At 36.2% G+C, this 72,089-nt stretch overlaps 4 protein-coding genes across 4 annotated transcripts; 1 reads left to right on the top strand and 3 right to left on the bottom strand.

Annotated features, from left to right (window-relative positions):
* Positions 1-7,172: 7,172 nt before the first annotated feature.
* Positions 7,173-11,661, bottom strand: LOC116141900. The gene is made up of 4 exons (XM_031427378.1): positions 10,283-11,661; positions 8,904-9,308; positions 8,623-8,834; positions 7,173-7,931 (listed from the first exon to the last, which is right to left on the bottom strand). The coding sequence occupies exons 1-4, from the start codon at positions 10,716-10,718 to the stop codon at positions 7,686-7,688; spliced, it is 1,299 nt and encodes a 432-aa protein (XP_031283238.1). The 5' UTR covers positions 10,719-11,661; the 3' UTR covers positions 7,173-7,685.
* An 18,693-nt stretch (positions 11,662-30,354) lies between these two features.
* On the bottom strand, positions 30,355-34,477 carry LOC116141889 (GPN-loop GTPase 3-like). The gene is made up of 10 exons (XM_031427366.1): positions 34,345-34,477; positions 33,682-33,772; positions 33,414-33,522; positions 33,239-33,320; positions 32,884-32,969; positions 32,298-32,401; positions 32,078-32,208; positions 31,901-31,994; positions 31,178-31,233; positions 30,355-30,715 (listed from the first exon to the last, which is right to left on the bottom strand). The coding sequence occupies exons 2-10, from the start codon at positions 33,724-33,726 to the stop codon at positions 30,619-30,621; spliced, it is 804 nt and encodes a 267-aa protein (XP_031283226.1). The 5' UTR covers positions 33,727-33,772; positions 34,345-34,477; the 3' UTR covers positions 30,355-30,618.
* A 9,704-nt stretch (positions 34,478-44,181) lies between these two features.
* LOC116141811 lies at positions 44,182-46,283 on the top strand. Its single transcript, XM_031427287.1, has 4 exons — positions 44,182-44,427; positions 44,494-45,676; positions 45,753-45,957; positions 46,061-46,283. Exons 1-4 carry the CDS (start codon positions 44,182-44,184, stop codon positions 46,281-46,283), a joined length of 1,857 nt encoding a protein of 618 aa, XP_031283147.1.
* A 1,520-nt stretch (positions 46,284-47,803) lies between these two features.
* Positions 47,804-54,930, bottom strand: LOC116141897. Its single transcript, XM_031427375.1, has 5 exons — positions 54,804-54,930; positions 52,917-53,180; positions 51,493-51,644; positions 48,697-48,833; positions 47,804-48,260 (listed from the first exon to the last, which is right to left on the bottom strand). The coding sequence occupies exons 2-5, from the start codon at positions 53,168-53,170 to the stop codon at positions 48,093-48,095; spliced, it is 711 nt and encodes a 236-aa protein (XP_031283235.1). The 5' UTR covers positions 53,171-53,180; positions 54,804-54,930; the 3' UTR covers positions 47,804-48,092.
* Positions 54,931-72,089: the final 17,159 nt, after the last annotated feature.

Genomic DNA, 72,089 nt, shown 5'->3' with positions numbered 1-72,089 from the left:
TAGAGCCATTGAACCGGCCCAACCAGCAACCAGAGCTGTATGCATTATATGGACAGAAAGCAAACGACCGGGATCATTCAATACGACGGTATGAACACGATACCAAGGCAAACCCATGGGAATACCCCTTTATCAACACAAAATAGACACTATGTAACTTTATTGCATTATTGCATTGAAAAAAAAACTATGCTATGGACCGCCCTTTTTTTTCAGCCGATTCTCTCGGAAAAAGGATTAATATTTGTTCTATTCTTTTAGTATTTAGTAATAATGGAACAGTTCGGTTCGTAGGAAAAAAGAGAAGCAGATCTATTCTATACTCGATAAGTACCAATANAAAAAAAAAAAAAAAAAAAAAAAAAAAAAAACCTATGCTATGGACTGCCCTTTGCAATGACGTCGTTGATTTTATATCTCATGAAATACAAAAAGTCACTATCAATAAGTTTACCAACTAATAAAAAGCATCACTATGAGAAATTGAAATAATAAAAAATTGAAAATAATTAATTAATGGAAGGGAAACTCATAGGTAGATTATTTATTTAGTATGCTCTGAAGATGTTAATAATATAAAGTTGAAAAGCTCAAAAAGAGAGAACGACAAATATATATTTTTTAATTAGGGTAAAGGGTAATTATTGTGATATTAGATTATTAACAATGATAGTATTGGAAAATTAAAATATTAACAAAATCTCTTATTTTATTAAAACTGAAGGATTTGGCAAAATCCCACCTACAAAACCCTTAAAAATGAAAGATTTTGGAAGGTGGTAGATTTTTCAAAATCCATGGATTACAATTTTTTTGTTTTAAACTAAACGAAGGACTTTACCAAATTCATAGATTTAACAAAATCATTCATTTAGAATCTCTCATGTTTTATATATATTTTTTAATTTTTATAACATAAATCCTCATGCTGTTAGTGAGCTTTTAGAGTATCACTCGAATTTATAGTGTAATGGGTTAATGTTATTTCCATCTATGGGTAGCTTAGATGGTTAGGGTTAATTAAAGGTAGTGTGGATAAGTGCATGGTCTCATATTCGATTCCCTGTGTGAGCACCCATGATTTAAGTGAGGAGTTGTGGCGGTGAATTGAATTACTAGTTTTTCTCGAGGATTAGTCGAAATACGAATTGACTTCGGTTGTTTATTTCAATATAAAAAGAGTAAACGACTTTTTCTTACCTAAGGTTTGCCTTATTGACACTCTGCCACCAAAAAAGCTTCAAAATACCACTTTCTTACCCAAAGTTTATATTCTGTTAATTCCCAAAATATACTTTACTTTATAGGTCAGTGCTCGGCGAGGCCATTGAATCGAATGGTGGTGACTGATTGAATATTTGTCGTTGGAATCAGTAAAAAATAAGCTAAGAACAGGAAACTCTAGTTTTGTAGTAGTTAACAATTGACGAGAAATCAAGTGTCAAAGTGAGAGAGGTTTTGTAGAGAGAAGATCAAAGATTTAAATAGTAGTGGCAGAGAGAATTTTTGCTACCAGAATCAGCTTTGGATAATAACAAAATATAATCTTTCGATGGAAAAGTGATATTTTAAAACTTTTGTATGAGAAAGCATCATCAAGGCAAACCTTGGGTGGGAAAATGTCGTTTACTCATATAAAAACCCTAAAGTTAGAAGGGTAGCCACATAAAAAAGTTTTGTATAATTTAATTAGTGAATAAGATTGATAAAAGAGAAAAGGGAAGAGGATTGATAGTGCCAATTGCTAGACAAAAATTAAAAAGAAGAAAAGAAAAGAGTTTACAACTTTTTCGCACACTAATAATGGCTTAATGACACTTTCTCACCCAATAACTTTTAAAATATAATTTTACTATTTAAATTTATATTTTAATAATAAACAAAGAGTAAACTCGGTCAAGACTGTTAGAGCTTTTAAAGGGAGGTAGATGAGTCTTTTAGTGATGAAATATTACATTTTAATAGTTGAGATTTGACTTAGGAGAGGCAGTTGCACAAACTCTAATTATTCGATTATCGAAGATTGACAAGGTCGATAAGAATAGAGTTTAAGAGATTTTACTGAGTGATAATTAGAGAAAAAATAACGATAGTATGAGATTGTAATGATACATAACCAAAAAATAAAATATAAATTTAGATAATAAAATAATATTTTAAAAATAAATGATAAAAAAAAACCTTCAAATCAATATTTATGATCTTTTACTAAGTAAATGACTGAAGCCCGAGTCCGCAGGTGTCGGGAGCTCCGAAGTGGCCGCTGTTAAATTTGTGCCTCCCAATTTGTATTGTCTTTTGAGAAAAGTGTCGGACCATTGTCTTTCCAAGGAATTACACAATAAATTCCTGAAATATAAAACTCTATTATCAAATCTAGCTCTATCTTGTAGAATCATTAGGAAATGACAACCTTATTACTATATTTTATAACTGCAATTCCTTTGAGATACAATTTTATATCAAATCCTGTGAGATTCATCTTGATCCTCACCTATATTAAAATAAATAATTCACTGATTTGAATGTCTTTTAAACCAAGATTGAAAATTTTACTAGTTCAAGATCCTTAGTTATTTATTTTTAAAGAAATAATTACTTGAAAAAGCTTTTTTTAAGAGTCAAATTGAAATCAGACCTCTTTCAATTTCTTTTTACTTTTGTCCTCTTCACAAGAGCGGCTAGGGAAAGCCACTTTTGTGCTCGAGTTGTTAGACTCTAACAATAGAGTAAAAAAAAATTTAATTCTTTTTCATTTCTTATTTTTGAAAAATTAAAATAACTCTTATGTATATTTATTATTCTTTTTTAAAAGGAAAAATATATTCCTTAATTTTGTTAGTAAAATATGATTAGTTAATTCATTTGTTAACTAAAAGAAATTTTGATATTTAATTTCTAACACTAATTTGGAGAATAATTACATAAAAAATTAATTACTAACGCTAGAGTCATTTTAACCATAGAGTTACTAGAGTGAATACATGAGAGTTGTGAAGGGGTAAAAATGGAATAAAAATAGATGAAAGGTTTTACAGACTAAATCAATCAAATTTTCATATACTCATGTTTGGTTAAATGAATACAATTTGTGGATTTGACAAATAATTTCCAACTTTACCCTTAATATCCAAAACCAACAAAAATTCAACTTTCATGTAATCAAATACAGGTTAAATTATATTTAATAGAGAAGTCCAATTATAATCAATAATTTTTTGGGATTGGTAAAAAAAAAAAAAAAACAAAACAAAAGTATAATAACATTTGAGGAGAGAAATAGATGAATTTCAAAGATCTTAGGCAAATCCAAAGAAGGTTTTCTGTACGTTGATCACCAAATATTTTTAGATCCCAATACACCCAATGCCAAATAGCTGCCAAGAAGTACAAGCCAGAAAACATAATATGTGCCCCAACTACACCTTCGTAACTCCAAATACCCGGATTCGTTATCGTCCCTCCTGTAATACTCCAACCGCCCCATGAATTGGTTATTCCTCAACGAGTCATGAAGGGTATAATGAACATACCTTGTCTCCACATTGGATCAAGAATGGGGTCGGAGGGATCAAAAACTGCTAATTCATGTAGAGCCATTGAACCCAGAGTTGTATGCATTATATGGACAGAAAGCAAACTATAGGAATCATTCAATACGATGACATGAGCACAATACCAAGGCAAACACCATGGGAATACCCCTTTATCAACAAAAAATAGACACTAACTTTATTGCATTGATTAAAAAAAAAAAAAAAAAAAACACACGATGCTATGGATTGCCCTTTGCAATGATGTCCTTAATTTTATATTTCATGAAAAATAAAAAGTCACTATCAATAAGTTAACCAAATAATAAAAAGCATCACTATAGGAAATTGAAATAATTAAAAAGGATTTTGCAAATAAAAAATTGAAAATAATTAATTAATGGAAGAGAAACTCACAAGGTAGATTATTTATCTAGTATGCTCTGAAGATGCTAATAATGTAAAGCTAAAAAGCTCAAAAAGAGAGAACGACAAATATATATTTTTTAATTAGGGTAAAGGGTAATTATTGTGATATTAGATTATTAACAATGATAGTATTGAAAAATTAAAATATTAACAAAATCTTCTATTTTATTAAAACTGAAGGATTTGGCAAAATCCCACCTACCAAAACCATTAAAAATGAAAGATTTTGGAGGGTGGTAGATTTTTCAAAATCCAGATTTCAAATTTTTTTTTTTTTAAACTAAACGAAGGACTTTACCAAATTCATAGATTTAACGAAATCATTCATTTAGAATCTGTCATGTTTTATATATATTTTTAAATTTTTATAACATAAATCCTCATGCTGTTAGTGAGCTTTTAGTGTATCACTCGAATCTATAGTGTAATGGGTTAATGTTATTTCCATCTATGGGTAGCCTAGATGGTTAGGGTTAATTGAAGGTAGTGTGGATAAGTGCATGGTCTCATATTCGATTCCCCATGTGAGCATCCATGATTTAAGTGGGGAGTTGTAGCGGTGAATTGCAGCACTAGTCTTTCTCAAGGATTAGTCGAGATACGAATTGACTTTGGTTGTTTATTTCAATATAAAAAGAGTAAACGACTTTTTCTCACCCAAGGTTTGCCTTATTGACACTCTCCCACCGAAAAAGCTTCAAAATACCACTTTCTTACCCAAAGTTTATATTCTGTTAATACTCAAAATACACTTTACTTTCTAAGTCAGTGCTCGGCGAGTTACCAAAAACCAAGGTAAGAGAGGTTTTCTAGAGTGGAGGCCACTAAATCGAATGGTGGTGACCGATTGAATATTTGCTCTAAGAATCAGCCAAAAATAAGCTAAGAACAAGAAACTCTAGTTTTGTGGTAGTCGACAATTGACAAGAAATCAAGTGCCAGAGTGAGAGAACTTTTGTAAAGAGAAGACCAGAAGTTTAAATAGTAGTGACAGAGAAAATTTTTGCTATCAGAATCAGCTTTGGGTAATAACGAAATATAATCTTTCGATGGGAAAGTGATATTTTAAAACTCTTTGTAAGAGAAAGCGTCATCGAGGCAAACCTTAGGTGGGAAAATGTCGTTTACTCATATAAAAACCCTAAAGTTAGAAGGGTAGCCACATAAAAAAGTTGTGTATAATTTAATTAGTGAATAAGATTGATAAAATAGAAAAGGGAAGAGGATTGATAGTGCCAATTGCTAGACAAAAATTAAAAAGAAGAAAAGAAAAGAGTTAACAACTTTTTCCCACACTAATAATGGCTTAATGACACTTTCCCACCCACTGATTTTTAAAATACAATTTTACTATCTAAATTTATATTCTAATAGTAAAAAAAGAATAAACTCAGTCAAGACTGTTAGAGCTTTTAAAGAGAGAATGTGGATGAGTCTTTTAGTGATGAAAAGTTGCATTTTAGTGGTTGGGATTTGATTTGGGAGAGGCAGTAGCACAAATTCTAATCGTTTGATTACCGACGATTAATAAGATCAACAGAAATAGAGTTTAAGAGGTTTTACTGAGTGATAATTAGAGAAAAAATAATGATAATATAAGATCGTAATGATACAAAATTAAAAATAAAATATAAATTTAAATAATAAAATAATATTTAAAAAAAATACCTTTTAAGACATAACTTAGTATTTTACTCTAAAGAAAATGACGAAGCCCCAGTCCCCAGGTGTCGGGAGCTTCCAAGTGGCTGCTGTTAAATTTGTGCCGTCCAATTTATTTTGTCTTTTTGAGACAAGCGTTGGACCATCGTCTTTCCAAGGGATTATACCAATTTATATTGTCTTCTGAGACAACTGTTGAACCATTGTCTTTCCAAGGAATTACACAATAAATTCCTGAAATATAAAACCCTATTATCAAATCTAGCTCTATCTTGTAGAATCATTAGGAAATGACAACCTTATTACTATATTTTATAACTGCAATTTCTTTGGAGAATAATTACATAAAAAATTAATGACTCTTAACGCTAGAGTCATTTTAATCATAGAGTTACTAGAGTGAATACGTGAGAGTTGTGGAGGGGTAAAAATGGAATAAAAATACATGAAAGGTTTTACAGACTAAATCAATTAAAAAAAATCATAATATATCTTGTCAAAAACAAAAAGGTCTTTTAAGTAATTGTGTTTGTTGCACTACACGAGTTTGGGTGCTCTTGTTTCATATTTTTGTATTATCATATTCTTATCATTTCCAAAATACACATTTATTTTTTTATTTTGAAAATGTTATTATATTTTATTCAATTATTTAAATCCTTTATGTTTTGTTAATTTAACAAAACACCTCCAAAAAAAAGTTTAGAAATTGATAAAAACACCCCCACCTATATTTGTCAGATTCTGACCACCACTACCAAAAGGTGGCCAGAATTTAGTATAATGGTACACTATTGGCTGGATATGGCCAGTAATACACATATATAACCTTTTTTTACTAGATCCACCATAGATTTGGTCGAAAAATGTCAGATCTATAGCCAAAGATATGACCGTAACTAGTCGTTAACGACGGCAAAGATATAGCTGTTGTTGACGACCAAACACGGTCAGATCTGGCTGTTAATGGTCATATCTAGTAGTAATTCTGACCTTTTTCGATCAAATCTACAGTGGATCTGGTTAGAAAAGGTCATCTCGACGCACGACCAACTAGATCCAACCAGTCGTGGGCCGATACGACGACTCCGGTAACCATCTAGCGATGGTGACAAGCAATCGGTATTTAATGGATGGATGAGAGTGTTTTTATAATTTTTAATGTTTTTGTTATAAATTAACAAACCTAAAGAGTTTTTTTTTTTTTTTTAATTTTCAAATCCTACTAATTATTACCACGAAACTCTTACTTTTTCAAAAATACTATTCAAAATACTAAAACAAACGCACCCTAATTGGCCATATTTTTTTGGGTACTCCGATGTCAAATTAATTTACACTCACCTTAATTAATCCTCAAAATCCATTGAACACCCAGTATTATTCCACATGCTTAACCTTGTTAATAGTTTAGTTTATCCTCTAATTATTGATTAGTTTAATTCGTCTTCTCCTTCAATCCTTCAAGGATACTTCACCTTTAATCAAATCCTACTTTATAGACATATTGGGCAGTGGGCACCTTCATTTTGCACAGAATGAGACGACAAATTTAGAAATCACTTTTTCACAACGCATGAACAACGTATCTCTGCAACAACAAAATGGTTGCAAAGAGAATAACACCCTCCTACAACTTCATACAGTTTTTCATTAAAGAAGCTTACATTTATCAAATTATAGGCTGCCCTTTTCACCTGTCCTTTCTCCTACTAATGCCCATAAGAAACCCTTTTTCCGAAAGATAGCAGAATTACTTCTTCCTTTATGCCACTGGTGCAGATCAACAAATAATTTTAACCATATGCAATCAAATTGCCATCTATCGCAGACTTCGACACCAAAGACTTCCGCAATACATCGCCCTATTGCCTGTACAACACTCCTTAACATAAAGCTAGTATCATGAAACCTTGAATTGACAATATATGGAAGATTGGTATTTCTATCATCCTCAAAGAAAGGTCCTGAATAGCACCCAAAATTGAAAAGAACTAGGGGAGGATCTCTTTGGCAGCTGACCATTAGATAAATTTGCTTGTTCAATCTTCCCCACGACTATCAACAAGGAAAAAGGATAGGAGAGGGATCTCTTTTCAACTTTCCGTCAGATAAATCTAACCTTTTCATCTTTTCTTCACACCAAAACAACTGCTCTTGGGTGATCCTCACCATTCTAAGAACCCTTGACATGATTTTGATGTCGATGAGGCCAAACAGCAGCTGAATATCTTCCCATGTTTGAGGCCAGGACTTCTTTTTAAAGCCCTTACTCTTTTTATGCAGTTCCTTCAGCTTCATCTTTTTCTGCGACATGGAGGATCAGTTGTCAGAAGCTCGTAAAGATTTCTGAACACAGTTTCTTCAGATAACATGAGTGTAGCAATTGATTTTGACATTACAAGATTCAAGGTTTCCAATATTTAGGTACATAGACATACACAAAAAAGAAGATGCAATAAATCATTTGAAGCCTTTACTAAAAAAAATATCTGATAGCATCCATGTATTGAATGGGCTGTGACAGCAGTCTGGGAGTTGCCTCAATAAAGGTCCTAAGCCTCTCTAGGAGGAAACAAGTTCTAAAAAGATATTATGCCTAATAAAATGCCATGAAAACTCCTAGCAATATTCTAGATGTTTTTAATAATTTTATTTGGTTAGAATTCATTTTCGATACAGTATAGATAATTGATACGTTCCATCAAGTACAATAATAGATAACTAGTTGTCTGAAATCCATTAATACACCACAAACCACAAGGGGAATGTCATGAAGGGCATGCAAACAACTTGAGCTGTCAATTCTCAGACAAATAGCATGACAGGTAATGAAACCAATGATATGGATCATATAAAACTCCAAATTGTTTCAGTGAAAAAGCTAGAATATCCTACTTTGAGGGCCCGAGAAGATCTCTTGATAAATCAAGGCAGATAAAAATGCATATAATTTATGCTATTTTTTATAAGAATGAAGAGCGTGGCAAAACCTTACCTTTTCAAGAGAAGATTGAACTTGATGAAGAGGGGTTGCAATCTGGCTCTGATTTCCAAACAGGTAAAGGACACCACCTGACTTTGTCCTGTCCATCTTTAGGAAAAGGTACAGAGTCATGATCGAACTCTCAATAATCTTGGTAAGATCCGAAGCAAGGACCACAAAATTGGATTCTTCTTCCTCAGTCTCTTTCTCTTTTTGAGCTGAACCTAAAACAACAAGCAATATTGAGTCAAATAAAATTCTCCAATCAATACTGTGGATTCGAAGAAATTTACCTTTTATATTTGGAACTTGAAGCAGTTTTGGGAAAACATTCCTGGTACGAGCATAAATTTCAGGCCTAAGACCTCGTTCAAAAGGCTCATTTTCTATAAACCTTTGTAATAAAACCTGGAACTGTTGAATATGCTGAGCACTTTGGTTGTAACATGTGGGATTTTCGGGTTGGCATGAGATCTTTTGACACAGTTGAGTGTATTGGCAGTGAAGGGCCTCCCAAGTTAAGCACATTTGAGCTACATATGCAGTTTCAAGATCTTGATAAGCGTTACGAGCTGGCTGTTGCAGGTGCTCAGTTTCTTCTTCAGGTTCTTCAATCTTTTTCATAGAAAGGCATCGAAACGGAGATGCAAGCTTTTTTGATGTGGATTTTGGAGATGGAGTTGAAGGAATTTGAGGCCCTACAGCAAAATAAAACCTCTTACTGTAAATAGACCAGATAGGAGGCAGGAATAAAAGATAAGTCATAAATTTGGTTACAATAAAAGAAAGAGCAGAACAAGAAAAAGTGACACCAGGCGTCACAAAGCTGAAGAAAATTGGCGGAGTTCAGGAAACCCAGGGTACATAATGTCTTAGCTAGGTTTTCCCTTGGGATTAAAATTAAGAAAGAGGTAAAATATAAGCTTTAATAATTTTATAGACTACTTTCTTATCTGCCATGTTGTGTTCTTATCTTAGGAAATAACAAGCATCAGAAAGGCAATGAGTAGTAATGCGGGTTACTGATTGCCAGCCATTGGGACAATAAGAACCTAGAATAGATTTCATATGAACTTGTTTCCGAATTTTGTATCAAGTAAAGAAAAGCTGCTAAGACAATTAATAGCATTCTACCCTTCTTAAAAACAACTTAAGCTTAAAATGAACACGATAATTTTCCTACAAAAAGTCAAGTAATGAGCTACCAAATTGTCCAAGTTGAACACTAAAAGCGGTACAATAAAGCAATGCCCCCAACAAGTCAGCCCTTAACGGATCCATTTACAAATCTGCCTCTTTAACAAGATGGTAACATGATAAGGCTTCAAGGCTCGGGCATGAATCAACTCCAAAGTGGACTGTGTTCAACAACATATGATCTATCGTGCCATTACTTTCTGAGTTCATCTCTTAGCTGATATAGAAATTTCTCAGAACACAAAATCCTTCCAAATTAAAGTAAGACAAGCAAAATGCATATTGAATCAGGACAATCAATCAAGAAACTCCATCATTTATATAGTTTAAAAGACAAATAAACAAAAATTATACAAATGCCAATCGAAATGCAGCACTCTTTCCTCATCACGTATACCAATCATAAATAATATCAAAGTTATTATTCACTAAATCAAGATTAAAAAAAAAAAAAAAAAAAAAAGCCAATATTTACCAGCTAGATTGAGCTGCTGCGCACTCATCCGATCAAAGAACAGCATTCGCTCGCAATACTTATCATAAACAGCATCAAATCCACCCCACCATTGTCTACCTTCTGCCTCTACATCTCTCCACTCACAAGAACTCGTCTCGCCGCCCTCCTCTTCCTCATCCTCCTCTTCAGCACACGGCTCCTCTTCCGGAATCAGTACCATGAAACTGTTCCTCCTAAGTTCTTTCAGCCTTCTCTTCACCTCATTTGTTATAAAATCATCATCATCATCCTCATACTCATTACTAGAGTCAGTGTTAGGTGATTTATTCAAATCATCACCACTCACATTCTCATTTTTGGGTTCCTCAGGCTGTGGAACTGGCTTATCTTCCAAATCCTTTTCTGGGTCTGGTTTGTGAGTTTTCCTAAACTTTTTAACTTTAAAAAAATCCATGTTCAACAACTGATTTTTCTCATACAAATGAACTTTTACCTCAGAATACTAGATCTAAATTCTTTCTTCTATATCATACTTTCTAAAACCCAGAATCTCCCATCAAAAAAAGAAAGCAACTTTGTAATCAAAGCACATTATTCTTATTCCAAGCTCAATAGAACAAATTAATTAAAATCTTCAAGCAAAAAAGGTCCCAGCAGAAACCAGTATATAAATCTTTCAAAGTTCCTTAAGCTAGTATCTAATAAGCCATTCCTTGAAGATCACAACAGAAGACCACAAAGTTGAAAAACTTTACACTGTAAAGCTTTAATCAGCTTCACAAACTCCAAACTAACTAACTTTATTTCACCACAAAAGCTCAATGAAAACTCACAAGAAGATCAAGAACCCACAAAACTCTCAAAAGAATCACAAATTTTCACAACATTACACAACTAAAAAGGCAACATTTTGATCAACATTATACCAAACCACCAAAAAACCGCCTCAAAAAAGCCTCTTTCAACGATTTAACCCCAACCCGGAAGCAGAAATCCCCCAAAAATCAAACAAAAACCCAAGAAAACCAAGAAGATCAACAGACTCAACAAGAACACAAAAGCCCTAAAAAAACCCAGAAAGAGGAGTAAGTGAATGAGTAATGTGGGTGGGTGGATTACTGTGCAACAGTCAACTATTGGGAACAATGAAAACGTTACAAAGGGAAAACAATCAATTGTTGGATTTAGAGGAAGAATATTAAAAAAGAATTGATTACCAATTTTGAGAAAAGTGTGGGTTAAAAATGGAGGAGTTAAAGAGGGAAATCTGTGAGATTGTTAAATAAATATGGTTTACAGATTTGGTGTTACATGGAAAATAGAAATCTGTGAACACGAAGCCCAACAAAAACAGTGAGCATCGTACAGAGAATATTGTCAGAACGGAGCACTCAGTCTCACTGGTCACTGCCTTCTATACTGCACACTAGCACAGGAAAAGCCGCGCAAATTAGGCCTTTTGATTTATGGGTTAGAGAAATTACTTTCTTGTCCTTTATGTTTACGAGTTTGACTCTTTTGTAAATGCATGATTGCATGGTCCACTGTTAATAATAATAATAAGGTAATTTTCATTACCCCCTGAAGTTTGGTGAATGTAATTATATACCATTGTTTCAAAAATATTAGTTTATTTCTTCTTAATAGTGTTAAAACTTAGTACAGTGTAATACGGTAAACCCCTAAAAAGTTTCTCCATTTAAATAAATGCCCCTTTAGGCTTTAGTTGTAGAGATCGGATCCTAGTTTTATTATGTGAAAATCGATTAATAAATTTGTGTTAACGTAGGCTAGATGGGCGACATTTTGCCATGGTAGAGGCTAAGTGATCGAGTCTCCTTGAACCGTCACATAAAGTTGTTGGTTTAAGAAAATATGGCTGTGCTTCTATTAATAACTATAGTTGATCATGGGCTTGAATCCCTTTGAGAGTATACTGATTGCAGTCAAGTGTTGAAGTGAGACTGTTGGCTAGATGAGCTAGCATTTTGCCGTGGCAACTGGTCTGGAGACCAAAATAAGGATTGCGCTTTTATTGATAACTATCTCTATATTTTGTACACTTTTCAAATTGCTATTTGTTGATGCGTGATTTTAACACCAACGAATCACACGTATGAAATGTTGAGTTTGCCTAAAAGATACACGTAAATGGAAAGGAAAATGACAATAAATGCAGTGAGGAAGGAGTTTTAAAGTGGTTCGGATGTTAAGGAAGCAAATCCTACGTCCACTGATGTTTTTATTAAAGAAAAGGGTCAGGTCGCTTTAGACAACTGATATTACACTGATGATACAAGGTATCAAAGGCTGTCTATTCTAGAGAAAGAGAAATAATTTTCAAGAGTAAAAATGCGCGAATCCCTTTAATGAGAGAGGAGCTCCCATTTTATAGTGGGATGTCTTGAGGTAATGATCACTGAATCTGTGAGTTGGTGGGATGATCCAGGCAAATCCTTCTTTTAGAGTAATTCACGTGATTTGCTGCAGGGATTGGACACGCGGGTTCACCATAACTCCTGGCTGGCCTGACGTGCACCCATTATTTTGACAGAAGCAAGCTGTGGGTGCAACCATGATCACACGACGTAGCTGTGTCAGAATGGCAGTAGACTCTTCCCGAGGTCTGAACTTTCGCACTTAGCTGGGCGCCACGTCAGCCCTATTCTCCCAAGCATAACACTATTCTATTATCCTATTGCAAAGAGTAAAATATCGTGTTTATTTCTCTATTCACGGAATTCTATTCAAAATATAATCTTATTCTATTCAACTTAAAACATACAATTACCTTTCACAAATGTAAAAGGTTAAAAAATAATCTAAATGTTTTAAAAAATTGTATCAAACATATTTTCATAATCTTATCATATCCTATTCAGAATATCATATTTCAAATAATGTACCGAATAGGCCTTATAGCTTTTAATACGATGATAAGTGTTTGATCCTGACAATTATGGTACGGGAGACAATTTCTAACCTCATTATAAACGTTGGAGGCCTTTTCCAATCTTAAAATAATTGCGGCAGACCATTCTTATAACTTTTTTCTGAATTATAATTAGATAACATAATTTTTTTTTTTTTAAAATAACTACGAGGGCGCGTTTGTTTGCAGGCAATGTGGGATTACTAGAGTTATGTCATCTTATATTACTTGATTATTACATTTGATTGTCAAGTAATATAAGATTCCGGTAATCTTCAAATACCAATAGTAGTTACTGTTGATAATATTAGAGGTAATCTGATTACTTCAATTTTCTTAGGTATTTTAAGATTACCAAGATAATTTTTTTTTTTTTTTACAATTCTATCCCTTATTAATAAAATTTTAGAACAATAATGCCCTTGTTTTTGAATTTATTTATATGAATATAGCTTTTACTATTTCATCCCAATTAATTAACTTTTTGGACAAAATTATCCTTGAATTCAAAACAAATTACAGCCCACCCAAGCCACTACCCCCACCCACCTGCCGTCGGCAACCACCGCCACGGCCAGTCACCGCTGTTCGCCTATATGGCCATTTTTGGCCAGATCGTGCTAGATCTGGCCGTCGACGGCCAGATTTGCCACGTCTAGCGGACAGATCTTTGGTTGGAAATGGCTATACATCTGCCACGAAGGCCATTTCTGCCTTCCGTGTGTCGTTAGGTTGTCGGCGGCCTGCGGTGGTTGCCGGTGGCCAACAATGGCTAGGTTGGTAGGGGTGCTTTATTGATTTTCTAAACTTTTATTATGGGGTTGTTTTTGCTAAGTTTTTAAATACAAGGGGGTTATATAATCAATATTAAAAAATATAATAATAATAATATTTAATTAGAGGACAATTCAGTAATTTAAATAACATACCTACCAATTTATTCCTCCAAACCAAACATATTAATATAACAAACCTACCAATTAACCAAACACATTTTCCTAAAGATTCTCAGTAATTTTCAAAGTAATCTAATTTTCTAGTAATCCAACATTTCCTGAATCAAACGTTCCAAATGTTAGAAAGAAGACACTGGATACACATACATGATACACCAACGAAAGATGTTTTAAATAGGTCATATCCAATAATACACATGAATTTTTTCAAATTGAAAAAAAAAATTAGGTATAGAGTCGTCCCGCCATTAAAAAAAAAAAAAAAAATCAGGTGTAAGAAAGAAAGTGATATGAAAGGTATGGGTCAAAATGGTCTCCTCAACCTCAACAATAAAAAATCTATCAATCGACAAGGGCAAAAGGGTCATGTTTTTCTAACTCAAATTTCACAAATAAATAAAAGAAAATCATGTAACATATTAAGATTCTTCTCCCCCGAAAACTTGAAGGTTTTTTTGTATTTAGTGTCTCATTCATGTGATCTTTGATACAAATATTTGTCGGTGATTTTCTTGCTTTTTCATTTTTTTTACTTTATTTTTATTGAATGAGATCTGATCTCAATAATATTGAAGGGAGGTTTGTGTTGTGGCCATACTTGGAAACATATTTATTTTTAGAAATTATTAATAGTTATATAATAATTGCATGCTCCCATGCCTTAAAAAACAAAAAGTAAAATGTAATTATTCGTTTGTCAAAGGTAATAATATTTTCAAACAATAAGCTTTAAGTCAATTGGAGTTACATTTACAGGTTTCGGGAAGTGATCATTACATTTAGGCTTTGTTGGGTTGGAGCCCTTAAGACTAATACAATAATCTATTTTTTTGATAGCTGTAATAAAAGATTTCAATAGTTTTTTTATTATTCAGGTAATATAAGAAATGATATAAAAGGTACCTTTAAATCATATAATGTTTTATTATAAGGGATGTTATATTAATGGAAAGATAAATCACTTTAAAGATTACTGAAAATATTTAAGAAATATATTTAGTTGGTTCGAATAAATCGGTAAATAATAAGTTTAGTTAGGAGGATAAATGGGTAGATATATTATTTAGATTACCAAATTGTCATACCTTTTAAAATTAATATAATATTTTTTATTATTATTATTATTATTATTTCTTGAACAATTTCTTTTAATCCCTTATATTTGAAATTTTGCTAAAACATCCTAGCCATATAATCACCCTCACCCACCCCAAGCCATTGCCGGCAGGCAACCACCACCGCAGCAGTCGACGGGGTGGCCCACGACTAGTCGTATATGGTTGGCCGTGCAACAACAAAGCCATTTCCGGCCATAGATTATAAATCCATGCTATTTCATGGTCAAAGATGTGGCTATTTTCGGCCATGGATCACAAAAGGTCTTACCGACAATAGACGCCAAATCTCGTCGGTCATGCGCCATTACAGTGATAGACGCTGACTGCCAATGGTGGTGAGTAACAACAGTCGGTGATTTTGGATGGTTGGGGGTATTTTGTTAATTTTTAAACTTTTTTGTAGCTAGGGTGTTTTAGCCAAATTCTTAAATGTAGAAGGGTTGAGTAATGATTATTTGGTAAACATTTGAGGGCGATTGTGTCCGAAATAGTATTTAATTAAGGGTAAAATAGGTATAAAAATCAGATTACCTAATAATTTTTTAATAATAGCCCTAGGGGAGGGTATATGATTACCCTATATATTACCAATAATAAACACTATTTGCAATAAAAGATACTTGTAATATTTTATTACTTGCAAATCAAATACTAGAATCTTGTAAAATAAACGAAAATTACCCTCGATCCAAATGCACCTAAGGGGTTATGTGATTATCAACTTAGAGGAGGGTGATATTTGAAGATTATCATGGTAATCCTATTATTGCACTAATTTTACCCTTAATAAAAATTTTGGACACAAATGCTCTCGTATTAATGTCAAATAACAATTATCTTGTTGATGCTTGATTTTTACACCAACGAAACACACGTGTGAAATGTGGAGCTGACCCAAAAGACACACGTGAATGGAATGGAAAATGACAGTAAACGCAATGGGAACAGTTTTTAAAGTGGTTCGAATGCTAAGGTAGCAAGTCCTACGTCCACTGATGTTTGTATTAATGATAAGGGTCAGGTCGCGTTAGCGGACTGACTTACAAATGATTTACAAAATGATAATACAAGAGAGAGAAAGCTGTATATCTTTGAGAGAGAATAGCTAATCAAGAATAATAATGAGCAAATCCCTTTAATGAGAGAGGAACTCTCAATTTATAGTGGGATGCATTGAGGTAATGATCACTGAATCTGTAAGTTGGTGGGATTATCCGTGCAAATCCTTCTTTATGTCACATTGCCCACCTTCCAGAGTGATTTGCGTGATTTAGAGCAGGGATTGGACACGTAGGATCATCACAGCTTCTAGCTGGCTTGACGTGCACCCACTATTCTGACGGAAGTAGGCTGTGGGTGTACCCATGATCTAACTCTTGCAGGCTGACTGGACCTTACGTCAGCCCTTATATTTTTTAGGCATAACAAAAGTCCCCTAATTTTTAAGGTTCGAGGATCGAACCTTGAAAACTACAAGTCACGCTGCAATTGGATAATTCCTGGGAATTCTGGTGATTCCGACCTGTTTGAAAGTAGGTCGGGATGGCACTTTTTACGAACATGACCTCGCATGATCATTGTTTGCAGAGGACGAGCAACCTGATTTCGTCAGACGTCACCTGTTGTGCTTTTGATATGGGTGCATTTAATGAAGCAGTCTCTGCGCTGACAGATGTGCCCTGTGCGTGATAAGTGCCAGCCAGACTCATTAAATGCGTTGTATGCTGACACAGTATGCTTTATCAGAACATTAAATGCGTGGCATGTTGGAACGACGCCCCTTACCAAAGCATTAAATGCAGACTGAGGCGCAATTAATGCTTTGAGAGAGAGATGACCGTCGTTTGAGCTTTTCAATGGGAAAGATGAAGATTTGACTTTCCTTAGTCATGACACTCACTCTTCCTCGCTGATGTGCGACACGTGGCCGTGATCAACGGTGAGAAATCTTTGCCGCCCAAACGCTGTTTCAATTTCGAGAAAACCAAACGTCGGTTCATGCGCTGTAAAAACTCAAATCTTTCTCAGGCAATGTCACCAGAGTCTTTTTCACAGAGAGTAAAAGGTTTTCGCAAGCCTGGAACCTTTGCCTTCTAAACCAAAATTTTTCTGGTATTCGAAGCAGAAGCTATCCTCATACTCCGAGAGGTAAGAACCTTTCTCTGTTTTTGTTTCCTTATTTTCCATGGTTAAATGGCGTCAGTCTTCCGGTAGCCCCTCGGAGACGAGATGCTTATGTCGGGTTCAAGCCATGAATGGCGGCTTGAATCATGCTGTTAGGGTTTTCCTTTAGGATTTAGGGAGTTTGTTTCCCTTCACATCATTGTACGAATTAGTGTATGGTGGCTAAATGACCCTCTTGCTTGTCGCTTTTGCAAACCGATAAAATGGACCCCTCAACAACCAGATCTGAGCAAGGAACCAGTTCGTCCCCGCAGGGTGCTTCGAGTATCCCTCCCGAGGTCTTCTTGGTACTTACCGGGGATGAGCTCGAGAGGGTAATAAAACAGTACGGTATCGAGGTGGACGTTTTCCTCGACGTGGCACATTCATCGTGATACCCATTAAGTGGTCTGGCTGCGATCTCTGAGGAGATCATCAAGGGTGGGGGACTGATCCCCTTCCACCCTTTCATCAGGTCGCTTTTGGATCACTTCGGGATCGCGTCGATCTAGCTGACTTCGAACGCCTACGTCATTGCCGTTGCAATGTACATCGCGTGTCATGAGAATGGGCTGGGCGAGCTGACCGCGACGGAGCTCAGCTGCTCGTATTTTTTGAAAAAGAGCAAGGACAAGGATTCTTATTACTTGTCCAGGTAACTTACTATCGCCGAGGGGATACACAGTTACCCTAGCAACGTGAGGGCCTATGAAACAAAGTTTTTCTTCTTTCACTATGACAGTCATTGCCGCTTCCAGGAACCGAGTAGGCCTCTTTTTCTTTTCTTCCTTTTTTTTTTTTTTTTTTTTGATTGACGAATTCATTAAATTTAAAATGTGCTATTTCTAACGACCTGATTCTTTTTTGACAGTTAACAAGACGACCGACCTAGGACTGCTCTTTGACCCAAATAGGATCGTGAATTTCGACTTTTACCTGAGGACAGGCGCGACGCGAAGAAGCTCGTGACGACTGTAAATTTGAGGAAATACGGTTTCTTCAATGCAAACGCATCTTTAGAGCCCCCATTGAGTAAGTCTTGCTAACTGGTCCTTTTCTGGTCGTGAAATGAAATATCTTTGCTAACGATGCTTTGCATGCAGCGACCATGCCTCTGAAGGAGTCAGAGCAGCCGCGACGACGGCCGCTCAATTTTCCTCGGTCAAGAAAAGCTAAGGCGACTGATGCTGCTCCTACCGTTTCCCCGACTGAAGGTGCAACATCGGGCCCACCGGTGCGACCTGCTAGAACTTCTCAGCGCCAACCGTCAGAAGACGCACCGATCCGAACCACGAAGGTCCCCTAGCCGTCGCCTGCTCGCTCGAGGCTAAAGACAACGGCTCAACGAAAGAAGAGGAGGCAGATTCAGGTCAAAGAGTCAGAGACCGAATCTGAGGGTGATCAACCCAAGAGGTCGCAGCAAGACGTCGGAAGGAGGTTGGATAAAGAACTGACAAGCGACACGGCCCCTGCGGAAGGCGGGAAGAAAGGGACCCTAGTGCTGGACTCGCTGGGGAGCCTTCCAGAGTATCTACAGTCGATGGTCTACACTTTGCTGGAGTGTGGACTTTCGAAAGCATTTGAGCAGTTCGTAGGCTCCAGCGACATGGACCTGATGTCCACATCGTTGCAACACTTAAGCAAGGTAAACGAACTGTCCTCGGTGAGGACTTCTCTTAGCTTCTGGTAAGCTAACTTTTATCTTTCCTTGTTTGCAGGCCCTACTTTCCATGCAATTGTCCCCGGAGAAGGTTCGGCTGGGAGCTGCAAAGGGGGAGGTCGCACTGAGGGAAGAGAACACAATGCTCAAGTGAAGCCTGAAAACCGCTGAAATAGAAAGAAACATGTCCTCTGAGTCGACGAACCGGTACCTGAATGAAAGAGACGCGGCTCTTCGCATGGTAGACTTCCAAAAAGCATAGCTCGAGAAGCATGGAGAGAAAATAAAGGAGCTACAAAGGACCGTAGCTAGACTCTCCAAGGAGGCCGGAGAGAAAGACCAGGAGCTCAAAGCGACCTCTCTGCAGGCCTTGCGAACAGAACAAGAGAGGGACGACTTCGAGAAGCTAAGGCAAGCTCTCGAGGTTGAACTTCAGGCAAGTCAGGGAAAAGTTGCTTCCTTGATAGAAGAGATACAGAATCAGGCAACGGAGGTCGATGAGAAGGCTGCCGAATTGGCAATCGAGTCTATCTATGCCTTGCGACCAAAGAATCCACGACTTGATATGTCCGACCTCCCAGAGGATTGGCAGGGTACACTTATGTCCATGGCACGTGAGGATGGCGAAGTGGCGGCTACCCGAGCATTTGATCAGACAGGAGGTTCGGGACATGCCTCGGAGAAACCCCCAGCCGACTAGCCCTAGGACGATGAGGTCAGTCCTCTAGGAGCCGGATTAGGGCTTATAGTCATGCCATTTTGCCTGCTGTACTTTTCTCATTAATGAAATACATTTTTGCTTTTACAATTTTTGTTCTCTTTATTATACATGAGTACATTTTGATTGCTTACATTATTGGAACAAGTGTGATAACATAACACATTTACACGAACAAGATTACATGCGAAGATTGTTACAAGCGCACAAAATAACACTTTACAAGGAAATGATTTACAAAAATCAGAAATTAATTTACAAGGAAAACTCAATTCGGAATTACTGATAGTATGGTCGAAGGTGCTTAGCATTCCAAGCTCGGGGTACTTTGGAATCATTCAGCCTTTTGAGATGATAAGTCCCCGGTCTTATCACTTTGTCGATGCGGTATGGACCTTCCTAGTTCGGTCCTAACACTCCCGCACTTGGTTCCCTGGTACTGAGAAGAACTTCCTTTAACACAAGGTCGCCGACCTGGAAGTCTCTTCGTCTGACATTTGAATCAATGAACCTCTTCGCGCATTGCTGGTAGGCTGTTATCCTTAGCGAAGCCTTGCTGCGATGTTCTTCAACAAGGTCTAGGCTTGCTCTCATAAGTGCTTCGTTGTCGGCCTCATTGTACAAGTCCCTCCGAAGTGAACCAGTTCCTACCTCTCCAGCGATCATCGCTTTGCACCCGTATGCTAGCGAACAAGGTGTTTCTGAGGTGGAGGTTCTCGGAGTTGTTCTGTACGCCTATAGGACTTCAGGGAGGTCGTCGGCTCAATTCCCTTTGGCTGTGCCAAGTTTGGCCTTTAGAGTGTGCTTGATGGTTTTGTTGACAGCTTCAACTTGACCATTTGCTTGTGGTCTTGCGACTGAGGTGAATTTTTTATGGATGCCCAGCTTGTCGCAAAACTACTTGAATTCCTCGTTGTCGAATTGTTTCCCATTATCCGAGATGAGGGTATGAGGAATTCCGTAGCGGCACACAATATTCTTGAAAACGAAGTCTTTGAGCTTTCTGGTCGTGATCGTGGCTAGCGGTTCGACTTTTACCCATTTGGTGAAGTAATCTACCACGACCACGACATATTTGACTCTCCCATTCCCGACTGGCATAGGACCGATGAGATCGATCCCTCACATGGAAAAAGGCCAGGGGCTAGTCTTGGTTATCAGTTTGTGGAAGGGAGCTCGTGGTATGTTCGCGAACCACTGACACTTATCACACCTCTTGACAAAGTTGTAGGCGTCATCTTGGATTCGAGGCCAATAGTACCCTTGACGAATAACCTTGTTCGCAAGAGATCGTGCGGCGGTGTGATTACCGCAGATCCCTTCATATATTTCCCTCATGATGTATTCTACTTCTTTACTGGTTACACATCGAAGGAGAGGGGTACTAAATTCTCGCCTGTACAGCTGGTCCCCGATGAGGGTGTAACGAGCAGATCTTGTTCGCAAAACCCTTGCCTCGACCTTGTCGTCAAGCGAGATCCCATCCTTGAGGTATTGGAAAATGAGAATCATCCAGGAATCTAATTCTGTCACATTCACGGCCTGTTCGATCGAGCTGACACTTGGGGCCTCGATGAATCGAACAGGAATGCTATCTGGTGCTTCTGAGTCCAACGATGAAGCTATTCTTGCCAGGGCGTCTGCCACAGAGTTGCTATCTCTGGGAATCTGAGTGATTGCGAAGTGCTTGAACGACTCGAGTGCGGCCTTAGCTTCTTTCAGATAATGGATCATGTTTTCTTCCTTGGCTTGGTACTCTCTTAAAATCTGGTTAACGACCAACATGGAGTCGCAATGGACACTGATCGCGGTTGCACCCATTTCTATGGCCAACCGTAATCCAGTGAGCAGAGCTTCATACTCGACCTCATTGTTGGTTGCCTTGAATCTGAACCGAAGAACGCCGTGAACGCGAGCCCCTTCAGGGCTTAAAAGGAAAAGACCTGCACCGACCCTCTTTCTATTCGATGATCCATCGACGTAAAAGCTCCAGGTCGATAGATTCCGAGGAGTTTCCTGGATGGCTTCGCTAGGTTGTTGCTCCGACTCACTTGGAAGATAGAAGAATTCTGAAATGAAGTCAGCAACAGCCTGCCCTTTGATAGTCGATCTTGGCTTGTACTTTAGATCGAACTGACTCAATTCTATAACCCATTTAAGTAATTTACCCGATGCCTCTGGCTTCTGGAGGACCTGCCTGAGGGGGTAATTAGTCATCATATGGATAGTATGGGCGTGGAAGTAAGGTCGCAGCTTTCTAGAAGCGATCAGTAGGGCATAGGCTAATCGCTCCGTTTTCGGATACCGCATCTCGGCATTCGTCAGACGCTTGCTCGCATAGTATACTGGCCATTGGACATTTTCCTCTTCCCGAACTAGGGCTGCACTGACCGTGAATTGAGAGACGAACAAATACAGGAGCAGGATCTCTTGCGACAGAGGCTTGGACAAGAGAGGTGGTTTCTCGAGGTGTTCTTTTATACTTTGGAACGCTTGTTCGCACTCGGGAGTCCACTCGAACTTCTTATTGGCCTTCAGAACATTGAAGAACGGTAAGCAGCGATCTGTTAGCCTCGATATGAAGCGACTTAGTGCCGCTATTCGCCCATTAAGACTCATGACCTATTTTTTGCTGGTCGAGCTTTCTATATCTAGCAGAGCTTGAATTTTCTTGGGGTTGATTTCTATTCCCCGTTGGTTAACCATATAATTTACCTGACGATACTCCGAACGAACACTTGAGAGGATTCAGTTTCATTTGGTACAATCGGAGGATATCAAACATCTCAGCGAGATGCGCTATGTGATCTGAAGCGACATGGGATTTAACCAGCATGTCATCTACATAGACCTCCATTGACTTGTCGATCTGGTCGGAGAACATCCGGTTAACCAATCGTGGGTAGGTCGCGCCAGCGTTCTTGAGGCTAAAGGGCATAACTTTGTAGCAATACAACCCTCGATCTATAATAAAAGATGTATGCGCTTCGTCTGGCTCGTACATTAGAATTTGATTATATCCCGAGTACGCGTCAATAAAACTTAGTAGCTCGTGCCCCGAGGTGGCATCCACGAGCTGGTCAATTCTTGGCAGGGGGAAGCTGTCTTTAGGACAGACCTTGTTGAGGTCGCTGAAGTCGACACAAGTTCGTCACTTGCCATTGAGCTTCTTTACCAGAACCGGGTTGGCAACCCAGGTTGGGTAGAGTGCCTCTCGAATGGACCCGTTTCGGAGGAGGTTATCCACCTTTAATTTTAAGGCGGCATATCACTCCGGATCCATTGCTCTTCTTTTCTGGCGAACTGGCTTGGCTTCGCTGTCGATGTTCAACGCATGACAAATAATATCTGGGCTGATCCCGACCATATCTGCGTGCGACCAGGCGAACACATCGATATTTTCTTTTAGGAAGCTGATCAGCTCGGAGGCGAGCTGGGGGTTGAGACTGCTCCCAATCCTTAACACTCGGCTCGGCTCGGCTTGGCTCCTTCGGGTCGATCGATACTTCGGACAAATCCCTAATTGGCCCACTGGAAGGGCTTTCCTGAATTTGAGGATCCATATTATCTTCTGCTGGGCCAGGCTATGGCTCGATCTGGCTGATCGCCATAGCTTGTCGGGGAATACCACGTGAGACACCCTTCCTTCTACACACCATCTGCACCGCTTTTATGTAGCAGTCGCGAGATACGCTCTGCGATCCGCTAACTTCCCCTATCCCCGTCGGGGTGGGGAACTTCATCTTGAGATGGTATATAGAAGTGACTGCCTTGAAGCTTCTCAGTAGAGGTCGCCCTAGGATTCCATTGAAGGCAAATGGGCAATCCACGACCAAGAATTCAGTAACTTTAGTCACTTCGTCATAGTCACCCAGCGTGACCGGAAGTTGGATCGTTCCTTTGGGGATCAGGTGGTCCCTTGTGAAGCCGTAAAGAGGGATCGAGGTGGGCTTCAGGTCGGCCTCGTCCAAGTTCATTCTTTCAAAGCGGTCTGGAATAGGATGTTCACAGCACTTCCGTTGTCCACTAGCATTCTGCGGACGTTATGGTGCCCTATGAGGGGCGTGATCACAAGAGCATCGTCGTGAGGATGATGCAAATGGACTGCCTGCTTTTTGGAGAAGGTGATCGGCTCCTCCTTGTGAACCTTTTGTGGTCGCTGCGACGTGTTCATCACCCTGATTGGGTCGTGATGAGCCTCGCGAATATATCTTTCTTTGGCACCTCACGTATTCCCCGCGAGGTGCGGCCCTTCAAAGATTATGTTAACACTACTATACCCTTTGCGATCACGACGTTTTTTTCCTTGCTCCCCTTGACTCTTCTCTTGCGCGGGAGCAGAGTCGTCAATATACTCCTTGAAGTGCCCTTTCTTGATGAGCTCTTTGATTGCTTGTTTTAGAGTTCGACACTCATCTGTGTGATGCACGTTATCCCGATGGAAGCGATAATATTTTTTATTATTTCTGGCTGTCGCGGGAGTTTCATGGGCTCGGGCTCTTCGAGCAGACTGGCTTCCTCGGATTTATCAAGAATAGCCGATACAGATGCATTCAGTGGTGTATATTGGTTTCTGTCGCGATCGCGACGAGGGACAAGAGCATAAGACTTTTTGGGCTCGTAGCGAGGTTTCTTCCCTTTTCGCTGATTGTCAGCGTCCCCTCTACGATCAGCTTTTCTACTTTCCCCCCGACTAGACATACTTCCTGAAGTGCCTTGATCACGATGGCGGAGTGCCGCCAATGAGCTTTCTATCCGGAGGTACTTCTCCGCAAGGCCATAGAATCGGGTGAGGGAAACATCGTCCTCAGCCTGTAATTCCTTCCACAGGTCGGTTTGCAGACGAACTCCTGCTATGATGAGAGTCTGAACAGACTCCTCGGGAGTATGAGCCACCTTGTTGAGTTCTCTGTGGAAATGGTCAATGTAGGACTGGAGGGATTCATCCATTTCTTGCCTTATATTGCTGAGGTAGCTCAAAGGCATCAAGAACTTTCGATTTGCTTGAAAATGCCTTAGAAACGTCACGCTCATCTGAGGCCACGAACTAATTGATCCCGCTAGGAGCGACCTGAACCACCGTTTGGCATGAGAGGTCAAGGTCACTGCCAAACAACGGCATTTTGCTAGATCTGAGACCTGGTGAAGCTCCATCAGGTCGTTAAATTCATATAAATGATCCTGCGGATCGGAATTTCCATCAAACGCCCGCATGTTGGGCATCCTGAATCTTGGTGGGAGTGGTGCAGCTAACACTTCGGGAGAGAAGGGGGACGCAGATGCGACCTGCCCCTGTTCATTTTGCTGAGCTCTTAGTCTGTCTAGAGCTCGCTGCAGCTCCTCAATTTGTGGCAATAGAGCCGCTTGGGGATTGCTTTCACCCATGCGAGTTCAACCTTCACGATTACGATTGAGGAAAGTCCGAAGGTTAGGTTCCTCTTCGCCTCGGTCGGCGATTCCGGCCACTCTCGACACACGCTGGCTAGAGGCGTGTGATGGCGATGAAAGGTGCGGGGTATTTTCACGACCTTCGCGGTGGTAAGAACCGCCCTGCGAAGTGTGGGACACTCTCACACGGTGACGATCAGGATCGTTTTGTTGGCGGTGATAAGAATCGCCCTGTCCAGCACTTTTATGGGTGTGCACTTGCGACGTGGCATGGGACAGCTGGGGCTGCGTCTTTTCACCGAGTCTCAACGAGACTGGTATTCTGTTTGGGATGCCGTCGGTGTTTGCTGGCCCTTTGGAGCCCGTGGGCTTGTTTTTTGCCATTTGCTTACCCTTTCGTCTATGCGTTGTAGTGCTCGTGGCACAGGCTATTTCCCTTTGCCGCGCTTTCGCGCGACCTACAGGCGTTTTTGGCGGTTGCACCACCGCAACTGACTTGGATGGCACACCTTGGTCCAAACGGTCCAACCTTCGATTGACCGTCTAGAGAGTATTGTCAAACCTCTCCAAGTAGCTTCTGATGGCGGGGTCAAGCTGTGAACTTGATGGGATATCCCCTGCAGCATTTTGCGGGGTTGAAGGTTTTTTGGAAGAAGTATCCCCCTGGACTTGAGGGAGCCCCTCAGCGCCTTGGTTGGTTTGCTCAGGTTTTGGTTGGCAGACCATTTGTTGTTGTAGGACTGGTAAGTTGGAGATTCTCCTGATGAAGGATGAACACCAAATCAGGCCCTCCTTCTAGCGCCAAACTGTTGATGCGTGATTTTTACACCAACAAAACACACGTGTGAAATGTTAGGCTGGCCCAAAAGACACACGTGAATGTAACGAAAAATGACAGTAAACGTAATGGGAATAGTTTTTAAAGTGGTTTGGATGCTAAGGTAGCAAGTCTTACGTCCACTGATGTTTGTATTAATGATAAGGGTCAGGTTGCGTTAGCGGACTGACTTACAAATGATTTACAAAATGATAATACGAGAGAGAGAAAGCTGTATATCTTTGAGAGAGAATAGCTAATCAAGAATAATAATGAGCGAATCCCTTTAATGAGAGAGGAACTCTCAATTTATAGCGGGATGCGTTAAGGTAATGATCACTGAATCTGTAAGTTGGTAGGATTATCCGTGCAAATCCTTCTTTATGCCACATTGCCCACCTTCCAGAGTGATTTGCGCGATTTAGAGCATGGATTGGACATGTGAGATCATCACAGCTTCTGGCTGGCCTGACATGCACCCACTATTCTGACGAAAGCAGGCTGTGGGTATACTCATGATGTGACTCTTGCAGGTTGACTGGATTTAGGCATAACATATCTCAACTTGTTGAATGACTTCTTTAGCCTTATTAAATAATTATTTAGACAAAAATACCCCATATATAATAATAATAATAATAATACTAATAATCATAATAAATGACACTTAATCATTTTTTATTTTTTTCATTAAAGTTACCATTGCATCCAAAAACTATTTCTAAAAATATTTTACCTCATTTCTACCAGACTCATTTTCGTAAAATTTGTAATTTGTTGTAACCTTTGTTTATAAAGAAACTAATATGTAAATTTTATCAATAATGTTTTGTTACAATTGAGCCATACAAACTGACAAACAGATAAAAATTGCACAAAATTTATGTACAATGATTACTCTATCTTTTATTTTTTGTCTGTTTGTATACTCAATCGTAAGTATAGCATTGCTCAAATTTTATATCAAACAAGCCTTACCCTAAACAATTACGAGGTTCACTATACTAACAACTTTTTCATACAACTTTGATGTGACAATTCACGATTGGTTAGCTCGTAATAGGTTCTATTTGCCCAAATACAAACTGATCAATCGCAAGTTATCAACTTAGGATTGTATAAAAAAATTGTAAGTTTAGTTTTATTGAACAATTATTCTTCTTAAATACTGTAATAAAAAAATGCTACACCCACAACCTGTTCTTATAAACTTCCTTTTACAACTTTGATGTGATAACTCGTAATTAATTAAGTGACAATAGATCCCATCTGAGTCCTTTCTAATAAATTGAATCTGACCATATCAAGATTGTAAGAAAAAATTTATGACAAAAAATTGTGGGTGTAACATTCTCTACTATAATAATAACAAAATACATTAAAAACATAACATATAAAAGTAAAACTTATAATAATAAAAAATATCTTATTGAACACGGTCAAATATAACATCAAAGTCCAACAACATTAGTGATTACCACATTCTACATCAATGCCATTTGTTATAGAAATAGGTCTGTAACGGTCACAGTAATACAAAACCCAGACCCGGACCCGAACCCATGATACCATCAAACCCAATGGGCCGAAATGTCATTCAGACTATTTATGCTATACCTGAAATGTTACTTTATATTTCTGCTGTTTACTTTTCAAAGTAGCAGACATAAAATCCCATAATATTTAAAGCTTTCAGAAGCCAACAGCAGAAAAAATGAAATTTTTTCAACATAAAAGAGATTATATACAACCAAATTCAGACAACAATTTTCATACCACACTCTGCATGCAGATAATTTGTCACAGCAGATTGTTAAGATTTAATCCCAATGTACAAGTTAGATATTCACCCGGGATATGCTAAAAACTTGCCAATTTTTTATGCTATGAGGATATATCTACATAAGACATAGTTTTAACCCCAACTGACAGAGTCAACAAGAAACCTTGGTAGTATTTTTGTGCTATTAATGGGATTAGTCATCCTCCCGTGGATCAAAATCCTTAACCTTCACATCTGCGTCTTCTCCGAACTGGATGCAGTTGTCAATTTGATTCAATACAGTATTGCGACGTGGCATGGGACAGCTGGGGCTGCGTCTTTTCACCGAGTCTCAACGAGACTGGTATTCTGTTTGGGATGCCGTCGGTGTTTGCTGGCCCTTTGGAGCCCGTGGGCTTGTTTTTTGCCATTTGCTTACCCTTTCGTCTATGCGTTGTAGTGCTCGTGGCACAGGCTATTTCCCTTTGCCGCGCTTTCGCGCGACCTACAGGCGTTTTTGGCGGTTGCACCACCGCAACTGACTTGGATGGCACACCTTGGTCCAAACGGTCCAACCTTCGATTGACCGTCTAGAGAGTATTGTCAAACCTCTCCAAGTAGCTTCTGATGGCGGGGTCAAGCTGTGAACTTGATGGGATATCCCCTGCAGCATTTTGCGGGGTTGAAGGTTTTTTGGAAGAAGTATCCCCCTGGACTTGAGGGAGCCCCTCAGCGCCTTGGTTGGTTTGCTCAGGTTTTGGTTGGCAGACCATTTGTTGTTGTAGGACTGGTAAGTTGGAGATTCTCCTGATGAAGGATGAACACCAAATCAGGCCCTCCTTCTAGCGCCAAACTGTTGATGCGTGATTTTTACACCAACAAAACACACGTGTGAAATGTTAGGCTGGCCCAAAAGACACACGTGAATGTAACGAAAAATGACAGTAAACGTAATGGGAATAGTTTTTAAAGTGGTTTGGATGCTAAGGTAGCAAGTCTTACGTCCACTGATGTTTGTATTAATGATAAGGGTCAGGTTGCGTTAGCGGACTGACTTACAAATGATTTACAAAATGATAATACGAGAGAGAGAAAGCTGTATATCTTTGAGAGAGAATAGCTAATCAAGAATAATAATGAGCGAATCCCTTTAATGAGAGAGGAACTCTCAATTTATAGCGGGATGCGTTAAGGTAATGATCACTGAATCTGTAAGTTGGTAGGATTATCCGTGCAAATCCTTCTTTATGCCACATTGCCCACCTTCCAGAGTGATTTGCGCGATTTAGAGCATGGATTGGACATGTGAGATCATCACAGCTTCTGGCTGGCCTGACATGCACCCACTATTCTGACGAAAGCAGGCTGTGGGTATACTCATGATGTGACTCTTGCAGGTTGACTGGATTTAGGCATAACATATCTCAACTTGTTGAATGACTTCTTTAGCCTTATTAAATAATTATTTAGACAAAAATACCCCATATATAATAATAATAATAATAATACTAATAATCATAATAAATGACACTTAATCATTTTTTATTTTTTTCATTAAAGTTACCATTGCATCCAAAAACTATTTCTAAAAATATTTTACCTCATTTCTACCAGACTCATTTTCGTAAAATTTGTAATTTGTTGTAACCTTTGTTTATAAAGAAACTAATATGTAAATTTTATCAATAATGTTTTGTTACAATTGAGCCATACAAACTGACAAACAGATAAAAATTGCACAAAATTTATGTACAATGATTACTCTATCTTTTATTTTTTGTCTGTTTGTATACTCAATCGTAAGTATAGCATTGCTCAAATTTTATATCAAACAAGCCTTACCCTAAACAATTACGAGGTTCACTATACTAACAACTTTTTCATACAACTTTGATGTGACAATTCACGATTGGTTAGCTCGTAATAGGTTCTATTTGCCCAAATACAAACTGATCAATCGCAAGTTATCAACTTAGGATTGTATAAAAAAATTGTAAGTTTAGTTTTATTGAACAATTATTCTTCTTAAATACTGTAATAAAAAAATGCTACACCCACAACCTGTTCTTATAAACTTCCTTTTACAACTTTGATGTGATAACTCGTAATTAATTAAGTGACAATAGATCCCATCTGAGTCCTTTCTAATAAATTGAATCTGACCATATCAAGATTGTAAGAAAAAATTTATGACAAAAAATTGTGGGTGTAACATTCTCTACTATAATAATAACAAAATACATTAAAAACATAACATATAAAAGTAAAACTTATAATAATAAAAAATATCTTATTGAACACGGTCAAATATAACATCAAAGTCCAACAACATTAGTGATTACCACATTCTACATCAATGCCATTTGTTATAGAAATAGGTCTGTAACGGTCACAGTAATACAAAACCCAGACCCGGACCCGAACCCATGATACCATCAAACCCAATGGGCCGAAATGTCATTCAGACTATTTATGCTATACCTGAAATGTTACTTTATATTTCTGCTGTTTACTTTTCAAAGTAGCAGACATAAAATCCCATAATATTTAAAGCTTTCAGAAGCCAACAGCAGAAAAAATGAAATTTTTTCAACATAAAAGAGATTATATACAACCAAATTCAGACAACAATTTTCATACCACACTCTGCATGCAGATAATTTGTCACAGCAGATTGTTAAGATTTAATCCCAATGTACAAGTTAGATATTCACCCGGGATATGCTAAAAACTTGCCAATTTTTTATGCTATGAGGATATATCTACATAAGACATAGTTTTAACCCCAACTGACAGAGTCAACAAGAAACCTTGGTAGTATTTTTGTGCTATTAATGGGATTAGTCATCCTCCCGTGGATCAAAATCCTTAACCTTCACATCTGCGTCTTCTCCGAACTGGATGCAGTTGTCAATTTGATTCAATACATATCGTATACTGCAATAGAAAAGAAGCCAATAATGGTCATTATTTGTATGAAAAATCAACAAAAAAACTGCTTAAAGTTCACCTTTAGCCCCTCCATCACATGAATGACTTTCCAAGTTCATATAAAATTTTAAAACAATATGATCAGGCTTAAAACATGATAGTAAAAGCAAAAGAGATTAGGTCCGGTATTCTCTTTTTGGCCATTCAAGGCAACAGGTATATTAAACCAACCGCAAACCAAATCTTGCAATAAAAATAGCATTACTGGAAAGATTTGTATTATTCCGGCTATGGTTAATCATCATCTATCCATTGCAGATAATAATTTCTTAAAACAATGTTATCAAAATCACTAGCAAATTCTAAAGAGGAACTTTTCGACTAGCAAAAGAGGATATTGAGAGTCATGCATATAGGCTCTTGAAGCATTATCTCCCCAACCAAAGACATGAGAGATAGAGAAATTACCTGCTCTGCTTCCTCAAGTCAAGTGGCACAAAACTAACCATGCTATACTCATCCACCTAATACAACAAAAATCATATGAATCAAGCAATCCTCATCAAAGGTCAAACAAGAGATGCGTTTTATTTCCAGAAAATAGACATGTCATTGTGCAACCAGTGGCAGCTGAAAAACACAACATAATGCATGATTTTCAACACTTCTGAGTAGATATGAAACCAAAATACTGATATGTACAATCTCCTGTGTAAATGTATAGTGTATATAGTTTTCTCAGTAACAGAAGAAATGCAACAGATCAAACAACCATATCATATCGACAATTTTAACATGACAAACAAAATGTGAAATGAAATCCTAATGCTAACTATGAACTAAGTTAAACACTATATAAATAAAAATATTCTTTCAACAGATTATCATCAACAACAGGTAGGTGCGATAGTTGGGAGACAGACATATAGTGAATTCAGTTTTCAGAAGACAGGAAGGGACAGCCAAATTATCAAGTCAGTTTAAAAAGGTAAAACACAAAGCAAAAACACATATTTGAGATATTTTTTCTGAAAGATGTGGTGTATTCAAAGACATAGGCTATAAGAATGTGCAAAGTAAAATTCAAACTATCAAAACTATCCTATTGATTCAGTGAAAGGAATCATGAAAATTCATCTTGAAAAATCGAAAAGAATATAAATATTGGTCTTTGCAGTCTCAGTTACTTACCAGTTCAATTAGAGCTTTATTTAGCTTGGCAAACTGGGGAGCCATCCGTTTATTCAACTCCGACAACAAAACATGAGATTCTGGATTCAAGTAGCTACGAGCAGAAAAGATATGTTAAGGAAAAAACAAAAAAAGAACTAAATGAAGTAAAGGAGCAGCAAAGTTTAAGAAGCCTACTTTTCAATTTCTCTTTTGTCTGTCACGAGGTCCATTTTAGAAAGGATATTAACATGGGGTAATTCAAGTTGGACCATTGCAGAAAGAGATGCCATGCACCCACTTATAAACTTGGTGACATCAGTGATGAACTGATACAGATAAAATAGCAAACTCTAAGCAGGGTGCATAAAAAAAAATTATTACAATGGAATGGGAAAGAGGGAGAACTTATACAAACCTGCGAATCAAGCAAGTACACTGCACAGACATTAAAATTTTTACGCTTCAAATGATCCACAAAGTTCCGAAGCATTGGCACATGAGAGAAAAGTTCTATCTGGCCTATCAAGTATTTTACAGTTAGGAAAAGTCTAAACTGATTTTCCACAAGAAGAAACACAGATAATAAAATTGGAAGACTAAATACTCCCACCATATTCCATCATAGTACAAGGAAGAACGCATATGAAACTCCAAAAATTCATAGTTAGAAACACAGAACATATTGTTGCTAAAGTAAAAAGAGAAAAATACAACTCCAAGCTATTTTAAAGCTCTCCCCAAATAATGCACTTGAATAGGGATAGAATGCTGAATTTAGAATTAACATTAGATTAACAAAATAAGGCAGTGGAGGGTGCTCTCCATATTCTAGCAGCATCAAGGCAAACCACTACGACAAGCCTTTTTCTCAGTCAGAGTTAGATGTTCTCATTCAATCAAAATTACAGAATAGAAACACCTAATTCTTTTCTCCCACCAATTAATTTCAACAATGTCAAAAATATATGGAAATTCATGCACACTCTGAGAAGTAGTAGTACCTGGACAATCAAAAACTAGATAGTCATCCTCCATATAATGCTCCAATTCTTCTTCCAACCAGTCATCCAGATTATCTTCCAAATGTCTATGCGTGGACATTAAGGCCACTCATTTCCAGAATAAAAATTATACAATAAAAAGTAGTTCTTCAAATAATTAAATGAAATTTAGTTCTCCATTTATCCTTCAAAAATAATACTATAAACAGAGCCCACAACAACATGTCAGACTTGATACAATAATTAAGTCATAAAAATCCAAAGGTTTAAGTCCTTAACCACAAATAATGATCCAATAGCAACTACACAAGAGGAGATAGAGGGATCCTACAGAGGAAGGTAATAAAAAGGATACTCCATGCAGTATAACAAGCCACCATTGGGACCCAATCCAAGCTCCTCCATCACATCTTCCAGAGAAACAAGTTCTCTAATATCTACAAGAAAAATAAATACACCACTCTGAAACTAAAGAACATATCTTTCCGCAAACTTACCACATAATCAGCAAATATATGCAATAAATTTACCCATAGCTACAGGATAGTCAAAATTTTCTGCAGCAGGATCCAGATTCACAATATGTATTGAACGCTGAGCATTTTCGCAGTATTGATACAAACTCGAGCAGTAAGTTGACTGTTATGAAAAGAAAGACACATGGTCACTGGAGTGTAGAAGCCACCATGTAAATAGTAATTCATTGCATAAATAACCAAAATACTAAAGAATTCTCTAAAATCAAAATCTACAAAATACCTAGAATCACAATGCAAGAACCCAAATATTCTCACTTACCTTTCCACTGCCAGCAGGGCCAATAACTAGTTGTGCATAGCCCATGGTAGTTTCTGAAACTGCTTTGCTAACTCAACATAAACCGAGAAAGCTGAAAAAACATAAAAAAAAAGAAAAAGAAAAGACAAGTGAACAACAACATTAGAGAGCCTGAATTAACAATAAGAAGAAGAATACCACGATTGTGCACAATGTTAACTGGGTTAATTGGTAACAGTCATTTACATTGTTAAACGTAGAACACCTTATTCGTTAAATTCAAAATCAAATTAATAACAAAATATCAATTGCAAGTTTGCAACAAACTGTCATATTTGCAAAATTTACCATCAAATTAGCAACATATTTTTAGTATCAATTACCAAGTAACTGCCAAACCGGTCTCACCATTTTCACATTATAACAATCAATAATGCTCCATACGTTTTATATCCCTTCATATTCTTAAAAAGGGCTTTTTATTTCATTATTTAACATAACACCGAAAATCATGCCCAATAAAATAAAACCCAGTTAATAATATCATAGTTAACAATATAATACTTAGTGCCGTATAAATCATTTAAAGTTTTAAACATTAGAGAAATATGATCTTCACTACAGAGAATCGACATGCTTAAACTTTAAAATAAAAAGAAAAAGAAAGAATTTTTTTTCACTGACCAGGATTCTGCGCCTCTGCGCTGACAGGAGAGTTGAAGCGACTTCTCCCAAGCTCTTGAAGTTCACAGAATCTTGATTTGTAGGGTTTAGGGTTTGGTGGGGATGAAATGGATTTTTTCGGTTAAACCCGGCAGGAGACTCCCCTTGAAGCTAACAATCTTGGACAGGCCCAAGGCAAAACAAAAGAAGCCGCAAGCAAAAACAAAGTAAAAAAAACAAAGCCCACTCAAAGCAGGCCGAAACAAGCACAAAGCAAGAAGAGGCTGAAGGAAGCCCAAAAAACCAAACAAGATCAGCTCGCGCCAAAAGTCCAGGACCGCTGCAAGTCCAGTGCAGAAGCCCGCAAGTCCAGAATAGAAGCCCACCAGTCAAGACTGGAGCCCTTCAAAAGTAAGGGTATTCATGAGCTGAGCCGAGTTTTCGGCTTAGTGAGCTTGGCTCATGAAATGGGAAGAAAAAACAAGCCCAGCTACAGGTTTTATGACTCGGGTTGGCTCGTGAGGGATACATGGGTTTTCCGAGCTGGCTTCATGAGCCGAGTTTGGGCCGGCTCGTGAGCTAGCTAGAAAAAATCAAATTTAAAAAAAAAAATTGTTGGGCAGTGGGCATGCAGATTGCAATTTTTTTCTTCTCATATCCTAATACATCATCCAACAACTAAACCTGTTTAAAATAAACATCAAATAAAATGCTAATGCTGCTAACAATTTATCATTCAGCATATTGTATCTATGAAAAATTAAGTAAACTAATTTTTGTTTAGCTCACTTGATTTAATTAAGTTTTCATCAAAATAAAATGGGGGTCAGCATAACTATACATCAAATGACATCCCCAACCATCAAAATATATATATAACAACAAAATAAAATGTATAAATTGTCGAATGACTCGAATCCTCAAAAGATAATTGGCTGTATGTCCATTATAACCCAACTCCTCGTACAAACATATTAAAATGAAACACATTAAGTAGAATTGTCATTTTATATAAACCGTAAAGATAAAAATGCAAACCTAAACACAAAACTAATAAATGTAGACCTACAGAATCCTACTGCCATGACCAATGACTCACATATGAATCAACCAATCTGCTAACTCCCATCACTTGACAGGACAGGAAGCTGAATCTCCAAGTGATCCTCCTCTTTCTAAAATGAAAAAGAGATAAAAATAAACTGTAGGTTAAAATAAAGTAATTTTAAATATTGAATTAAACAAAAAATATAATCAATGGAACTTGCTTTGCACCATTTCTTCTCTTCATTCAAAGTGTGACACCAGTCACACCCACATAACAACATCTTCATCGTAGCTAGAGTAAAAAAAGCTCGGTAGCTATCATTAACCCTACTCCCATCACTGAATGCAGACTCTAAAGCAACCGTAGTGATCGGGATAACTAGTATCTCACTAGCCATTGTAGACAATATAGGGTACTTGGGTTGAATTTGCCTTCCACCACTATAAGGCATCGAATGAGTCATGATCTCCCACACACTTATGGCACCCCTCTCCCAAATAACAGTCCAACTCAGACTTACTAGGCTCAACAGTTTCAAACACGTCTAGAAAACTGCTAAAATTATCCTAGGCCTAGGCTTCCTCAATCGTAGCCACCTTACCAATGGCTCCATGTCCATTCCCTTCTAATGTAGAAGCACGGGCGATAGTCACACCTTGATTAGCTTGAATATACTCCCCATATAACTCATACAATGCATCTCGGACCGTCATCATATTTGCCTGCGCTTCTAACTCATAATACATCTTAGGGAATGCCCACTGAATAATCCTCATTTTCATCCAAGGATCCAATACAACAGCCATAGACATCAACACATTACATTCCCCCTAACTTTTATTGAACTTCTTCTTCATTTTCCTAACCATTACTCTAATAAAATCATCTTCAGATTCACTTTTACTATCCAACATACATTTCACTATACACACCTCCTTCAGGAATAAATTAGACGTCCGATAATCACTCCCTGAAATGAGTTTGGTTGAACCACTGAATACTTTTAAAATGTTGCAGACTTTCTCTACTTTTGAACTTAATTGCCGTTGCCAACATTTCATAGGTAGAATTGCACCTTGTTTTACAATGGAGAATAAGTTTCCGATACGACAGTTTAAGTTGTTAAACAATCTTAGAAAATACCTTAAGCCTACTTTCTGAATTGTTGATATACAACACACTCTCATGAATGTCATCAATGATATGCCTAATTTGATAAAGTCCATCCTGAACAATCAGGTTCAAGATGTATGCACAACATCTTACATGAAACAGTTTACCTCCATAGAGGAGTTTCCTCGAAACTTCAAAAATTTCCTTCAAAACCTTAATCGCAACATCATTACTTGAAGCATTATCCACAAAAATAGTATATACCTTATTTTCAATTTCCCATCCCATTAGACAGTTGAAAATGTTGTCCGCAATCGCAATACCAATCCGGGGAGGAGGTAGATGAACAAAGTTGAGGATACGTCTATTTAGCCTCCAAGTACTATCTATCCAATGCCTGGTCAATACCATATTCTCCATCTTCTGATTCCCTGAATTCCATAAGTCTGTAGTCAAATTGATTTTTGTCACACTCTTCAACAAAGTCTTCAATTTGGCTTTCTCACTTTCATATACCTTCATACAATCTTTTTTACAAGTATGGCGGGAAACCGGAGTCCATTCAAGAATCCCATACTTCATCATATTGTTTAAGCCCTCTTCCTCCACAACAGTAAATGGATGCTTATGCATGAGCACCCAATGGGCGATAAGTTTCCTCATCTTCAACATATCAAACTTCCCTAATGGTACTAAAAAGGCAGAGTGTATCCATTGTAAAGTAAAGCTGTGTATTAATGCCACCGGAAGCACCACCTAGTTTAATAGACATTTAAATCGATGTTTAAGGAGAAAAGCTTCCATGAGGCAACAACATATTAGTTTTTCGAGTGCCGATAAAACCCAGTTTAATAGACATTTAAGCTGGTGTATAAGGAGAAAAACTTCTATGAGGCAACAACATATTAGTTTTTCGAGTGCTGGTAATGATGTTGCAACTACTATTTTGCTAGCTTTAAGTGGGAAGTTTGACATGTTGAAGATAAGGGAACTTATCGCCATTTTCTAGGCTACTAATACTTTGCTCCGTACTTCTTGTGGTTGCATTCAAGTTATTGGTAATTGTATTTTGCATTGTAAGGGTGCTTAGGAAGTACCCTCCATTTACAAATCTATAAATGATAATANGGTCTTTTTGACTTTGTACTTTGTTGTTTCTAGGAACAATAATTTTAGTAGACAGGTTAGGTTTAGGTTTAATACTAGGCAGGAAAATTTGAGAAATTGAATAGGAAAATTGTTTAATGGCCTGGCATGTGATGACATTGTGTATCCTTAACCCATTTAAACCTGAATCCAAATTCTATAACATGAATTGGTAACTCTAATTTGGGAGAGTTTTGGTGCCCGAGTTTAGAGAATGTTTTGCAAGAAAGTGGGAACATTAGTAGAGAGAACCAGATTATTAGTTGCTGCATATTGCAATCTGAATATCTTGCTGATGTACATCCTTAATCTGTATCATTTAGACAAGCAGAAGTATGCTATCTTTCCTTAAAAATAAATTGTGTTATTATGTGACTTTTTTTATGCAGGTTCTGTGTAGCAGAAGTTCTCCTTGCTCTGTAATACCTCCATATGCTTGGGATTGTTTACTGGAACCTTAAGCCAGAAAATTTTCTTGCAGGGGAAGATGTACATATAATGCTTTCTGACTTTGATCTTTCCCTTCAATATTTTTGGAATCTTGTCATTTGGTTTTTGAATTTTGTTATTGAATTTGTAATCATTTGTAAACTAATTGTTTGATGGAAGTGTTAAAGGATTTAGCTCTGTATTCAATATTTGTGCTATTGCGCAGTTATTGGGATTTATGACGAACCGTTCCACCCAGGATCCGGTCACTCAACTGGGTCATTGACTAGGGTTGGGATTTAAAACCTTAGCTTTTAATCAAACATTAGGTAGTATATGAAATATTTCTTCAATATTACACTTCCCCAATAACTCATGTATGGGCTATGTGTGTTGAGTGATGATACTGTTTTTTCTTTTGACAAACTCATTGCTATAAACCATTAAGATTTTAAAACTTACTCGGTCAAATTTGAATTCGGCTTAATATCATTGATCTCTTGAATGCAATAAAAGAATTAATATATTGTAAATAGCCTGGAATTTTTTTTGATTTTTGAGACTTTGTTTGGTTTTTGAGTAGATTAATGTGGAAAATTAACATATCTCCTTATTTGCAGCCCCCAATTGATCAAGTGTATAGTTCTTTTACTTTGTAGAAGTAGAACTCAATTTTATTTTTTCTCTATGTTTAATTAATTCATTTTGAAGTTAGAGCTTGATTACATTGCCAAATAATGATAATAATTTTTTTTATACGTTAAAGGAAAAAGCATATATTATATATATAGTCATAAAATCATAATGTTACATGCATTCAATCAACAACACAACATGCAAACTTTGATATGAAGGTGTAGACTAATTTCGTTATTGCTTGTTGTGTGTTAAGAAAGAGATAAAGACAGAAAATGTCATCATCTAGGTGTAGGAAAACTCTATGTTAGATGAAGATTGTGAAGAATCTCTCCATTTCCAATGCCCATGAATGAAGATGCTACTGGCAGTAAAAAACAATGTACAATGACAAACAATGCAAAAGAAATAGACCTCGGGATGGTGATTATTTTGCTCCAAGTACACTCTGGGTCTCAACCCTCAATTAAGAGTGTTTTACATGGAAAAGAAGCACGTGGAGAGCAGACATGGTTGTTGCAGTTTTTTTGATGCTTGCATCCATTTAATGCTAAATTCAATTTATTTTTAGCCTTTGTGGATGCTATAATGCAGTTGGTCCTGGGTATAAAGCCTAACTTATCATGCTATGCGTGGAAATTTACTAGAGATGCTAAGAAGGAAGTCCAGTTATTTGTGATAGTTATAGGAACACTTGGAAAGATGTTGGATGTACATTAATAGCTGATGGTTGGACTGATAATTCACATAGGTCACTAATTAATTTCTTGTGTATTGTCCTAAAGGAGTTTGCTTTGTGAAATCAGTGAATGTTCGATGTTGTAAATGATGCTGAGACATTGTTCAACTTGTTTGAGGAAATATTTTTATGGATTGGACCAATTAATATTGTCCATGTTGTCACTGACAATGGATCAAATTATAAGGCTGCTGGAAGAATGTTGTGTGAGAAATATAACAATATACTTGGTCGCCTTGTGCAGCACATTGCTAAATTTGATGTTAAAAGATATAGCTGAGATGGATCATGTAGTTTGCCTTACGAAACGTGCTCTAAGTGACAAAGTTTGTGTATAATCATACATTCCTATAGCTTGGTTGAGGAAAAACAGGGTTGGAAAGAAATTGTACGCCCGGGCGTAACCTGTTTTGCTACAACTTTCATTGTATTAGAAACCTTAATGAGCACAAACATGACTTGCAAGCTATGGTGACAAATAGATTTTTGTGGATTCTCGATATGCAAAAGTAATAAAGGCAAAGATGTTATTTCCATAATCTAAATAACGAATTCTGGGATGATATGGGTATGGTTTCCAAAGTCGTGGGTCATTGATGCGTTTGTTGCAGATTGTAGGCTCATATGAGAGGCCTAATAGGATATGTGTATGATGCATGTATAAAATGAGATGGGGATCAAGAAGTTGTTTAAGAATAAGAGAAATTGTCAAACCTTATACAAGAATGATTAAGCTGCATGGGATAGGATGTTGCGTTGTGATATTCATGCGAGCTTTATTTGAATCAACTTTTCAATATAACCGTGCATCTTTTAGTACCAAACCAGAGGTCATGCGTGGTCTCCTTGATATTATGAGAGTAAAGCAAGGTGCTCAATGTGAGTAAGTCACATTAGTGAAGGAGAGTAGAATATTTCAAGATCGTGAGAAATGCTTTTCGTGAGCTTGCTTTGAAACCTGCAAAACCACACGACCTGGTATGTAATAGTTATTAAATTTCTGAGTTTTAAGTCTGATTTTTGAGTTATGAACTATGTTTAATTTTAATAGATGAACGGTGGAGAACATTTGGGTATAGTACTCAAATTTCAGAAGCTTGCGATAAAAATTAAGCCAAACTTCAACCTGTTCGGGATATGAGCGAAATTGGAGTGTTTTTGAACGCATACATTCTAAAAAGAGGAATAGATTGGAATATCAACGGTTGAATGATCTTGTTTTTTTCATTATAATTTGCGTTTGCAAGACAGTATAAAACATTGGCAATTTGCATTACTCTTTTTCTTTTATCTCTTATTTCCTTGATATTTTTATTTGTCATGCTTAATATTTAATGTGGTCTTTTAGGAGGTGTTGCAAGAAAATGAGTTTTGATCCTATTGATTATGAAAGTATCGATAAAACTGAGCTTGGATAGTTGACGATGAAGAGAAGGTTGGTGAACTTAATTATGATGAATTGGAGCAAACATTATATGAGAAGGATCTATTCCTGTTAATGTTGGTGATCACTCTTCTTATTATGATTCAACAGATGTTTCACAAGGTTGTTTTCAAATTTTAAATAATTTCGTAGCTATTTAAATTAAGTAGTTTAAAAGAAGTTTCAACTTATGATTTTCATTTTTTGTTGAAATTTTTGTAGATGATGATGATGATGATGATGATCAGTGAGATGATGGCATGTGAAGTTTAATTAAGTATGGATTGAAGATTATTGGGTGAAGCAAGTATGTTTTTATTTTAAATTTATGTTTAATTACACGTCACAGTGACTTATACCAGCTATTAAAGTCTTCAAAAGCTCCCATTTAAGGGTTTTTTGAGAAAAGGAAGCAATTGCAGTCAAGCGTCAGCGAGAGTTGAATGGGTTTAACGGTGGTGAGTTTGCGACGAAAATCTGGCAAAAAAGATGGTGTTGACGGTGACTAGAATCTGTGCTGCCGATTTTTGGGTTTGGGAATACTTTTATGGCAAAATGTCAACTGTCGACATTTTAGAGATTTTAAAATCGAGGGGAGTTTTGTCATTTTCAAAAACTTTTATTCTAAAATTTTCATTTTAATCCCCTATACTTTAGAAAACCCCCAAAACCCCTCCAGCTTTTTTGAGTCAGGCTTGGCTCGCGAGCCTAGCGAGCATGGCTCGAACTCGGCTTGTTATCTCTCATGAATCGAGCCGTCGATATCAGATGAGCCAAGCCGAGTCGGCTCGCGAGCGGCTTAGATCGTTAACCACTCCTATTCAAAAGTAGAAAGTAAAAGTGTCAGTCCATGCATGTAAGCCCAACCACAATGAAGGCTTCTATGAAAAATGTTGGTGCTATTCCGAAGGCCCAGTTGGAGCCAAACTCGTGGTTTTAAAACCTGGACTGAAAACCAATGTTAAATCTGATCTATTGAATAGTAAAAACTTATTTTAACTATTGAACCAGATTGACTTGAGGAACCGACAACAACAATATTGAACTGCGGTTCATCTGTCGGATCAAAAAATCGATGACTAAATCGGGTTATTGAAATGTAATTTCAATATTTTCATTTTTCAATTTCAAATGAAATACCTAATTCACTCTCCTTGACAAAGAAATTTTTTACCATTGGACTATATCTTTGTATTTTTTTTTCTTTCAAATGTTTAGAGAATATTTAGACAGAGTTAGGCCAGATACTCCATGCCGGTGGTTGCTTCAAACACCACCAAACCAATTAAGCCGATTTCTTTTATTCATGTATATTAATATATTAATATCATTTATTGTTAATTAGATAATTTTAATATTTTATTCTATTTCTATATATTTTTATTAGAATCCCATTTTAATTAATTTATTAAAATGATCTAATTTCGGTTATTATTATTATTATTATTTTTTTTTTTCATTCGAAGTTTGACCCCTCCGTCTAATTTTTTTTCACACCGCCGCAGCCGCATTTCCCTCTTCACTCCGCGACGCCGCCACTCCGCGACTTCGACTCGGTCACCGTTGAATTGGTAAGTCATTAGACTCGACTCCGTTGAACCAGAACGATTTGCCTGAAAATCGCATTCTGTTTTAATATAACCTTTTATCATCATTAATCTATGAAAAATCTCCTAAATTAGCACGATTACTATGATCCTGCTGACCATATAAGATTGAACTATTATGAAATGCATTCTTACAGTTCGGCCATTAGCGGTGCTTCATAAATTAGAAAGTATTAATATGGAGCCCCCTCATTGTCCTAGAAAGAGAGAAAAATGGTGTCTTTTATCAAGTTATTTTGAATTTTTGACAATACTTAGTCTTTTCCAGTGTTGGATGTTCATACTTATAGCTTGTACTTAGTTAATTTCGTAACATGGAAAAATAAGGAAGCAGAAGCACAATTGGCTACCTCACATTGGAGAAAAAAAATCCATTCTTTCTGTTTGTGGATAAAACAAATGTGTTATCATTACTTAGCTAATGTAACAAGGTCCGAAAGTTGTTTTACTCTTTAGAAATCTTTCTGCATGTAAACTTCATGCTGAAACTTGTCTTCAAAATGCCTCATCGAGTGGGGAAGAGCCAATATGTGTTCACATGTTTCTCTGTTTTCTTTTTGTGCTATTTGACTTGGTTAATTTATCTGAAATAGTTAGTGACTGAGTGACTTGACTTATAAGCTAGTAAAAACTATCGGATAGTGCTTCTATTATATTAAGAACCTCCCTATTGTTGTTCTTCTGCAACCTGTGTTATTCATTAAACTGAAAATCCTCTGTTAATTGGTGCAGAAGTTTTAAGGAATGCCCTTCCGTTTGTAGTCAAAATCTAACAGAACTTGTTGGTAATACTGTCATTCTTTATGAAGCACTATTATGTGACTATGGATAGCATGTTTAGTTTCTTTACTTGCATGGAAGGGTCAAATTGCTTTTAAATGGTATATATTCTTTGGTTTTGTTTACTGAAAGCACTTTGTTGATCATCCAATACTGATTTCCTCAGTTGGCATGTGAGCTGTACTTATCGTAACATTTTAAGTTTTAAAAGCTTTCAAAAGATTTAATTCCAACCTTTATGATAGTTTAAGAGGTTGACTGAGTTCGGGTTTATACAATTCAAAGAAGTGAATATTAAACTTTTAAATTCCAGCATATTGTTAATATGAAAATTTTGGCCAAGATTTACCAGATCCCAAAATCATATTTAGTTGAATTGGGCAAAAGGCTAGAGGCAATAATCTAATTAGCATGATATCTATACACTATATAGTATATCATGCCAAATTTTCATTAACAACCACAGACTCTAGAACATTGATATAATTTGGTGGAAAATTCGATCCTGAATGGCAATAAAAAGAATTAATATAATTGTAAATAGCCTGGAATTTTTTTTTGATTTTTGAGCAACTTTGTTTGGTTTTTGAGTAGATTAATTGTGGAAAATTATACATATCTCCTTATTTTGCAGCCCCCAATTGATCAAGTGTATAGTTCTTTTACTTTGTAGAAGTAGAACTCAATTTTATTTTTTCTTCTCTATGTTTAATTAATTACATTTTTGAAGTTAGAACTTGATTACATTGCCAAATAATGATAATAATAATTCTTTATACTGTAAAGGAAAAAGCATATATATATATATATATAGTCATAAAATCATAATGTATACATGCATTCAATCAACAACCACAACATGCAAACTTTTGATATGAAGGTGTAGACTAATTTCGTTATTGCTTGTTGTGTGTTAAGAAAGAGATAAAGACAGAAAATGTCATCATCTAGGTGTAGGCAAAACTCTATGTTAGATGAAGATTGTGAAGAAATCTCTCCATTTCCAATGCCCATGAATGAAGATGCTACTGGCAGTAAAAAACAATGTACAATGACAAACAATGCAAAAAGAAATAGACCTATCGGGATTGGTGATTATTTTGCTCCAAGGACTACTCTTGGGTCTCAACCCTCAATTAAGAGTGTTTTACATGGAAAAGAAGTCACGTGGAGAGCAGACATGGTTGTTGCAAGATTTTTTTATGATGCTTGCATCCCATTTAATGCTATAAATTCAATTTATTTTTAGCCTTTTGTGGATGCTATAATTGCAGTTGGTCCTGGGTATAAAGCTCTAACTTATCATGCTATGCGTGGAAATTTACTGAGAGATGCTAAGAAGGAAGTCCAGTTATTTGTTGATAGTTATAGGAACACTTGGAAAGATGTTGGATGTACATTAATAGCTGATGGTTGGACTGATAATTCACATAGGTCACTAATTAATTTTCTTGTGTATTGTCCTAAAGGAGTTTGCTTTGTGAAATCAGTGAATGTCTCAGATGTTGTAAATGATGCTGAGACATTGTTCAACTTGTTTGAGGAAATATTTTTATGGATTGGACCAATTAATATTGTCCATGTTGTCACTGACAATGGATCAAATTATAAGGCTGCTGGAAGAATGTTGTGTGAGAAATATAACAATATTACTTGGTCGCCTTGTGCAGCACATTGCATAAATTTGATGTTAAAAGATATAGCTGAGATGGATCATGTAGTTTGCCTTACGAAACGTGCATCTAAAGTGACAAAGTTTGTGTATAATCATACATTCCTAATAGCTTGGTTGAGGAAAAGACAGGGTTGGAAAGAAATTGTACGCCCGGGCGTAACCTGTTTTGCTACAACTTTCATTGTATTAAGAAACCTTAATGAGCACAAACATGACTTGCAAGCTATGGTGACAAATAGATTTTTTGTGGATTCTCGATATGCAAAAAGTAATAAAGGCAAAGATGTTATTTCCATAATCCTAAATAACGAATTCTGGGATGATATGGGTATGGTTTCCAAAGTCGTGGGTCCATTGATGCGTTTGTTGCAGATTGTAGGCTCATATGAGAGGCCTGCAATAGGATATGTGTATGATGACATGTATAAAATGAGATTGGGGATCAAGAAGTTGTTTAAGAATAAGATGAAATTGTACAAACCTTATACAAGAATGATTAAGCTGCACTGGGATAGGATGTTGCGTTGTGATATTCATGCTGCAGCTTATTATTTGAATCCAACTTTTCAATATAACCGTGCATCTTTTAGTACCAAACCAGAGGTCATGCGTGGTCTCCTTGATATTATTGAGAGTAAAGCAAGTGTGCTCAATGTGAGTAAGTCAACATTAGTGAAGGAGAGTAGAATATTTCAAGATCGTGAGAAATGCTTTTCTCGTGAGCTTGCTATTGAAACCTGCAAAACCACACGACCTGGTATGTAATAGTTATTAAATTTCTGAGTTTTAAGTCTGATTTTTGAGTTATGAACTTATGTTTAATTTTTAATTAGATGAACGGTGGAGAACATTTGGGTATAGTACTCCAAATTTGCAGAAGCTTGCGATAAAAATTGTAAGCCAAACTTCAACCTGTTCGGGATATGAGCGAAATTGGAGTGTTTTTGAACGCATACATTCTAAAAAGAGGAATAGATTGGAATATCAACGGTTGAATGATCTTGTTTTTTTTCATTATAATTTGCGTTTGCAAGACAGGTATAAAACATTGGCAATTATGCATTACTCTTTTTCTTTTATCTCTTATTTTCCTTGATATTTTTATTTGTCATGCTTTTAATATTTAACTGTGGTCTTTTAGGAGGTGTTGCAAGAAAATGAGTTTTGATCCTATTGATTATGAAAGTATCGATAAAACTGAAGCTTGGATAGTTGACGATGAAGAGAAGGTTGGTGAACTTAATTATGATGAATTGGAGCAAACATTATATGGAGAAGGATCTATTCCTGTTAATGTTGGTGATCACTCTTCTTATTATGATTCAACAGATGTTTCACAAGATTGTTTTCAAAATTTTAAATAATTTCGTAGCTATTTTAAATTAAAGTAGTTTAAAATAGAAGTTTTAACTTATGATTTTCATTTTTTGTTGAAATTTTTGTAGATGATGATGATGATGATGATGATGATGATGATGATGATCAGTGAGATGATGGCATGTGAAGTTTAATTAAGTATGGATTGAAGATTATTGGGTGAAGCAAGTATGTTTTTATTTTAAATTTATGTTTAAATTTACACATGTCACAGTGACTTGTACCAGCTATTAAAGTCTTCAAAAGCTTCCCATTTAATGGGTTTTTGGTCTTTTTGACTTTGTACTTTGTTGTTTCTAGGAACAATAATTTTAGTAGACAGGTTAGGTTTAGGTTTAATACTAGGCAGGAAAATTTGAGAAATTGAATAGGAAAATTGTTTAATGGCCTGGCATGTGATGACATTGTGTATCCGTAACCCATTTAAACCTGAATCCAAATTCTATAACATGAATTGGTAACTCTAATTTGGGAGAGTTTTGGTGCCCGAGTTTAGAGAATGTTTTGCAAGAAAGTGGGGACATTAGTAGAGAGAACCAGATTATCAGTTGTTGCATATTGCAATCTGAATATCTTGCTGATGTACATCCTTAATCTGTATCATTTAGACAAGCAGAAGTATGCTATCTTTCCTTAAAAATAAATTGTGTTATTATGTGACTTTTTTAATGCAGGTTCTGTGTAGCAGAAGTTCTCCTTGCTCTGTAATGCCTCCATATGCTTGGGATTGTTTACTGGAACCTTAAGCCAGAAAATTTTCTTGCAAGGGAAGATGTACATATAATGCTCTCTGACTTTGATCTTTCCCTTTAATATTTTTGGAATCTTGTCATTTGGTTTTTGAATTTTGTTATTGAATTTGTAATCATTTGTAAACTTATTGTTTGATGGAAGTGTTAAAGGATTTAGCTCTGTATTCAATATTTGTGGTATTGCACAGTTATTGGGATTTATGACGAACCGTTCCACCCAGGACCCGGTCACTCAACTGGGTCATTGACTAGGGTTGGGATTTAAAACCTTAGCTTTTAATCAAACATTAGGTAGTATATGAAATATTTCCTCAATATTACACTTCCCCAATAACTCTTGTATGGGCTACGTGTGTTGATGATACTGTTTTTTCTTTTGACAAACTCATTGCCATAAACCATTAAGATTTTAAAACTTACTCGGTCAAATTTGAATTCGGCTTAATATCATTGATCTCTCTATAGACAAACAAATTCATCTTAAAACTCATCAGCGTAATTTCCTGAATTTCTGGGTCTTGTCACAAAAACCCTCCAAAATCTTGTCAAATAACCCTCATTTTCTTGACAAATTCCTATATCATCTGAATATATGTGCATAAATAAAGAAAAAAAAAAAAAAGAAGTAAAAATGTCAATGCAGAAAATGGACAATATCCTCGACTAGCACTAAACCTTTTATAAGATCTTCCAATTCTACTTTAGAGCTTCTATTGTTTGTGACAAACTTATTCATCAAACTATTCTTACTTTTACAGTCTCTATAGTCTATACAAGTCCAAGAACTCAAAAAAAAAAAAAAAAAAAAAGTGTTTTTTTATTCTACATGTATGAACAAAAGGTAAGAAAGATATCCTCTGGAAATTTATACATGTTTCGCTTCCCTAGAGATCCATTGATTAACAGCACACATACAAGAATCCTTTTCAAGAATCCAGAGGTCTTCAACCCATGATTCTACCTCATGAATTTGCAGGATAGGTGCAATGGCTATATTCGTATATACAAATACTTGCATGGTCAATGTACAGAATTTGAGGCGCGCTAGTAACCTAACCATGTAGATGGAATTGGCTGAAACTTGTTCTTAGCACATGCCAACACATCATAGTAATCCACATGATTGAAGCAGTCGCGAAAATCTGTGAAGAGCTTTTCATAAACTCTCCATTGCACTTTGTTTGATCGTGAATATGGGTATGGAAGAAAAACCTGCATATAAATAGAGGAGTCAGAATATAATACAGCTGCAAGCAAAAATCTAGTTATCTTTTCACTTTCTTTTTTCTCCAGCAAATAATCACAAATGAACATCATAAAGTTTTGCAGAGTCCTGTGTCAACTTATGTTATGATTATCAATGTAAGGTCATAATTTTGCCTAGCACTTAGATCAGATTTAACAAAACTAAATTCTAACTCATGTACTTGTCGTTCTCTTTCCTTACGTACATACACACACACACACACACACACACACACATATATATATATATATATATATATATACACACACACACACAAAGAACGAGAAACATATATGTCCGTGAGTAAGCATTTGCCATCTGTTGTTTGTGTTTGAAGGTTTCAGTAATCTTATTACTCTCACTACAAAGTAAAAAGAAAAAGGTTTTTGAATCCCAGCTTACATCTCCCTCTAGCGCAAGTCGTTTGAGTACACAAAATGTTTGCTCATTTTCCTCCAAATTGTCAAGAACAGCCAGCCAGATCTGTGAAGCAAGCTCATGTGCCATGTCTCTTGATTTGCCACAAGCGATAAACTGATCTGCCAAAGCTCAAACTGAATCCCATCAGGAGATAATTGGAATACTCAAGTACAGGAAGCTCTAAGGACAAGGGATTGCTCAATCATCAATAGAATGACATGAGATAAAAAGCTCACATATAGCATAGAAAATCAGGGATTACAATTTCAGCTTTTTCTAATATTAGTTGTGAACACAAAGTTTCACCATGGATTTGGAGCCTCCAAATTCAGGTTCACATAAACTTATGGTAAACACATGTTAGCAAGGAAAATCCTTAAAATTGGATACTAATATAGTTGGTACAAAAGAATGGGTGCATGTGCATTATTGAGATATTTACATGATGGGCAAGCCTAAATAACATAAAGGACTGCATTTACCAAAACTACCAGCGAATAGCTTCGGCTCAGCTCATTAAGATGTTCATCCAAGCTTGGTTTGTTAAATCATGAAACCAAGCTCAAACATAGCTCAAGCTCCATTAACCTTAACAAACCGAGCTCAATCAACATCTTGCTCAGTCATATGTTTGAAAATATAAATTATATTGTAAAGGCTTAATTTATTATTTTTACTTTGAATTAAAGCAGTTGTGGTTATATGTTTATATTAAGAGTTTATTACAATTTTCCTCCCAAGGTATCATTAAATAACAATGTCTTCTCTTATGAATCATAAATAAATATTTTTGCTTTTTATCAATAGAGAAAAAACTAGAAGAGTATAATGAGTAATATATCTCTGTTATGGGTGAATTGGAAATTTGGGTGAGAGTGATTTAGGAAAGAATGAAGATAAGGGGTTTAATTAAAGAAAAGTGAAAAATCCCCATGTCTTGTATAAATGTGTCAAGTGACATATCTAATCCAAATACTAAGTAAAGAAACAAAAAGAAAAACTTATTCTTTCTCATGACAAACACTTAACTACAGGTCAGAAAAAGGAAAGGAGAGGAGAAGGAGGAGATGATAAAGAGAAGAAAAAAGAGATATGAGAGAAATTGGATTGAGTTATGGTAGAATCACACTGAATTTCATCAAAGGTAGAGGTACATTTATCTTGAATTTAAATCCTACCTCCACCTTTGATGAATTCTAGCGTTGCTCTTAACATATTTCAAACCAATTTCTCTCTTATATTTTCCTTCCCTTCCTTTTATTCTCTTTCTCTTCTCCTCCTTTTCCTCTCCATTTCTTCTTCTTCGGAGCTAAGTCTTTGTAATCAGAAAATAAAAACTTATCTTTTTGTTTCTTTGCCTTTATATTTGAATAATATATGCCACTTTTCTTTGCAATTAAACCCCTCCTATATCCATTATTTCCTTAATCACCTTCACTAAAATTTCCAATTCATCCATAACGAAGATATATTACCTATTATACCTTTCTAACCTTTTTTTTTTTTTCCATTTAAAAAAAAATGATTAATATAAGGGAATATTCTTCACTAATTTTAATTCCCAAAAATGTCAAGATTTTATTTAAAAGATAAATTTTAGGCATAAAATCATGTGATTTAACATAATTACCTTTAATAAAAATAACAAGGAAAAAAATAGCCGGAATACACTAAATTACTAAATGTAACACAATCCAGTATCATCTAGTATGCTTTATTTAGACTGTTAAATGCTAGACTGTCGAGCTTGGTATGGTCTAGCATATTCTAGCATTATATGTTAGAGAACATATCCTTTGTCATTTCATTGAAGATATAATTGATAAGTCACTAGATGTTTAAACTAGATTTGTCCTTTAAATAAAACCTTCACATCTTGGGAAATTAAAATTATTGAGTTGGCTACATACGTCCAAACCCCTTAAAGTAACTATATAACCACAACTACTTCAATACAAGTAAAAATGATAAATTAAGCCATTACATATATGTTTTTTCTCATTAATTTTATATGAATGTTTATATTTTATTTCAAGATATTTATTAAATCAAACATAAATAAGTATCTAAAAAGTTCTAAACATATGATGCTGTAATAGATATGGATCATTAGCATGAAACTATAGGTATTTCAAGGGAAAACTATTGCAAATGTCTAACATAGCTTGTTCAAAGATCTAAGTAACCAAGTTTGATAATAATTTTGTCTAACTGATTCAAATATGGCTAAAACTGGATTCAAATTTAACAAAGCAGAGTTGAAGTAGGTAGTGCTCAACTAAACTCATATGCAGTTTGCATTATATAGCAGAAGGGAGGACAATAATCCATTGGAAAAGGAAGTTTTGGCCAAAAACAAATCCATGGAGTCAATACTCAAGTATAGAAATCATTTGATGTAAGAGATAGTAGGTCTAGATGTAATGCTATTAGAATTATTTAACACTTTTATGTTATTTTCATATTATGCTTAAGAGTTTATATTTGTTCCCTTATTTGGGCTATTAGGATTTGTATGTCAGTGCTCAACCACTATTACAAATAGAGCCCTTATCATATTTTGGAACCTAGGCTTGTTAAAGAATATTGAATACTAAAATTTCTTCTCTCCCATGTTTTTTCTCTGCTTCTCCCATTTCTATGTTTTCTTCTATTGATTTCCTCCCTCTTCAATCTCTAAAGTTACTGTTTCCGGTTACCCATCATTATCTATTTCATCTCCAATTAAAAATGCATAACAGTTTAAAAAAAAGGACAAAGAGGAAGGGGAGAACATACCAATTATTGTTCCATGAAGTACTCCTGATGGAGGTGGCATAGTTGAGAGTTCAAGCTGTTCCTTCAAAAACAGGTAAGTGTGGCCCACAATCTCATCTACCTCACCATCCAGGGAAAAAATGTGTGTAGCAACATGCAAAGCTACATATCTCCTGAGAACAGTAAGCCAGACTTAGACTACACTAATCTCACAAAATAATAGCTTAACTGTTAAACATGATAGTAGATGATACAAAACAAACAGAAATATTTGAGTGTGTGCGCATCCCTTCAAATAGATGACTACTCATAACGCGATATACAGCATGTGTTTATATGTTTTGTTACACAGAAGTTTGATAGGACTCCCTGCAACAATTACAATAAAACAGCACAAACAACCCAAAAATAGTAGAGAAAAGAGTTCACCCAATCAAGACTACTGGATTATATTGCTAGAGAATGAAATTAGAGACAACTACACAATAGGAAACCAAAACAGATAGATCCCAGCAATTCGAGGAGCTGGGGGCCTCCCTCAATGACTCTAAAATTATATTCGTATCTTTCCCTAAGACTGACCCCTCTACTTATACTATTTCCTTAACTAACATATTCCCTCTACTAACAACTTTGATTCCCCACCAACACGTGACAGTAGTAACCAATTTCCCCACAAACATGCACCTCATACTCCTAACGACTTACGGCCCCCCAAATGCCCCTTATGCCCTTTGTATTGATAGACATGTTTAATGGGAGGTCTATCAAAGTCACTTCATAAACACAAATAATTGTCCAGAGAACAAGTTACAGAAAGCCGGGAACAAATCCTACTGAATGGAAAAACCAAGTTACAAAACTAAAGGGAGAAGTTATTACTTGAGGTCATGCTGATTTGAGTTGTTGAATTATCATTAAGCAGAAAAGTTTACAATGATTATTAAGGCCTAATAATAGTTCATATGCTCTAACACACTCTCTCACATGTCATCCAGATCAAATATGATTACAAACACAATTATTATAATTCAATAAATAAGTCGGCTGTTTTTAAACACAAAACCACTTGATCAACTTAACTCTAATATTGTTTACCACTAAACCCAACAATTTACGTTCATGCATAAGGATTCAACAATAACATTTAAGATCCAACAGTAGTATGTCAGATAAAAGCTTAATTTACGATGGATAAGTTACTAAACCAGGTTTTTATACAAAAAGCATATATCCTTGATCAGTTACTTATCTTCACCGTGATTTATTTGGCATTCATTTGGAGTATGCATAAACTATGTCTATTTAGAAATACTCTGGTAAAATGATTCCTTCACAGAAACTAACTAATAGAAGAGGAAGAAAATGGGCCAACAAAAATAGACAGATAGGTAAAAGAAAAACACATACTAGGTAACGAAGGAGAGAAAAGTTCAGTTATTCACCTCCTGCTCAATCCTCGAGGAATAGGTCCAGGCCACCTCTTAGCTTGGCCAGCCAAAGGAAAAGCCCTAGTGAGAGCAGCTTGCCACAAACATTCTCCACGAAACAGACTGGCCCAATGCTTTTTAACACAAGATATTTGTGCCCACTCAGACACAGGGACTCGGATGAAAATTTCTATCAGGAGATGATCAGGAAGCTTTCCAAATGAGTTATCAACTGATGTTAAAAAGTCATTATCATCATTACTTGTCATTACAATTCTGCAAAGCAAGAACCAATATACTTTATCATAAGTAAATTATTTTTAAAAATAAAGGGATGAAAAATAACAAAAACACGTACAGAATGAATACAAGATAAAAAAACAGAAGATTTTTAATTTGACAAAAAGGCCAAATAAATTTTCTTGTGCAAGTTCAAATACAGAAAACTGCATTACCTTAATAAATGATGTAGGAGAAGATTTTGACATGTCGCATATCAATTGTTAATCCAACCAGGATAACTTATTTATGAAAAATTATAAGTAGAAAATGGTATATACAAGAAGCATGGAGAATTTACATAAACTCTGGCCACTAATTAAGCAAGTAATGTAGTAATGCACTGGTCCATGTCACAACCATCAACAATTTGAATAGTGATTTAATTCAATGTTAAATTATCACTAAGGAAATTTCTAAGTTATTTTCCCCTAATAATAAACAAATCCTTAGAAAGGGAGTAGAATGCTTCCCATAACTACTTTGGGATGAACAGCAGTCGTGAAAGCAATTAACATATCCTTCTGCAGCTAGTTGATTACTCTGAAATAATGATCTCAAAAAATTTGGATTCAAACAAGTAGTCCATAACGAAGTTGCTAAGGTACATTCATTCATCAAAATTGCAATTCCATGCCTCCATTGTATCATATAACATTTTAAGGCAAAATGCAGGACACAAAGTAAAATCGAATGATTTTGGTGACAATTTGGCTCAAATATAAGACTTAACGACTCTTCTCCATGGCAAGTTTACAACATCTTCACCACTTGTCCCACTCAAATGATAGAGCTGTTTTCAAAACTATATGATACAGGAATTTCAATTTTCATAAATTTAAAATAAAATAAAAGCACTACTGAGCAAGTGTGGCCTACGATGGTTCTATCACTTATAGCTAAGCAATGATGCAAGAAGTACAAACATAATTGTTCAAGAAGAACGCTTTGAATCCCCAAAAGTAAGCAAAACGGAGCATACTAGCACAACACAGTAAAAAATACAAGAATAAAAAAGAAAAAAGAAAAAAGAAGGCAGGTGTAAACAATACTAAACAGTTGAATTTCAGACTTACTAGCTAAGAATTCACACAATATCCAAAATACCAAGTTTCATATCTCATTTTTTTCATCGAAATTCAACAACTCAATATTTAGCAATTCTAAGTAGTTTCACATTGCAAACACAAAATTCCAAGAAAAACAGCCATTGATCAAAGAGCTTATCAAGTTAAGGAGAAATTAATATACTACATAACCCACGAACACACTCATAATAATACACTAAACCCATGTTTTATTTCATCAAAAAGAACTGAAAACTACTCAAATGACTACCAAGAACACCTAAAATAATCAAAATTAAAACAAATAAAAATAAAACCCAACTGTCTTTCATCCTAACCAATTCAGTTCAACTAAAATATTTTCAAGAAAATGGGTTTTCTTTTCGTTTTTCCCTTCTTTTGCTAAGTAACGGAAGAGTAAATCATGAACAGAACAAAGATAACATATAGAAATCAAAGGCAAAGTAAAAGAACATGAATTTAATCCAAACCCACAAATTAACAACAAATAATAATGAAGAAAACAAGCAAAAGAACGAAATTTGATATACCTGAGAGAGAGAGATTAGAAGAATTAGGAAAGAGCGTTTTGTTGAGTTTTCAGTTGAGAGTTGAAGAGTCTGTGAATAAAGAGAAGAGAATAATAGTTGAGGAGCTGAACTGAATGTGTTTGATGTGATCACTTGAGGTCTTTATTTTCTTTGTCCTAAAAGGCGAAACAAATAAATAGATAATAATTTATTTATTATTTCAAAGAAGGATAAATAAATTATAATTTTATTCAGATAGATTAGAAGTTTAATAATGGTTTTGATTATTATCATTCACACAGGACACATTTTAAAAATAAATAAATAAATAAAATACAAATGATTTAAAATAGTAAAAGTTGTGTTTGAAATTATTCGGAGTAGAGACATTTTTAATGTTTAATTTTTTCTTTTTCTTTTATTTGGTGTGTGCCAACCTTTTATTATTATTTTTATTTCAAAATAAAAACGTTATATTTGAAAACTATAGTATTGTATTGTATTCTTAATGAATAATGCTGTATTTACGCCACTCTTTTACACCATTTTCATTATATCATGATGTGACATATGTCATAACCATACAAATTCTATTATAATATTAAAAATACAAAATAATTAAAAATTTGTATGGTTATAACATATGCCACATCATGATATAATGAAAATGGTGTAAAAAAGTAGTGTAAATATATCATTACTCATTCTTAATATTTTGTTATATTAGAAATACAATAATACTATATTTACAAAGAAATCTTACAAAGATTTCCATATAAAATGAGGTGGCAAAATATGAATGAAAGAGTGAAACAAAAAGTCAAACTCACTAAATTCACTATTCCATTCATTTTTTGCCACATCACTTTGTATGGAGGTCTTTGTAAAATTTCTTTGTAAGTGTAATATTACTCTTAGAAATACTCTATAATAACATTTTATATAATATGGTGTTTGGTGGATCATAGTAATTGTATTAATTTATATTTTTTCAATTAAAATTTTAAATCAGTTCTTTAAATTTAATAGTTCTTTACAAAACTTTTATTTATTTATTTATCATTCATATAAGCTTCAGGGTTAATTCCAGCCGCCCAAGATATTATTAAAAACTATTAAAAACATCCCTACCGTCAAAGACGTCGTTCACTTTATTCATATGAAAAATAGTCAATGATTGTGGGTGTGTTCTTTTATAAATTATATATATCTATTTTTTTGTTTTTTTTGAAAATATTGAAAATGATTGGAAAAAGCAAAAAATGAAAACGTGTTCAGTATATTTGCCTAAACACAGTGTTAAAAAAATGCAAAAAATGAAAATGCATGTCAACATGTTTATCTAAAAACACAAAATGTGAACATATGAAAAATATGAAATTTATCATCTACATAACTGGTAAAACCCTTTCACATACAAGCTTATCTTAAATATATGAATTTGTGTTAAAATTTTTTATTTAAAATAAAAGTTATTGTTTTAAAAGAGAGAAAATAAAATATAACAGAAGAAAAAGAATAAATATATTTATTTTTCAAAATCTTAAACTTTTAATATAAAACGCGTTATTCTACGTCTCTCTTTCCAGCTTTTAATATAAAATTGTGTAATCGATGACATTTGATATTCATCGGTGTTGTGATGCAAACACAATAGTTCATTAAGATTAAACAGAAAGAAGGCAACTGTAATAATTGTCAAGTTCACGCTAGAAGAAAAGAGTTGGATTAATTCGAGGAAATCCATAGCCTCCAATGCTCACTAATTGCAACTGTTTCGATACTTTTCTCATCAACATGAAAGACTTAAATATAATTGGAAATAACAACCGACCAGATCACAAAGACTCAACCCATAAAAATAGCATAAATACGACGCTGATATTCAGTTAACAACCCAACCTGAAGACCTATTCTTAAGCCAAAATACTTGGCTGTGAATCAACGGATTAAGAACAAGTCTTAACCTGATGCCCATCTACAGTTATTGGACCCACATAATCAAACTAATCAAACTCAACTGGACTCTGAACTCTACTAGATTAAATAATAAGCAACCAACAACTAGGCCCCACGTGCACATGACATTGACCACCCCCGCCCCCCCCCCCCCCCCCCCCCCCCACCAAAAAAAAAAAAAATGACTTTGTCCACAAGGTTTGGAAATTTGTTCTAAGTTAGAATATTCCACCCAAGATGCTTCCTCTTCACCGAGCCCCTTCCATTTCACCAATACTTCGGTCACCGCATGATTTTTTTTCTTCTTCAACCTCTTGTGCAATATTTCTTCTGGTTCTTGTCGAATGATTCCATCCTTGTCTATTGGTGGAAGAGTAACAAGCCGCTGGTGTCTTTCTCCCAACTTCTTCTTTAAGCAAGAGACGTGAAACACCAGATGTATCCTTGCCTTAGGAGGGAGCTCAAGCCGATAAGCAACAATACCGAGCTTCTCCAGCACTCGATATGGACCAGAGAATGTTGGAGATAATTTCAAATTCCTTCTTTACACCACTGACTACTGCTTGTACAGTTGTAATTGAAGGTAAACCAAATCTCCAATATTGAAGCTTCTTTCAGTCCTCTTAATATCTACAAATTTTTTCATTCTGTCTTGTGCCAACAGTAGATTTGAACGAAGGATGCGGATGATTTCATCTCTAGTCTTCAAGGTATTTTTTACTTCTTGGAGTTGTGTAGTTCTTGGCGTATAAGGAATTAATTTTGGGGGCGGGTAGCCATAGACAGATTCAAAAGGAGATAATTTGGTAGAGGCATGAACGTTGGTGTCGTACCACCACTCAGCCAACGGAAGCCATTTAACCCATCCTTTTGGCTTGTCCCTCGAGAAACACCTAAGATATTGCTCAACCATCTTGTTGACAATCTTTGTCTGGCCATCCGTTTGAGGATGGTAAGTTGATGAAAATTTCAAAGTGGTTCCCTATAGCTTAAAGAGCTCCTTCCAAAATGTACTCGTAAAAGTAGGATCTCTATCAGTATGTAATAGCTTCTTTTCTACTAGTATACTTAGAAAATATACTATAATAAAAAAACATAAATATCAAATGAAAAGTAAATGGGCCTAAAATTTTTCTTTACTTATAAATATAATTCTTTACAAACAAAACAATATATACAGTAACTTTGATAAAAGTGGACAATTGTGCCATTTCTTTCCGCTTCTCAACGTCCATCCGACCGCTTCTCACCTATTTCCTGCAAAACATGGAAACAACAACGAGTGAGCATAAATTGCTCAGTAAGTAAATCCTCTACTCTTTTATCCCTATGACTTACTCTTGGGTTCTTTCCTTACTCTATTCTTTCTCCTCTTCATTATCTCTTTGTTCTTTCTCTTTTCTTTCACTGTTTCTAGTTCTCACTGTTCTTTTCTTTCTTTCTTATTCTCACTAACCATGATGAGAATTCATAGTAACATGCATGGATAAGATGCACATGCAGTAATGCATACAAATGCATTTTTTCTTTCTTCTTTTCTATTTCTTATACTGTTTTTTTTCTTTTCTTTTCTTTTCTTTTCTTGCTTGCTCAAGCTCTTCTCTTCTTTTCTTTCTTGCTCATGCTTTCTTATTCTTTCTCATTCTCATTCTTTCTTCTTATTCTTTCTTTCTTTTCTTTTCTTTGCTAACTGGACTCTGTTGATGCATGGATTCGAAACCCGGCCGTGTGAGTGAGTACAATCCTCATCTACATGCATTCTTGCGGACTGTACAAATTCTTTCTTCTTCTTAGGCCACTCAATTAAGGTGGCGTGCATGTAAGAAATTCTTCTTGATACAGCCCTCATCTACATACAGGCCGTACAAATTTTTCTTCTTTTTAGGCCACTTACTTGAGGCGGCGTGTATGTGAGAATTTCTTCTTCTTGTCACCAACGGGTTCCCCATCACAACAACCTATTCTTTTCTCTTCTTTAGCACTTTTCTTTATTTATTTCTTTAGTGCTTTTCTTTCTTTCTCTTTATTCTTAAAACTCTTTATTCTTTCTTTAAATTCTTATGCATATGCAAATATTTGCATGTGGATAGCTCATGGTTATAATTCTTTCTTAAGTGCAAACATGTAATGCAAATATGTAATGTTGCACAAAATTAAGTTTTCGCTACTCATGCATATGCTTCTCTTAGGCATTTCATCAAACAACAAGCATGCATACTCAATTTCTACTTTTGGTAAAGTTCCAATTCTTTCTTAAACCATCCATTCTTGGAGTAAAACTCCTCTATAACAAAGCTAAACCTGGCCAGGAAATACAGTTCAAATATTCTACTCAAATTCTTTCTAAAATTCAGCCAAACTTCACTTGGCCACCATAATATCAACTCTACTCTTCATGGCTCAAATCTACTAATCAAAAGCCATCTACTCATCAACAACATCATTCTCAATAGTCAATCTCAAACTCATAAGCATATACATGCATATCACATCATTTGATTACTTAAATCTTAGCTTAGGTTGGATTTACTTACCTTAATGCTTGAGTAGTTCCACAAAAAAACTCTCTATCTTTGGTAGACTTATTCTTTCTCTCAAACCCTTTGATGCCTAGGATTAACTCTCTACCAAAATCGAACCAAAAAGCCCTCTTCCTTGGAAATTTGATGAAGAGATGAGAGAAATACAAAGTGGAAGTGGTGTGTGGGGTGTAGAGAATGGAAGGGTTTGCAATATTAAACCCTTAATATCTCATATAAACAATCATCGTTTCCCATTTTGCCCTTACACTTTCTTGATAATTCCACCTTGCCCTTTAATTCTTTACAATTACACCCCCATCTCCAATGCATTATCTATGAAATTTTCTTACTTTTCTATCCCCACTTTTCTTGCTAATTAGGGGTAGAATGGTCACTTTACCCCTATGAAAAATACTCTAGAAACTTCTCAAGAAATTCAGCCAGCTCTTCGCCCTGGTGAAGATTTTTCTTCACCTAAGCGAAAAATTACAGAGCGTACGTTGCCACGACGAGCCTTTTTCTTCATCGTGGCAAAGTATGAAATTCACAACTTCGCCAATCCTTCACCAAAATCAGGGCATCCAAGCAACTTTAACAACTTACAAACTTAACCAAGGGTAACCAATCAACAATATAAACACATACGTTTAACTAAGGGCCAACAAACAATATTGCGAGCCAATAAGCATATATAAATGACATACCTCAAAGTGGGCGTTGCACAGTAACAATAGAATTAGGCAGCCCATGTAATTTAAAAATATTTGCTAGGAACACCTGAGCAATCTTTGAGGCAATGTACGGATAAGAAATACAAATAAAGTGAGCATACTTAGACAGCCGATCCACTACTACCATAATAACATTGTAGCTTTTAGAGTTTGGTAATCCTTTAATGAAATCAAGGGAAATATCAGTCCATACCTTGGTAGGAATTTGCAATGGTTGTAGAAATCCAGTTGGGTGGATATTCTCGGGCTTGTTCTGTTGACATATATCACATTCCTTGATAAACCTTCTGACCTCTTTCCTCATTCCTTCCCAATAAAACTCAGATTTAGCTCTATGAAGAGTCTTGTGAAATCCTAAGTGTCCTCCTTGTGGGCTACTGTGCATCAATTGAAGAATCTGTTCTCTTAACTCCCTTAAGGCTAGAATGTACAATCTTCCTTTGTAAAATAATAATCCATCACTCTGTTTATAATTTTGGGATGCAAGACTTCCTTGTTCTAGCTTTTTAATAATCTGCTGCAATTTAGGATCTGTAGCATAACTGAGTCTGAATTGTTCCAACCAAGTGTTAGTTGGTGCAGTAATAGCAGATAGCTTCCCTTCTTTCTGATCTTCCATTTTTTGGGACAAGGCATTAGCAACCTTGTTTTCCTTCCCTTGTTTGTATTCTACCACAAACTCATATCCCAAAAGCTTGATAATCCATTTTTGCTGAAGAGGAGTACACACCTTTTGTTCCAGCAAGTACTTAAGACTTTGCTAGTCCGTCTGTATCTTAAAATTGTGTCCTAAAAGATAAGACCTCTATTTCTTCATTGCTAACACCAATGCCATCAACTCCTTCTTGTAGGTAGATAGTTGCAAGGCTTTTCCATGAATTGCTTGACTCATGTATGCTAAGGACCTGCCCTGTTGCATTAATACAACTCCAACACTAATACCTGAAGCATCACATTGAATAGTAAAAGGAATAGAAAAATCTGGTAAAACTAAGACAGAGGGCTAGTTACAACATGTTTAAGATCTTGAAAGACCCTTTTTGCAGATTTGGTCCATTGGAAGGAATTCTTTTTTAAAAGGGTTGTTAAGGGGCCTACTATAAATCCATATCCTTGGATAAATTTTCTATAATATCCAGTTAAACCTAGGAATCCTCTAGGAGATTTAAGGCTGGTAGAAATGGCCAGTTAAGCATTGCATCAATTTTGGTAGGATCAACTTGTAACCCATCTTTGAGATTAGATGACCAAGATACTCAATTTTAGCACATCCAAAACAACACTTTGATTTGTTTGCAAAAAGCTGGTGCTGTTTTAAAATGTCCAAAACAGTTTGTAAATGATGAACATGGTCAGAAAGGTTTTTATTATAGACAAGAATGTCATTAAAAAAAAAAAACCAATATAAACGTTCGTAAATAAGGTTTAAAGATGTCATTCATAAGGCTTTGGAAGGTTGCCGGGGAATTGGTAAGCTCAAAGGGCATTACCAAGAATTCATAATGGCTTTCATGGGTATAGAAGGCTGTTTTAGGTATATCCTATGGATGGACCCTAATTTGGTGATATCCCGACCTTAAATCCAACTTACTAAAGATGGTTGATCCATGAAGTTCATCAAGAAGTACGTCAACTATAGGTATAGGAAATTTAACCTTAATGGTTTCTTTGTTAAGGGCTCTATAGTCAACACAAAGCCTCTAACATCCATCATGTTTTCTCACTAATAAGACCAGGGATGAGAATGGACTTTGGCTAGGTCTAACAATACCGGATTGTAACATTTCATGGACTATTTTTTCAATTTTAGATTTTTGAAAGTAAGAGTATCTATAAGGCACTACACAAACTGGTTTTGCACCTGATTGTAACTCAATATGGTGGTTATGATTTTGAGTAGGGGGTAATCCTTTGGCTTCTAAAAACACTTCTGGATATTGGTTAAGAAGGTCATATATTAGTGGCTCAACAGAAGTTTCAATGGACAGCAAACTGGAATTTTCAAAATCAATAAGCTGAATAACTAATCCTCTTCGAGATTTGTCCAAAATTGAGAACTCCATTTGAAGTCTTGAGAAATCCCAAAGGATAGGTTCCATGGTTCAAAGCCATTGAACACCCAAAACAATATCACATCCTCCTAGGGTCAAAATGTAAAAATCAATGGTATAGAGATTACCCTGCATATGTAGAGGTATTGCTGCATAACTCCCTTCACTACGAACTACTTGCCTATTAGCCACTTTGACAGAGAGTCCTTCTGTTGGATTAGATGGTAGGTGAGCCCTTTGAATAACAAATGGGTCCATGAAATTGTGTGTACTTCCTGTATCAACCAAGATAACTACTGCCCTTCCATAAATGTGCCCCAAGAATCTCATTGTTTTTGGGTTTGGTGATCCAAATAATGCATGGATGGATATTCCGGGTTCTAACTCCACTATAGGTGTTTCCTCTTTAGATTTGCTCGCATCCCTTCTGCAACTTTAGATTTAGGCACCTCATCATCACTTGATTCATCACACTCCATAATAAACAGTCGGGCTGATTTGCACTTATGCCCCGGGGCCCATTTGTCATCACAATTATAACAAAGTCCCTTATCCCATCGCTCCTTCATTTGGCTAGGTGATAGTCTTTGGACCGGAACAATGACCCTTTTTTCAGGTGGACTCAGGGGCCCAATAGCCAAATAAGTAGCAACAGATCCTAGTTTTGCAGTTCTTCTAAGGAAGCCACATTCTCTTCTTGCATTTTTACTAAACCAAAAGCAATATGTAAATTTGAAGGATTAAGCATACGTACCATAAACCGAATATCTTCCTACAACCCACTTAGGAAACAACTGAGTTTGTAAGATTCAGTCGGTCCTCTAAGTTGGTTTGAAAGAGCCTCAAATTAGCTCTTATAATCTTCCATTGTTGAAGTTTGCTTTAGTCAAATAAGAGCTTCCATGGGGTCTTCATAAGGTGATGATCCAAACCTTGTTTGAAGTGCACGTACAAATCCTTCCCAACTACTAATTCCCCTTGCAGCTTTAATGTCCTGGAACCAAACCAAGGCCTTCCTTTCCATATGGAAGGATGCCAATAGGACTCTGTGGTGCGGATTGGTTTGATGGTAATTGAAGAATTGATTAACTTGATAGACCCACCCACTGGGGTCTTTTCCATTGAATTTAGGAAAATCCAACTGCACTGTACAAGTCTGAATTCCCCCATTATCTTCAAAAAGAGGATTAGTCATATGTCATTTAGACCCTTCTGGATCACCAGAATTATGCTTAGTCTTCATTTGCACCAATGTCTCCATATTCGAGGCAACTGATTCTAATTGATAGGCTAGCCATTCAACCACTTGTTGCAAAGAATTATGATTTTACTGATACTGCTCTTGATTTTGTTTGACAGCAGCTGAAGATTTTGCAAGCTGGGAATATCTGGTACCTGTACCCTCAGCCATTGGAACGACCTGACTCTAATACCAATTGTCAAGTTCACACTAGAAGAAAACAGTTGGATTAATTCGAGGAAATCTACAACCTCCAATACTCACTGATTGCAACTATTTTGATACTTTTCTCATTCACATGAAAGACTTAAATACAATTAGAAATAACAAATAACCGGATTACAAGGACTCAACCCATAAAAATAGCATAAATACGACGCCGATATTCAGCTAACAACCCAGCTTGAAGACCTATTCTTAAGCCAAAATACTTGGCTGTGAATCAATGGGATTAAGAACAATTCTTAACCTGATGCCCATGTACAATTATTGGACCCACATAATCAGACTAACCAAACTCAACTGGACTCTGAACTCTACTAGATTAAATAATAAGCAACCAACAGTTGGGCTCCACGTGCACATGACAACTATAACCATGAATATTTGAAAAAAAATTTCAATCTTTGTTTGTTGTTTGATGAAAAGTAATAATATTTCGCACTTGTCGTTTGTAAAATATCAAAGTTTTTGCTCGCTAAGTTTCCGGTTTTCGACGAAATTTGTTTTTTTTTTTTAATGTCCGTATCTTAAAATTGTGTCCTAAAAGATAAGACCTCTATTTCTTCATTGCTAACACCAATGCCATCAACTCCTTCTTGTAGGTAGATAGTTGCAAGGCTTTTCCATGAATTGCTTGACTCATGTATGCTAAGGACCTGCCCTATTGCATTAATACAACTCCAACACTAATACCTGAAGCATCACATTGAATAGTAAAAGGAATAGAAAAATCTGGTAAAGCTAAGACAGAAGGCTAGTTACAGCACGTTTAAGATCTTGAAAGACCCTTTTTGCGGATTCGGTCCATTGGAAGGAATTCTTTTTTAAAAGGGCTGTTAAGGGGGCTGCTATAAATCCATATCCTTTGATAAATTTTCTATAATATCCAGTTAAACCTAGGAATCCTCTAAGGGATTTAAGGCTGGTAGAAATGGCCAGTTAAGCATTGCATCAATTTTGGTAAGATCAACTTGTAACCCATCTTTGAGATTAGATGACCAAGATACTCAATTTCAGCACATCCAAAACAACACTTAGATTTGTTTGCAAAAAGCTGGTGCTGTTTTAAAATGTCCAAAACAGTTTGTAAATGATGAACATGGTCAGAATTTTTTTTACTATAGACAAGAATGTTATAAAAAAAAAAAAAAAAAACCAATATAAACTTTCGTAAATAAGGTTTAAAGATGTCATTCATAAGGCTTTGGAAGGTTGCCGGGGCATTGGTAAGCCCAAAAGGCATTACCAAGAATTCATAATGGCTTTCATAGGTACAAAAGGCTGTTTTAGGTATATCCTATAGATGGGCCCTAATTTGGTGATATCCCGACCTTAAATCCAACTTACTAAAGATGGTTGATCCATGAAGTTCATCAAGAAGTACGTCAACTATAGGTATAGGAAATTTAACCTTAATGGTTTCTTTGTTAAGGGCTCTATAGTCAACACAAAGCCTCTAACTTCCATAATGTTTTCTCACTAATAAGACCGGGTATGAGAATGGACTTTGGCTAGGTCTAACAATACAGGATTGTAACATTTCATGGACTATTTTTTCAATTTTAGATTTTTGAAAGTAAGAGTATCTATAAGGCCTTACACAAACTGGTTTTGTACCTGATTGTAACTCAATATGGTGGTTATGATTTTGAGTAGGGGGTAATCCTTTGGCTTCTAAAAACACTTCTTGATATTGGTTAAGAAGGTCATATATTAGTGGCTCAACAGAAGTTTCAATGGACAGCAAACTAGAATTTTCAAAATCAATAAGCTGAATAACTAATCCTCTTCGAGATTTGTCCCAAACTGAGAACTCCATTTGAAGTCTTGAGAAATCCCAAAGGATAGGTTCCATGGTTCAAAGCCATTGAACACCCAAAACAATATCACATCCTCCTAGGGTCAAAATGTAAAAATCAATGGTATAGAGATTACCCTGCATATGTAGAGGTACTACTGCACAACTCCATTCACTACGAACTACCTACCTATTAGCCACTTTGACAGAGAGCCCTTCTGTTGGATTAGATGGTAGGTGAGCCCTTTGAATAACAAATGGGTCCATGAAATTTTGTGTACTTCCTGTATCAAGCAAGATGACTACTGCCCTTCCACAAATGTGCCCCAAGAATCTCATTGTTTTTGGGTTTGGTGATCCAAATAATGCATGGATGGATATTCCGGGTTCTAACTCCACTATAGGTGTTTCCTCTTTAGATTTGCTCGCATCCCTTCTGCAACTTTAGATTTAGGCACCTCATCATCACTTGATTCATCACACTCCATAATAAACAGTCGGGCTGATTTGCACTTATGTCCCTGGGCCCATTTGTCATCACAATTATAACAAAGTCCCTTATCCCATCGCTCCTTCATTTGGCTAGGTGATAGTCTTTGGACCGGAACAATGACCCTTTTTTCAGGTGGACTCAGGGGCCCAATAGCCAAACAAGTAGCAACAGATCCTAGTTTTGCAGTTCTTCCAAGGTAGCCATATTCTCTTCTTGCATTTTTGCTAAACCAAAAGCAATATGTAAATTTGAAGGATTAAGCATACGTACCATAAACCAAATATCTTCCTGCAACCCACTTAGGAAACAACTGAGTTTGTAAGATTCAGTCGGTCCTCTAAGTTGGTTTGAAAGAGCCTCAAATTGGCTCTTATAATCTTCCATTGTTGAAGTTTGCTTTAGTCGAATAAGAGCTTCCATGGGGTCTTCATAAGGTGATGATCCAAACCTTGTCTGAAGTGCACGTACAAATCCTTCCCAACTACTAATTCCCCCTGCAGCTTTAATGTCCTGGAACCAAACAAGGCCTTCCCTTCCATATGGAAGGATGCCAATAGGACTCTGTGGTGCGGATTGGTTTGATGGTAATTGAAGAATTGATTAACTCGATAGACCCACCCACTGGGGTCTTCTCCATTGAATTTAGGAAAATCCAACCGCACTGCGTAAGTCTGAATTCCCCCATTATCTTCAAAAAGAGGATTAGTCATCTGTCGTTTAAACCCTTCTGGATCACCAAAATTATGCTTAGTCTTCATTTACACCAATGTCTCCACATTCGAGGCAACTGCTTCTAATTGATGGGCTAGCCCTTCAACCACTTGTTGCAAAGAATTATGATTTTACTGATACTGCTCTTGATTTTGTTTGACCGTAGCTGAAGATTTTGCAAGCTGGGAATATCTGGTACCTATACCCTCAGCCATTGGAACGACCTGACTTTGATACCAATTGTCAAGTTCACACAAGAAGAAAACAGTTGGATTAATTCGAGGAAATCTACAGCCTCCAATTCTCACTGATTGCAATTGTTTCGATACTTTTCTCATTAACATGAAAGACTTAAATACAATTGGAAATAACAAATAACTGGATTACTAGGACTCAACCCATAAAAATAGCATAAATACGACGCCGATATTCAGCTAACAACCCAGCATGAAGACCTATTCTTAAGCCAAAATACTTGGCCGTGAATCAATGGGACTAAGAACAAGTCTTAACCTGATGCCCATGTACAATTATTGGACCCACATAATCAGACTAACCAAACTCAATTGGACTCTGAACTCGACTAGATTAAATAATAAGCAACCAATAGTTGGGCTCCACGTGCACATGACAACCATAACCATGAATATTTGAAAAAAAAATTTCAATCTTTGTTTGCCGTTTGATGATAAGTAATGATATTTCGCACTCGTCGTTTGTAAAATATCAAAATTTTTGCTCGCTAAGTTTCTAGTTTTCTACAAAATCTGTTTTTTATATTTTATTTTTATGTGTTTTCATTGGTGACATAGTTTACAGTAGAACCATGTGGCCATAATTATGTTATTAGATAGCTTGTAACGAAGATATGTTTTTATTATTATTTTCGGATATTATACTTGGGGTTTATATTATTAAAATCTTTGTTTTTGTTAATGTAAGGAGAATCCAATTTTAGAGTTATGTGGAACGTATGCAGATTTCTTGTTGAATGGATTTTGTATTGGTTTTACGTATTGAGTAGTTATGAATTTGTGTTCAATACAAATGATGTCTGTCATATTAGGAATGACTGTGTACATAGGATTATGTTGTTGTTGATTTTCAAAGTTGAAGATCTTTATATCAACTATATTTTCGCTTCGACACCATTAATTTTTAAACTTGAAAATGAACAAAGTAGAGACAGTAGCGAGAACAAAACAACAATAAAGCAAATCACAGATAATAAACACAGAGAGAATAACACGCGCGATTTACCTTGGTTCACCCAATATGGGCTACGTCTAGCCGAGTCAATATTATTGCAATATTTCCTCACCTCTCTTGCTCTCTCTCTTTTACAATGAATGAATTGCCCTATGATTTGCTATCACACTCATAACAGGAGAAAAATATGTTTATATACTAGGTTTAAGTGACAAAACCTAGTTTACAAGAATTCATATTCCTAGGCCAAACCCAACAAGGAATTAATAACTTAAAGAAATCCTACAATGCTTATACATGGAAAAGGCGCAAACCGTCTATAGGACCAAGCAACAAGATCCTTGAACATGTTTGCATAACTCAATAATACTGAAGTAGTCAACAACTCCAACATAAACACCACCATCGATTTTATAGAGAATAGAAGCTATAGTTTCAATAAGAATAATTCCAAACATTTGATTGATTCTGTTCCGTAAATATATATACAAAGGAACTAATCTATCTGAGGCAATATACAGCCATAAAAGCTAAGATTCTAACGGTTACAAAAGAATCAAATAATAACATATGCAAGATTTTAGCCTATACTAATTACAGAGAATATCTTGATTGTGTAAGCTGTCCAGTTTTGAAATGCTTTCCTTAATATGCCCCGGCAAGATGGGGCTTCCATTGGCAAGACCAATCTTGTTTCTCAAGGTTTCTGTTCTTTGCTTGGATAGTGCTTTCGTCATTAAATCTGCTAACTGATCTTAAGTGTGCACATGGCAAACTTTGAGCAGATTTTTTTGAACTAAATCCCGCACAAAATGGAGGTCAATTTGTATATGCTTCATTTTGGAGTCTTGCATTGGGTTGAAGCTTGAGTGAGTGGCTCCAAGATTGTCACAAAGAAGCGATGGAGGAGCTTTGATGAAGAAGCCAATTTCCTTAAATAGAGATAATAACCACATGGTTTCAGCTGCTGCATTTGCTAATACTATATATTCAGCCTCTATGGATGATCTTGCAACTACCTATTGTTTCTTAGAGCTCCATGAGATAGGATTGGAGCCAAGAAAAGTGATGTAGGCTGAAGTAGATTTTTTGTCATCGTGATTCCCTGCCTAATCAGCATCACTATAGGTTGTCAAGTGATGTGTTGCTGACTTGTTGATTTGGATTCCATGAAATATAGTATGTTTTAGATACCGAAGTGCTCTCTTTGTTGCTATCCAATGAGTGACTATAGGCTTATGCATGAATTGTGATAGCTTGTTGACAGCAAAGGAGATATCTAGACGCGTCAGTGATAAATATTGCAAGCTGCCAATTACATGCCTATATTCAGTACTATCCATTGCCGTTGTACCATCCAGTAGTTGAAGAGAGGTGTTTGTTGAAAGTGGAGTGGAGACATCTTTTGCACCTAGCATGTTTGTGCTTTCCAAAATATCATGAACATATTTGTGTTATGATAGAAATAAACCAGCACGTGTAGGAATTACCAGCACGTGTAGGAACTACTTTTACTCTAAGAAAGTAATGTAAAGAACCCATATCTTTTAATGAGAACTGAGCACCAATTTTTTGAATGACAGATGATAGAAATTTTTTATTATTTCTCGTAATGACCAGATCATCAGCATACACAAGTAAGTAGAAAGTAATAGATGCATGGGAATAGACAAATAGGAAAGAATTAGCATGAGAATTTTGAAATCCAAGTTGAGTAATGGCAGCTTTAAGTGCTGAGTACCACGCTCTTGGGGCTTGTTTAAGCCCATATATGGCCTTTCTTAGTTTACAAACATGCTCAGGTTTTGACATATCCTTGAAGCCTGGAGGCTGCTTCATATAAACAACTTCTGTCAAATTACCATGTAAAAATGCATTATTGACATCCATTTGTCTCAAGTCCCAACCATTCATTACTGCAATTGCTAACACAGATCTGATTGTTGCAGGTTTGACAACAGGACTATAGGTCTCCTTATAGTCAATTCCAGGGCATTGGTTATAGCCCTTGGCCACAAGTCTAGCCTTAAATCTATCAACTGAGCCATCGACTTTCCTCTTGATCCTAAAAACCAACTTACAACCCACTGGATGATAATTTTTTGTGGTGGTACCAAATCCCATGTACCATGATGCATAAGAGCTGTAAGCTCACTGGACACGGCCTCACGCCACTTTGGGTGAGACACGACTTGACTGACACATGTAGGTTCAATTGGTGATGGTAAGGGGTGTTTGGTAGCAATATGAAACTGTTTAGGTTTGTAAATAATAATCATTGACCATGTGGTCATTGAATGAGTTCGGGTTGGTGGGTTGATGGTTTGAGGAGTTTGAGTGGACTCGATGATTTGACCCGATCATACGAAGGTAGTGGTGATGAATGCATTAAAGAAACTTTAGGGGAGGATGCGATGGTGGGACGTGAGAATTTGAGTTCATTTCATCTAGGGTTTTATGTATATGAGAACAACCATGAGGATGGAGGGAGGAAATGTTACTGGAGGTGCGGCAATAGTAGCAACTGCAGTTTTCGAGTTCTCTGGCAGTGATGATGGTTGAGATGAGAGGCCGATTAGAGAATGAGGCATTGGAGGTTGAGTTTTGATTTGGGGAAGATTGGAAGACGAGGTCGTGCGAGTTGAAGAGGAAAGAAATTCATGTGGGCTGGAGTAATTGTGAGCCATGGATGGGCTTGAGAAAATGTTTGGGCCTTCGGGCTTAGCCCATGAAGAGGAATTTTGCATTTCATCAAACGTAACATGTCTTGAAATATACATTCTCTTGGTCAATGGATCCATGCATTTATATACATTTTGATTTTGAGAATAACCAAGAAATGTGCAAGGAGTAGATTTGGGCTCCATTTTATTGGTGTTATATGGCTTGAGAAGGGGATAACAAAGGCATCCAAATTTTTTTAATTTGTGATGATTTGGCCTTTGACCGAATAGAGCCTCAAAAGGAGATTTGTTTTGAAGAAGTGGTATGGGTTAATGAGATAAGTGGCAGTTTGGAAGGCATGTGGCCAGTATGAAAGAGGTAACGATGCATCATGAAGTAATGTGAGACTTGTTTCTACAAGATGATGATGACATCGTTTTGAAACAACATTTTGTTGAGGTGTGTATGGGGCCATTGTGTAATGGCTTATCCCATGGAGAGAGAAAATTTTTTTAAGACTGATGAATTCTCCTCCATTGTCAGAGTATAAACTTTTTATTTTTGAATTGAAGCGCATCTCAACAAGATTTTTAAATTGTGGAAAGATGGTTGATACACTAGATTTGGTGAGCATCGGATAAAACCACATATATTTTGTATAATGATCAACAAATATGAGTAATATCTAGAACCATCCAAGCCAGTGTAGTGAGCGGGTCCTCAAACATCAGTGTAAATAATTTCAAGAGGTGAATGACTTTGAAAACTAGTGGAACCAAAAGGTTGTTGATGTGCTTTATTAATGGAGCAAGAAGTACCTAAAGATGGTATTTTTTTTGTGGTAAGCGAAAGAGAAAACAAATTAATAAGACTTTGAACAATCTTTATTGATGGATGTCCAAGATGCTTGTGCCATCCATCAATTGAAGTCCGTTCATGCACATTTGCAACCATTTTGGATTGAGAAGCCACCAAAGAGTTCGGAAACGTGTAGACACCATTTTCACATGCCTCTCTTAGTAATGTCGCCCCTATGGTCTGATCCTTCACAAGAAAATGGAAATGGTGAAATTCAAAAAAAACATTATTTTGTTTTGTAAAATGATGAACTAAAATTAAATTCTTGTGAAGATTTGGAACACAAAGTGTACCATTTAAATGAAAGATTATTTTTGGTGAATATAAGGCTAGAGAACCAATATGTGAAATAGTCAAATCTGTACCATCACCTAAAACCACTTCATCAGTTCCATCGTATTCAGAGTGAATTGACAGATTTGATAAATCTCCAGTGATATTATGAGAGGCTGCGGAATCTATCAACCATTTGTTTTCTCTAGAATTTGATGTAGCAGCACAGTTGATGGACATTTCAGTGGATTGGAGTTGAGGACACATTTTTGCTGTATGGCCTAATTGGTCACATAGCTGACACTTAGGCTGGTAGCGTTTTTGGCTTAATTGTTATGGCTTGAGGCATTATTTTGGCGCCTTTGATCTCTTTGTTGGCCATTGCCGGTGCGAGAAGGCCCTTGAGATCTAGATGGCGCATTGGAGCATTGAGCTGCTTTTCCCTAATTGCTTCCATGGAAGCTAGGGTTTCTGGAGGTGAAATTGGAGACAGCAACGAGTTGCTTAGCGGCGGCCTCCATGCGACACAGGTAGCTTTTGTGTCCAACGAGCAAATCGTGGAGTTCTTCAGAAGCTAAGGA

This window comes from Pistacia vera, unplaced genomic scaffold (genome assembly GCF_008641045.1).
Source record: "Pistacia vera cultivar Batoury unplaced genomic scaffold, PisVer_v2 Contig400, whole genome shotgun sequence".
In the NCBI taxonomy this organism is placed as follows: domain Eukaryota; kingdom Viridiplantae; phylum Streptophyta; class Magnoliopsida; order Sapindales; family Anacardiaceae; genus Pistacia; species Pistacia vera.
This window is presented reverse-complemented; position numbering and strand designations above follow the sequence as displayed.

Bases quoted from the DNA above. Each gene is read 5' to 3' on its own strand.
- LOC116141900 (XM_031427378.1), bottom strand. From the start codon at position 10,718: ATGGATTTTTTTAAAGTTAAAAAGTTTAGGAAAACTCACAAACCAGAC. The intron at 8,835-8,903 runs GTAAATTTCTTC...TTGTTGTTTTAG, and splicing joins TCAAGTTCCAAATATAAAAG to GTTCAGCTCAAAAAGAGAAA. The intron at 7,932-8,622 runs GTAAGGTTTTGC...TCCATGTCGCAG, and splicing joins TTCAATCTTCTCTTGAAAAG to AAAAAGATGAAGCTGAAGGA.
- LOC116141889 (XM_031427366.1), bottom strand. From the start codon at position 33,726: ATGGGCTATGCACAACTAGTTATTGGCCCTGCTGGCAGTGGAAAG. The intron at 32,209-32,297 runs GTTTGTATAAGT...TATCTGTATCAG, and splicing joins TGTACTTGCTTGATTCGCAG to TTCATCACTGATGTCACCAA. The intron at 31,234-31,900 runs GTAAGTAACTGA...TTGTTGTATTAG, and splicing joins ATAAAGCTCTAATTGAACTG to GTGGATGAGTATAGCATGGT.
- LOC116141811 (XM_031427287.1), top strand. From the start codon at position 44,182: ATGTCATCATCTAGGTGTAGGCAAAACTCTATGTTAGATGAAGATTGT. The intron at 45,677-45,752 runs GTATGTAATAGT...ATTTTTAATTAG, and splicing joins CTGCAAAACCACACGACCTG to ATGAACGGTGGAGAACATTT. The intron at 45,958-46,060 runs GTATAAAACATT...GTGGTCTTTTAG, and splicing joins AATTTGCGTTTGCAAGACAG to GAGGTGTTGCAAGAAAATGA.
- LOC116141897 (XM_031427375.1), bottom strand. From the start codon at position 53,170: ATGACAAGTAATGATGATAATGACTTTTTAACATCAGTTGATAACTCA. The intron at 51,645-52,916 runs GTGAATAACTGA...TACTGTTCTCAG, and splicing joins CCTCGAGGATTGAGCAGGAG to GAGATATGTAGCTTTGCATG. The intron at 48,261-48,696 runs GTAAGCTGGGAT...ATTTATATGCAG, and splicing joins GACTTGCGCTAGAGGGAGAT to GTTTTTCTTCCATACCCATA.